The sequence below is a fragment of the Chlorocebus sabaeus genome, chromosome 25 (assembly GCF_047675955.1).
Source record: "Chlorocebus sabaeus isolate Y175 chromosome 25, mChlSab1.0.hap1, whole genome shotgun sequence".
NCBI classification, from domain to species: Eukaryota; Metazoa; Chordata; class Mammalia; order Primates; family Cercopithecidae; genus Chlorocebus; species Chlorocebus sabaeus.
The window spans coordinates 7708261-7780349 of record NC_132928.1 but is presented as its reverse complement, the minus strand read 5'-3'; the positions used below and the strand labels follow the sequence as shown (position 1 = coordinate 7780349).

The 72089-nt window shown below is 40.6% G+C and overlaps 1 protein-coding gene across 1 annotated transcript; it reads right to left on the bottom strand.

Moving 5' to 3' along the window:
* Positions 1 to 24204: 24204 nt before the first annotated feature.
* Positions 24205 to 64347, bottom strand: DUSP10 (dual specificity phosphatase 10). The gene is made up of 4 exons (XM_007988383.3): positions 63770 to 64347; positions 60746 to 61599; positions 27810 to 28181; positions 24205 to 24734 (listed from the first exon to the last, which is right to left on the bottom strand). The coding sequence occupies exons 2-4, from the start codon at positions 61554 to 61556 to the stop codon at positions 24469 to 24471; spliced, it is 1449 nt and encodes a 482-aa protein (XP_007986574.3). The 5' UTR covers positions 61557 to 61599; positions 63770 to 64347; the 3' UTR covers positions 24205 to 24468.
* Between the last annotated feature and the right edge of the window lie 7742 nt (positions 64348 to 72089).

The following is a 72089-nucleotide window of genomic DNA, read 5'->3' as shown; positions in this document are numbered from 1 at the left end:
AACATCTACGTAACAAATTGGGAAGTAAACATAAAGCAATGCTGCTATACACCAAAGTATTCTGATTGCTTCAAGGAAGAGCACTTGGAGATCATTTTAGTTGCAAGCTGAACTAGCCACTCATTTCATGGATCATTTTATTTATTTTAATGATTGTCAGACAAACTATGGTTAGTCAAGCTTTGGTATTTGTCAGACATTTTCTCAGAAATAAATTGATTCTGTCAGTTCAATAACGCAACTGACAGTATTTGTTGTCAGTGGTGAAATTTGAGATTTCAAGTGAAAATTAGAATTTTGAAAAAAACTTATTTTGGCATATAGCTTTTTATAGTGACATTTAGTTTGACAATTTCCCAATATTTAAAGCTATTTCTGATGAGATTAGCACTAATGTTGGTGAATGTAATTTGCAATATTGTACAATTGTATAATGAAATACGTCAATATTTGCAAGGGCTGCATAAGACAATGTAACATCTAGAATTTTGACCCCATGACCTTTGACTTTTGGCTCCTGGTGCTATGGTTTTGATATTTTCCATGACAAAAGAGTTGGCAGATATAATTAAGGTTACTAATCAGTTGATTTTAAGATAGAGAGATTACCCTGGATTATCTAGGTGAATTCAAACTGCAAAAATACTTAACAGGAGAGAGAGGCAATGGAAGAGAAAGCCAGAGAAATATGAAGCATGATGAGGACTCAGTTTGCTTTAGCTGGCATGAAGACACAGGATGCCACGTGAAAAGCACAGGAAGGAAATGAATTCTGCCAACATCCTTAACTTGAGAGTAGATTCTTCCCCAGAGCCTCCAATAAGCAATACAGCACTCCTGACACATTGATTTTTGCCTTTTGAGGCCTAAGCAGAGAACCTAATTCATTTATGGTATGTCCAGACATTTGACACATGGAATTTGGGGAAAATGGGTGTTGTTTTAAACCTCTAAGTTGTTGGAAATTTGTTGCAGCAGCAATAGAAAACTAATACATTCAGTGAACCAATAGTTTCCAAATGGCCAACTCATGATCTAACAAAATCATGCATGATTAAATGGACAAACTAGACTAATGGATTTTAATGTCACTAATTATGAAAGTTTCACAATACAGTTTCAGAATCCAGTTTGCAGCTTACCTTTAAGAAATTGTCACTTATGTAAGTTGAGTATAGTATCAAAGAAGAATGTTTACACTTTCCTTAAAAGGCCATTAAAATGTTTCTTCCTTTTGCAGCTACAGCCATCTTTCATTTGTCATTATTAATGCATTTAGCCTTCAAATCTATTTGTCTATGTTAATATGGCTGCACCAGCTTTCCTTTGGTTAGTGTTTGTATCTTCACTCATCCTTTTACTTTCAAGCTTCCTAAATTCTTTCATTTTAGGTGTAACTTATAAGTAATACACATTTGGATTTTCTTTTCTCTATCTACAGTGTCAACTTTTGTTTGGAATATTTAGTCTATTTACATTTTGTATACAGTATACTATATTTGACTTTAAATCTAGTATGTTGCCATTTGTTTTCTATACATCCAATCTGTTCTATTTTCCTTTTCCCTTTCTTTCCTTTTTTTTCAATCAATCAAATGTATTAAAAAATTGACTCTTTTTCCTTCTATTTACATATTAGATGTATTTTTTACTTAAAATTATAACATGCACACATTAAAATTTAGTTTAAATTAATACTTTCACTTCATTCCACATAATGCTGAAACTGAGAACATTTTAATTATGCTTCTCTGAACATATATACTAATGTTGTTGTATGATACACGTGTGTAAGCTCATATGCTATTATTGTTATTCATATAGATAATATTTGTTTAGATTTACCCACATATTTATATTTATATATTTTTTTCTTTTGTACTTTATTTTTTTCCCACTTTTTCAAGATTTCATCTGAGATAATTTTTCATCTGCCTGAAAAACAACTTTTAAGTTTCCTTTAGGAAGAGTCTGATGATTAATTGTAACAGTTTTGATTACATTTAAAATGTCTTTATTTCACCTTCATTATTGAAAGGTATTTTCACTTTGTATAGAATTTTATATTGGTAGTGATTTTCTGTCAGCTTTTTTAAGCTGTTGGACTTCTGGTTTTTATTATTTCTGTTAAAAAATTAGTTGTTAGTGTTATTGGTCCTTTGGTTTTCATTATTTCTGTTAAAAAATCAACTGTCCATCTTATTCCTGCTCTTTTGAATGTAATTGTCTTTTTTGCCTCTGACAACTGTTAAAATTTTCTCTTCATCTTTACTTAAATATGATAAGTTTAGATGTGATTTCCTTTTTAAGTATTCTTCTTTGGATTCATAATGCTTTGTAAATCTATAGGTTGAGACTTTATATCATTTTTAGAAAAATATCTAGGCAGATATTGCTTCTATCCTGTTCTGTTTCTCTCCTCTTTGAACTCTAATTACACATAAATAAGAGCATGTTCCGAATCATATGGATTTCCTCATATGTAGTTCATGTTATCCATAAGTATTTTTCATCTTTTTGGTTTTTAATTATTTATTCTAGAAATGTTCTTACAATTCATCTTCAAGCTCCCTAATTCTCTCTACAGCTATGTCTGTCTAATCTGTTAAATCCATCTGTTGAGTCCTTAATTTCAATTACTATATTTTATCAGTGTTAGAATTTCCCTCTTGGTTCCTTTTTAAAGTTTCTTGTTCTCTTCTAAAATTCTCAGATTATCATGTCTTATGCATTAATTGAAGATATAAAGTCCAAGTCTGAAAGTCTATTCTCTAGACCACATGTGAATCTCTTCCTATTTTCTGTCATTTTCTTGTTTTCTAGTCATGTTGTTTTCTTGTGTCCTAATTTATACATGGTTATACATGATCACATACACACATGTACACACATAGGCATGCACATTGTATCTCTTTCTCTCATAAACACACACACACACACACACACACTCGTAGAGATAATTTGAAGCTCTGGAAGATATATCTCTCATCTAGGCTGGTGCTGGGAGCATGCTGAATCCCAGACTCATCTTAATCTAATAAGTAATTGAGATTCTTAAACACTGAGTTTTAATCTCCATGTTGGTTTGTATATTCATTATACAACTTGAGTCCAAGGCTACCATCTCTTGGGACAGCAACCAAAAGCCTGGATGATTTACCAGTATCCTTCTCTCCTTGAGGGCTTCCGAAGGCCAGTGTTTTCCCTAGTCCTTTCAGACTTCCAGAAGCTTTGCTCAAGTTTACTGCTTCTCAATGGACTCTTCCACAGTTGGACAATGCATTAGACGGAAAGCATCCCAAAATGCCAAGCTTATCTCTCTGAGTTTCCTTTTCCTGAATTTTGTCTTCATAATTAATTCTGTATTATGGCAGTAATCTGGTGTTTTCAAACATTTGTTGTTTACATTTTGTCCATATGTGCTAATTATTTTCAGTATGAAAATTAGTTCAATTTACTAGTCTTCCAAGTAGCTTTTAAGGTTTTTTAATTTTCCCGATATTTTGTGGTTTCTCTGTGATGTGTATAAGAATCAATTTGTTTTTATTTATCCTGCTTGATACTCATTGTTCTTTTTCAATCTGCATCCAATATCTCCTTTCAATTCTTGAACTCTCTGCCATCGTCTTTTTGAACATTGGCTGTCCCCATTGTCTCTAATCTCCTTCTCTGGAATTTTTACTAGACATTTATTGGAGACTCTCCTGTCTTCTATATCTTTCAACTTCTCCTTCAAATTATTCATTTACTTATTATCATCTAGAAAATTCTAAGTGGTTTCCTTAAAATTATCTACCAATGTTTTAATCTGTCTTCTGGTAAACTACCAATTTTATTTATATTTTAATGCCTATTTTTTATTTTCAAGAATTTCTACTTTTTTCTTTTCAAATGTATCTGTTCTACTTCATATTTTTTATTATTATGCTCTGGATTATTTTCCCTTATGATTTGAACATCTTTGATATGTTAATTTTTAAGTCTATTTTAAGGTTGAGAAGAAATAAACATTTATCAGACCTGTTTTCTGAATAGTTCTCACCCTTTCCTATAGTTTGGAATGTATCCCTAAAGCCATGGTTGTTTCTGTTGAGACCCTTTTGATATCACTGGTTCTACAAGCTGTGTGTTAGAGTCTTGCCTCTGAATTTTCTTATTATATAGATAATATACTCATCCTTTGGTATTCATGAGAGATTTGTTTAAAGACTTCCAGCAGATACCAAAATGCACAGATGCTCAAGTCTGTGATATAAAATGGTACAGTATTTGCATATAGCCTATGTATATCTTTCTCTATACTTTAAATCACCTGTAGATTACTTATGATAACTAATACAATGTAAATGCTATGTAAATAGTTGCTACACTGTATTGTTTAGGGAATAATAACAAGGGAAAAAGTCTGTAAATGTTTAATAGAGATGCAATTTTTAAAAAATATTTTTGATTTCTAGTTGGTTGAATCCTTGGATGCAAAATTCCATGGATGTGGGTGGCAACTGTCCAAGAGTTTTACCTTTGCACCAAAGCATAATGTAGGCTAGAGGTTCTGATTGGTAATGGTGAGTACGCTTTCATCATATTAGTAAGACGACCCTAATTCTGCTTTGTATCCTTGAACAGGGGCTAGAGTTTTATTAGGAAGCAGGCTTTCTTGCAAAGTATCCATTTTCATCTCCCTCCAGATACAAAGCTTGCTGCTGGGCTCCTGTTCTGTCTTTGGTATTCAAAATGTGCAGCTTTCATCTGGTTGTGTAACCTGGGCCATATGGCTTCCAATCCTACTCAATTATTTCTTGATCCTCTTTATCATCGATACCTGAAGAATTCACTTCTTGCTTTCAAAATTGGCAATATATTTTTTTTAAATAATTTAATCCATTATCTTGTACTTTTACATGTTTGGAAAATAGTGAGTTAATGAGGCCACTTCCAGAATTTACCTAGTCTACTGACTTGAAAGGGAGCCAGAATATTCTTTAAACTTCTAAGTGCAATCATTTTGTCAAGAAATGCTGGTGTAGCTGCTGGAAATTTATCATAAAAATTCTAACTTCTTCTCCTCTTCCTGACAAAATAAATTAGAGCAATTGCTTGAACCCAAGATCAAATTATATACATTATAAAAATGTATATACATATCAAAACATAATGTATGCTGTAAGTAGGTATGATTTTTACTTGTCAATTATACCTTATGAAATCTGAGAAAAAACAAATACAATAAATACATAAAAATAATGGTTATCTGTGTTAGGAGAAAAAAATGTATAGCCTTTAACCTTATCCCCAACTTTATTACCAATAGATGAGAGTGCATTAATTATTAGGATTTATTTCAAGTATTTTTCTCAGCTTTGCCTTGGTTTAACACACCAATAAACCAAAAGCATCATGAAAAAAATTTAAAATGTTACGTTCATAAGCTAAGAAATTTTGCATTAGATAGTACATTTACTGGTGTTGGTGGTAGGGAAATAGTCTGTCTTGGGCCTCATTTCCAAAGAGGTTTACTATGAAGTATTCAACAGACTTCATTATCAAACAGTGTTTTCTGTTTTCTCATTACTGTGGTGCTTCCAAGGACCATTGTCAGGAGGCAGAGGTCATTTGAGAGCATAATCCTACAAATATATATGTACACGTTTCATTGATGGACCTTGTAGCTGCCTATCTGAAGAAACTATACTATTTACTCAGCAGCAAAATGAGCACCACTGCTTTTTTTCCCCAAAGTCTCAAACAATACTCAGTCCATAGTAGGATCCTGACAAAAGTTAGTTGGATAGTTAGAGAAATAAATGACTGGGGAGAAATGAGAATGCTGAGACTATAGTATTGATCACTTGCTACAACTCTCAATGTAGAACTCCTAAAGTCAGGCAGGAGAATAGTTTTAGTCCTGCAGTCCATGGGGATCTGGAATACTAAGCAAATAACCCACAGCTCTTTCCTGGACTTCTAAGGGTTTTTGTCATATGAGTAATCTAAAGCTTTAAATATTTTTAGTTCCTTGTGTAAAAGACAATCAATGCAGCAAGTATTTATTATTGCTGAATGCAAGCTTGGGAATTAATAGGCTTAGTCTTGGCTATATACCTTGAATGAGTCACTTCTCCTTTGGGATTTCAGTTTCCTAATCTGTAATTTGAAGTTTGAAAGGCTTTGACTAGAAGGCATTTTAAGGCCCCTTCCAGTATGAACATTCTCTGATGTGTTAGTGACTTCCTAGCAGATGTAGTAACTATAAAGCAGATTTTTGATTGGGCTATTTTTTAAGCAATATGGCTATTTCCAAATAGCCAGTGGTTATTAAAAATATAAACACAATTCCTTCTTCATTCATGATATTTCTCCAAAAATCAGCAGGTTATTTACCACATATATTTTCAACAACTCAGAAGCCAGGGTTTATATTAATACCAGCCTCCCTTTACACAGTGCATTTTATTCTAAAGTGCATTATCTTTAGAATTACCCTGAGACATTCTTTCACTCAGTAATGAAATGCAATTATTTCAGTAAGGAAAAAAATCACCTCTAATCAAGCACGCACCTGTGTGGCCAGATGAGAACCTAAAAACAAACCTGCTGCATTTGAGGGAGGAATTCTCAGTAGAGGAAATGAGGCAATGGAAAGCCTTTTGGTGGGGATTAGAATCCTGAGTCCCACCGCTCATTCAGCACTTCAAGCTGTGTGGCCTTGAGCATATCACTTCACCTTCAGCTTCTTTTGAATGAAATGGAAGGTTCTCTAGTGACTGTCTAACCCTGGCTGTGCCACAGGATTATCTACAGACCCTTCTACATGCACAGTATTGGGCCCCATCCAATATAAAGAAATCAGTACTTCTAGAGGTGGGGCTTTGTAATATATGTCATTAAAGATGCAGCAAATTCTGGCTTCACACAGACTGGTATTTGGAGATAAGCAGGCTTGGAATCAAATCTCTCTCAGTCTTCATTTTTTAGGATTCTGTTAATGCATCTTTTGAATGAATCACTCCCAAATCTCCTAAGGATATGTAATACAATCTCTATTAGCAGTGATGGGTCCTTCTGAGGAGGATTAACAAACAAGCAATGACAGAAAGATAACTTTATCTTCAGAGTTATGGTAATTTAGCCTAATTATTGAATTCATTCAACAAATATTTATGGACAATCTATTATATGTATGGAAATATGCCAGGCACTAGGGAAAAATATGAACAAGCCTCACAGATCTTATATTTGTTGGAGGATACAGACAAGTAAAGAGGCTATTGGAAAGCAGAGTAATAAGGCAAATAAAATAAGAATAGGGTACACAGGGCATGTTACAGGGGCTATAATACAGATTTCAGAAGACCAGGGAAGGCTTTCTGGAGGAAGAGACATCTAAGTTGAAGACTGAAAGGCAAGAAGAGAATGAAGAAGAGGGTTCCAACTGGGGGAAGCAGCTTGGGTAAAAGCAAGGAACTCCATGCTAGTATAGGGTAAGCACTGAAGCATATGGTTGTTTCAGGGGTTTATTAAGGAGAATTGACCAGAGGATCACAAGGTGAAGTCCCACAGTAGGCCACCTGCAAGCTGAGGAGCAAGGAAGTCATTCTGAGTCCCAGAACCTCAAAAAACTAGGGAAACCAACAGTGCTGCCTTCAGTCTGTGGTCAAAGGCCCGAGAACCCCTGGTAAATCACTGCTGTAAGTCCAAGAATCCAAAAACTGAAGAACCTGGAGTCTGATGTTCAAGGGCAGGAAGCATCCAGAACAGGAGAAAGATGAAGGCCAGAAGACTCAGCAAGTCTGCTCCTTCCACCTTCTTCTGCCTGCTTTTTTTCTAGCCACCTGCCTGCTTTCCTTCTGGCTGCGCTGGCAACTGATTAGACTGTGCCCTCCCAGATTGAGGGTGGGTCTGACTCTCCCAGTCCACTGACTCAAATGTTAATCTCCTTTAGCAACACCCTCATAGACACACCCAGGAACAATACATTGCATCCTTCAATCCAATCAAGTTGACACTCAATATTAACCATCACAGGATGAGAACAAGAGATGAAGCTGGAGAGCAGGAAGGGGAATCAGGGACCAGACCATGAATGTTGGTATCAGGGTTCCAACAATGACCACCACTTTGGGAACTTGTCAAGTCCTGACCTGGACTCTGGTATGTGCCCCTGTGTTCCCAGCTGAGTTTGAAGGTGTTTTCCCAGCCTTTCCCAGGAATGCTCACCTATCGTAGAGGCAATAGGCACTAGACAAGTGTGATGAGGTAACACTATTTTTCTAAGTGCTTTGTTTCCCTGAACATGCCATTTATTACATTTTGGGTTTTAGCTAAGGTTCAAGGGAATGGACTGGAAGGATGGGGCTTCCCAGCTCAGGTTCAGAGTGAAGCAGCATGCCAAGTGAGCCTGTTTCCAGAGCCCAACGGGAGAAGGATCAGGTGAAAGCTGTCAACTGGGGTGTGCCAAGAGAGTGGAGGTAAAGAATCACCATGGCAGGGCACCACCCTCTCCAACCCCGATACTACTTTGAATTATCAGAAAACATACAGATTTCTGCCTTACAGAAGACCCCTTTATTTTTTGTTTTTATAACTTTATTGTGATATCGTATCAAATGTACAGAAGAATCACATGTACTTCCATATATTCTTTATTCAGTCTCCTTATATATTAAAATTTTGCCCATATTTATTGTGTTATTGCCTTGAATTATATACATACTATTTTCTGAATCATTGGAGAGTAGTTTCATATGTATATAATATAAATATATATTTTACTTTTAATTTGCCAGATATAACTTTATTTTTTTTTATTTTTAATTTTTGTGGGTACATAGTAGGTGTCTGTATTTATGGGTTACCTGAGATATTTTGATACAAGGATGCAATCCATAATAATCCTGTCAGGGTACATAGGATATCCATCACCTCGGCCAGGCGCGGTGGCTCAAGCCTGTAATCCCAGCACTTTGGGAGGCCGAGATGGGTGGATCACGAGGTCAGGAGATCGAGACCATCCTGGCTAACATGGTGAAACCCCGTCTCTACTAAAAAATACAAAAAACTAGCCGGGCGAGGTGGCGGGCGCCTGTAGTCCCAGCTACTCGGGAGGCTGAGGCAGGAGAATGGCGTGAACACGGGAGGCGGAGCTTGCAGTGAGCTGAGATCCGGCCACTGCACTCCAGCCTGGGCGACAGCGTGAGACTCCCTCTCAAAAAAAAAAAAAAAAAAAAAAAAAAAGGATATCCATCACCTCAAGCATTTATCCTTTGTGTTTTAGTCAATTTAATTATAATATTTTAGTTATTTTAAAATGAAGGATTGAATTATTTTTTATTGTAGTCACCTTGTTGTGCTAGCAAATACTAGGTCTTAATTATTCTTTCTATTTATTGTACCCATTAACCATCTCTCACTCCCGCCCATGATTACCCTTCCTAGCCTCTGGTAACCATCCTTCTGGGAATAGTTGTATATATCATGCCTCATTATTCCTGAATATTTCCATGTGTATTTCCTCAGAACATTCACACATAGTCACAGTGCAATTATCAATGTTTTTAAAAAATTAACTTTGTTATGAAAGTGTTAACTTATCCAGGGTCCATAATCAAATTTTGCCAACTATCTCCCAAAATGTTTTTTATTGCTATTTCTTCCTAATAAAGCATCAAATCCAGTATCACATGTTGTATTTAGTTGCCATATATCTTAGTTTGCTTTAATCACTAGCAGTTCACTATGTACATCATTTCATTTAATCCTCATAACTGAGACTCAGAAATGTTTAAGAAACTTGCCCAAAGTCGCAGAGATTGAAATCCCAGTCTATTTGATTCCAACGAGTCTTTTCTTTCCATGGTATCATCCTGACCATAATTAAAATATTGTGTTCTTCTAACATGGAACCAACTATCTCTCAGAACTATCAGAGAAAAGATTTGGTTTGTTGTCCAAGATGTATCATTTGTTAAGTGCATGATCTTGAGGTTCTCATTAAAAAAAAAAAAAAAAAAAAAAAATGAGCGTATAAATGACTTTTGTAAATTGTAGAGCTAGAAACATAAAAACCTACCAGTGGCACATTCACACTAAGGTGTAAATGGCTGAAATCAGACCCTACACTGAGTAATGACAGAAAAAATGGAGCAAGAATTAAACAGAGTAATAAAATATTCACGTAGAAAGGTAAAAAGGCACAAGAATGGGTTGAAGATTTTGGAAGGACATGTTTCAGCTACTTCCTAACTTTTCTGAACCAATTCCTTCCCAGACCCAAGGTGGTATCCTAAACTTTTGCATATCTCTTTCCTGTGTTTATCTAAGATTCCAGAATCCATAGACTGCCCCCCTTGCCCTCCACCCATGCACACACTCACACTCACTCCCCCATCCCTGGGGAGAAGTTTCTTCCTTCTCCAAATATATACAAAACCACCAGTCCCTAAGCCCAAGTGGGCTGGCTGAGATCAGGGCTATTCTGGGGCAGCCAGTTTGAACGCTGATAGGGGAGGATTAATGAGACAGTCTGCTCATCCATTGCAATTAGAAACAACACTGGAACTGTTCTGAGGCTATTTCTATGCAGGGAACTTGAACTGCTCATCAGCCCTCCTCACTCAGAGACCTGTGGGTAATTACGGCCGTGTTAAATATAGGAGAATCAACCCAGAACAGCCCCATCTGTGCTGGCGCCTTGGGTTCTGAGGATACACTGTGCCCTCAGCTAGCACTCCAACAGCAGGAAAGGGGGATTTAGCTTCAACCTGGAGGATTTTGGTGTTGCTTAACTCAAGCTAAAAATGCTCCGGCCTTTTAGCCCCACATGGGCTGTCAGATAAAATTCAGGAGTGAAAACCACATCAGCCCCAGGAAAGCACCTAACATTTATGGGCCCTATTTGCCAAGCCACAGGGTTGCCACCAACTCTTAAAAAGGACAGTTTAGCTTAGGATGAAGGTATGGAGGGAGTCCAGTGTGTCTGTAAACCTTATATCTGAGGAAGAACAACTGAAAAAACAAAAACAATGGGTAAGGAAGGATGCCATAGCATGTAATTACAACACTTTCTGACTCCAAACAGTTGTGTGGACACTGGGTCATTATGCAGCACTTTTCTGTCCTTCTGAAAAGACACTCCTAAGTAATAAGCTCATAGCACACAAGATTGGAAAATACTGCACAGTCTTTATTTTCTCATGATGTTGCTCAGGGGTGAGGTGGTGCTGAATATATTAGCTCCACTTTACAGACTTTATTTTCTAGAAATTGTTGGGGGAGAGAATAAACTCAGACCCATAGGTAGAGCCCACAGTAAGTCCCAGAGAGAGCCATCCTGAGTTCCTGTGGCCACTAGTCTTCATGGTAATTACCTCATTGCAAAATGCATCCTCTGGGACCTGCTACTCAAAGTGTGGTCCTTGAATTGGCAGCTTTGGCCTCCACTGAAAGTGTGGTAGAAATGCAGAATCTCAGGTCTCATGTACTCAGTCAGAATCTGCCTTTTAACAAGGTCCCTTGGTGATCCATATGAACTAAGAGAAATATTAAAGTTTAAGAAATATTCTCCAGGAGGCCCATTGCTTTGTATCTGGGAGAGGGTGTGAGGCCATTTGTTGCAATGCCCCAGGTATTTGTTGTTTGCTTGTTTATGGTTGGTTGGTCTGTGTTTCCTGATGTCTGATGATTAGAAAGTCTTACAACATCTCAGGTTTCCAGGATGGGTGCATTTGAGGGTCCTAAGGTAAAATTTTAGGCCAAGTCTTCATTCTTAAGCCTTTCCATTTCATCCATCTCATAAGGGATGAGTCAAAGGTTTTAGACTAGGAGGGCCTGTCTCCTAATTGATTTAGGACATTCAGTTGTGTTTATGGTTACCAAATGTCATAGGGGCTTGTCCTGCACTGATCTATAGTTCAGTGACTAACATCCTCAAGATGGGAAAGTGGCTTGGTGTGTTCCTGTAGCTGTATACCTTGTTTCCACGGAGCCCATTTTTTATTCACCCTAAGTTTGCCTGGCCTTACAAAACTTCTTGGGTGGTAGCAGGGGCCATTGTATCCTAAGAAGATCCACTGGAATCAATTTTTGGTGGAAGCTGGCTCCAGTAGAGGTCAACTTCCCCAGATAAAAAAGGAAATTGCTGTTTTTCCAGGTATTTGGGGGGCTTGCTGGCCAGGCAGGTTGCTGTCAGGGTTTGAAGGCACTAAGACCCAGGAAGCAGACACTCAGCCCAGTTGTTGAGACAGATCCAGACTCTCCATCTCTGACAAGCCATTTGGACTGTCTTTTTTGAGTTCTTTATGTTTTCCTGATTCATGGGCTTCAGGCAATCACAGCCACCCATATGACATCCTGTTTCAGCTGCAAAGTACCATGGGGTGATGGTCAGAGCACTACCCTGGAGACACTATTTCACAGGCAATTTTGCATCCACTTATTTCACAGACAATTCATGCCCCATCTGAAGTTGACTCAAGTGGACTAGTATGGGCAGCAAAGATGCACACGGATGGTGGCATCTCTAGGAATACTAAGCTACCCAGATGACTGAGAAGGACAGTTATGATAAGGTGACAGGCTGCATTTCTCCAATCCTGAGTAGGAAACATATTTTCATCCCACATGGTAACTCAAGTTCTATGGTTGTCAGGAGCTTCTAATGTCCCCATATTAAGAACCACATAATATATTACACCACCAGCTATCTCAAAACACATGGGAGAGAGTTTCAGAAGAATGTCGCATTGGTTCTACTTCCTTATCCCTAAGTAATTCTCCTCTTGCCCATGGAAGCAACGGAAGTGCCATTTGCAGATTACTTTCCTTTTTGATTTGTTTCTTTGACAAACTTAAATGCCCAGGCCAGACTATGTAAGTATTACAAGTATAGCAGTGAACAGGCAGATATACTTCTGCCTAATGAAACTTACTCCTTGGTGAGATACACAGACATTAAGTAAGGAATCAGAGAATTAATGAGTAATTAAAATTATAACAAATGTGACAAAGAAAACATACAGGATGCTGTATACAGTGGTTGTTGGTAAAAGAGCTTTCAAAAAGAGTCCTGATTTGTAGCATCTGCCAATTTCTGCAGTGTAAATATATCCACAGTTAATTTCAAGCTATGGGCAGTTGCAGTTGCCAGCTCACACTGTTCTAGAATATTCAACAATCAGCTCTGGTTAGCCAGCATGAGCCAACTTCAGCAGACCACTGCATCACATCAGATATTATAGAGAAGGACTAAGCTGAGCTATGGGGGGATCAGAGCTTTTCTGATGAAGTGAAATTTAAAGTAAGCCTTGAGGGATCATCAGTAATTTGCTAGGAAGAAGTGAGAGCAAAAGACTTTTCATGCATAAGGAATAACTTGTACAATGCATAAGGAATAACATGCATAAGGAATAACTTGTACAATAGCTTGTGCAAATGAGGTAAGGAGGAACATGGTGTTTTATGTAATGGGAGAAGATCAATGTGGGGAAGCTTAGTGTGCCTCCAAACCAGATGAAATAGATACTATTATAATTATCCTCATTTTTAAGGAAACTGGGCTGCAGACAGGCTGAATAACCAAATAACTAGCTCAAGGTCACACAACTGTAAAGTGGTAGGGTGTGGATCTGAATCTTGGCAATCTTTCTCCAGAGGCTGCCATGCTATCACTTTGTGCTGCCTTTCAGCTGAGAATGAAAATGGTAAGCAAGGGCTCAAACCATGTAAAAGCTAGTAAAATGACTATCTTCTACAAGCAATATCAAATTCATTTCTTAAGGCAGCTCTCCAGACCAGCAGATCTTACTTAACCCATTTGGTTAGGAGACCATAGGAAAATCTGATGAAATATGTAGACACCCTCATCGTAATGAATGTGTTCAAACACATACACAAATTTACATATTTTTTTGATGGTTCACGGATACCCTAGTCCATTTATAATCTCCTTAGTAGTCCAAACATTGCAGAAAAGCAATCTCTGTGGGCTGCATTTTCCCCTCCTGCTTGCCTCCTGCCTCCTATCTTAGATACTTTTCTAGATTCAGTTCTTGCTGTCTGCCATCTTACAAGGAATTTGCAAGCTTCTCTTGCTATTCCAGGAACAGAAGATTTCATCTTTTACTGAAGCCCTGGGTCCATGTCATTTAAAATACCTCTAGCAAGAGTGTTGGGCTGTGGTCAGGAAATGTTGATTTTCATCTTAACCTGCTCTCTGATAACTTTCTCCTGTTTTCCTATCCTTAACATGGAAATTTGTTAGCACCTGTATTTAGTGCTTTCCTTGAAGACCTGTATCCTGGCACTTCCTATGTTAAAATACGCCATGAAAATCCAAATGTATGTCTATAATTAAGTTATGATAAGTCTACTTTTCACTGAATTATATTTGAGAGTAAAATTGTATTACAGTATTGAATTATATTTCAGAATAAAATTCTAGTATAATTATGCTTTACTCTGACTTCTTCATAATTGCTTTTGAATTTATAGCCGATATTCAGAAAAGTGTTCTGAGACCTTTGGGAAAAAATCCCATGTAAATGTGGAGCATTGCAACTATAATAATAATTATTTTACTGCTGTTTCCACCATTGACCCTGACATATTTTTCCCTCTAATTCCAATCAGCTTTTTTTCTCCCTCCCATCCAAAATAAGGAGAGACAGCTTTAAATTAGCTAAAAAACAAAACAAAACAAAAAACAGATCCTTGAGGTACCATCTGCTGTGACAGCCTTACGAGGTAGAGGAGAGCTTTTTGATACCATCCAACACACCAGCTTATGAGAGCTGATTGTTAAATATCTTGGAGTTTTATAAGCTGACAACTGTTTTAGATATCAAAAACCAATGGAATAAAAATGCTCTGATGAGTCAGTAATAAAATACTGAGCAATGGCTGGGCACGGTGGCTCACGCCTGTAATCCCAGCTCTTTGGGAGGTCTAGGCAAGCGGATCATGAGGTCAGGAAATCGAGACCATCCTGGCTAACACAGTGAAACCCTGTCTGTACTACAAATACAAAAAGAAAAAAAAAATTAGCCTGGCATGGTGGCGGGCATCTGTAGTCCCAGCTGCTCGGGAGGCTGAGGCAGGAGAATGGCATGAATCCGGGAGGCGGAGCTTGCACTGAGCCGAGATCGTGCCACTGCGCTCCAGCCTAGGCGACAGAGCAAGACTCCATCTCAAAAAAAAAAAAAAAAAAAAAAAACTGAGCAATACTACAAGCAAGACACTGACCTAAGTGTTATAGGGAAGACCAAGTACGTCTTTAACCTATAGTCTAAATAGATACACGGGAGGCTGTGGGCCCCTCAAGGGTAGAGTCTTCTTAATAAACACTTGCCATAGTTTGGGCCACTGAAAGATATAAATGAAACACATGTTCATTGAATGAACAAATAAATGGATAAATGCTAAGGTGCAGTGCTGCCTAGCATTGGGAAGATGACTTTCAAGAGAATCCCAGAGACTCATGCCCAGATTAGGACAAAGGAAATGTCTTTCTGATGACTTTCCTGAAATTGACATATATAAGGAATAAGAACTAATGAGTAAATACTTGTGTACTGTTCTTTTCTTTGGGCCTTTTTCTCTACCTCTCTAACTTCTCTTCCTGACTTGGTAGACCATAATCCATTTGAAATACTGCTCAGTGGAGCCCCCAGTGGTTTAGTAGATCTGCGAAATTCGATATTATTTTCTTACAAAACCTCTCCTCTGGGGATAGTAACCTTAGTCAGTCTCCTAGTTTTGGCTTTGTTGCCAAAGTGATCCAGAACTTCAGAATTTAAGTGATTCAGAAGACTTACAACTCTCATCCATGCCTTTTGGAATACGTGTTCTTGGAAACTAGCTGCCATGTTTTCAGGAAGCCCAAGCATCCCTATGGAGAGGTCCATGTGGAGAGGATCCAAGGTATCCAGTAGATAACCCTGGATGAGTTCCAAGTCAACTATAAGAAGCACTTGCCAGTCATTTGAGCAAGCTATCTTGGAAGTAGGTTCTCCAGCCCCAGTCAAGCCTTCCCAGATGACATTTTTTATCTGCATGAGTTTATCAGAGATGAACTGTCCCTATTGAACCTGCCTAAAACAGATTAGTGAACAAAACAATTGTTATTGTTTTAAGTCCCTAAGTTGTGTAGTAGTGTATTATGCAGCAATAAGCAACATGCCAAAATAGTAAACAAAAGGAATACTGAATTCTTAAAGGAGTATGAAGATTAATTAGAGCCACCAACAGGAACTGAAACAAAATGTGAGGATGGTGATTCCTACTAAATTCCCCATTTATTTTGCTGATCTGTCCCATGCAGAACACAGATGAATTTTGAAGAATGACAGTGAATTTTTAATATCTCAATCAGATGTTGGCTCCAATTGCAGCTGTTGTTCCAAATGTAGTTTCATTGATGGAACAAATCAATAGGGCTCCTGGCACCTGGTCAGGAGCCATTGAGCTGGCAAATGCTTATTTCTCTATACCTGTTAATAAAGTCCAGAAATTAGCAAATTCTAGCTCATGCCCAAATTCTGACTACTGGATTTTTATAAATAAAGTTTTATTAGAACACAGTTACATTCATCTATTTACATGTTAGGTATGGCTGCTCTTGTGCTACAACAGCAGATTTCAGTAATTATGGCAGAGTCCATCTGTCCTCCAAATTCTAAAATATTTATTTTCTAGCTTTTTACTGAAAATGTTTGCTAACCTCTGGTAAATACCATCTGAAGCAATTTGCTTCCAGCCAACAGGGTTAGTGATATTTCTCCACTGTCCTACTTCAGGGCTCTTTCAACTTTACAGCCCTGTGTTATAATCTAGTCCACAGGGACGTTAATTGTCTATCCATTCCATCAGATAACATGCAGGCACATTATATTAATGAAATTATATCATGATTACTGTACCTGGTAAATAGGGTGAAGTAACTAGTTCTAGATATGATGTTAAGATACTTGCATACCAGAGAGTGATAAACTCCACAAAATTCAGTTTATATCCAACTGAATGTTATTGAAATTTGTAGTGATCTACTTGTTTCGAGCATGCCAAGATATTCCTTTCATGAACATGATGACAAGTGGCTATATCTGACCTCTCCTACTACTAAGAAAGAGGGATAATGTCTAATGGGCCTTTGTGGATTTTGAAGAGAATATATATTTCATTGGGCATGCTACTATAATCCATTTACCAAGTAAGATGTACGGTCATTAGTTCTGTGTGGGGTCCAGAACAAGAAAAGCCTCTCCAATAGTTCAAGGCTGCCATGCAAACTGCTCTTACATCTAGATACAGTAGATTCCATGGTGCTCAAAATGTCTCTGTGAGGCAGGAATCCTGAATGAAGTCATTAACCTGATAGATGAATCATAGAGCAGACATTTAGAATTCTGGAGTAAAACTATAACAACTTCTTCAGAAAAATTCTTCTTTTAATTCAGAAATTCCTCTTTTCAAAATTCTTCTTTAGAATACCAGTTTGAAACTGGAAGTTTGATCACGGGCCATCAAATTATAATGCAACCTGAACTGCCCATGATGAACTAAGAGTTGTTGATCCATCAAGTCCCTAAGTTGTGCATGAATGATAGCATTCAATGTTCAAATGGAAGTAGGATATATGAGATCAAGCACAAGTACATTGAATAAGCAAGTGACCCAGTTACTCATGGTGTCTATTTGTGCAACAACAGCTTCAGAATCTTACACCCATGGCCTCATGGGAAGCACTCAGTGACCAGTGGACTGAAAAATATTTGGCCTTGTTTACAGAAATTTTTGCATAATATTCTGGTATCATCCAAAACCAAATGATTACATCGTTGTGGCCCTATACTAGTGGTGTGGGGAAGAAAAATTTTCCCAGTAAGAACTTCCAGCAGTGTACCTAATTGTTCATTTTGCCTCAATGGAAAGACAGCCAGAGGTATACATCTACATTGCTTCATGGGCAGTAGCTAACAGTTTAGATGGATAATAAGGGACTTAGAAGAAACATGACTAGAAAATTAGTGACAGGAAAATCTGGGGAAGAGATAAATGGATAGACCTTCCTAAATGGGCCCATAGGAATGCTCATCAAAGCTCAACCTCAGCTGATAAGAATTTTAATAATGGACAAGAGGACACATTCTGCAGACCTCTATCAGATTTTTCTTTCCAGTTCCTTCTGTTCTTGACCAATGAGTTCATGAATAAAATAGCCATGATGGTAGACATGGAGGGTATGCATGAATTCAGCAACATGAACTTCTACTCACAAGGCATGAAAGGACAGTATTTTGTTCTTGCTCCATAGAAACTTACTCTTCATAGGGATTTGTCTTCCCTGCCTGTAATACCTTTGCCAAAATCAGTATCTGTGGACTTAAAGAATTCTTATGTCTTATTTCCCTTCATGTTATTCCACGATGCTTTGCTTTTGACCAAGCAACTTACTTTGCAGCAAATGAAGAATAACAGATTCATGCTTATGGAATTCATTAGTCTTAACTTGTTATCCATCACTCTAAAGCAATAGATAGGTGGAATTCTTCTTTTAACTATTTACTGTGCTAGATGGTTGGAAACACTTTGCAGGGCTAGAATAATGTCCTGAAAGATGCAGTAAATTCTCTAAATGATCAATCAAGGCATGTCGCTGTTTCTCTCTTATCCAGATTTCATAGATCCAGGAATCAAGGGAGAAAAATGGAAAGGGCTCCTCTTACTGTTACCCATAGTGATCCATAGCAAAATTTATTCTTTCTATTCTCAATTTAGGACTCTGCTGGTCTAGAAGTTCTGGTCCCCAAGGGACAGATGCTTCTACTAGGGTATACAGCAATGATTCCATTAAGATAGAAGTTGATACTCCCTGCTGCCGACTTTGGGCTCCTCATGCTAAAGAATCAACAAACAAAATAGGTTATTGGTGTATTGGCTGGGATGACTGGGGAAATTGGATTACTACCAGACTATAGAAGTAAGAAAAAGTGTGCCTGGAATTCAAGATCATATCTTATACTCTCAGGTCTTGTAATTACTTTTGTTGCTGTAACGAACAAAGTAAGTGGAAAATAACCCAATGCAGGCTCAATTGCAAAAGCTTGGATCCCTCAAAAATGAAAATTGACATCACCCCAGGCAAGAAACCATGACTAGGTGATGTGCTTGCTGAGAACACAAGTATATGGAATGGGTAGTGAAAGAAGGACGTTATAAATACCAGCTATGACCACAAGATCAGTTATAGAAATTAGGATGGTAAGAATTACGAATACTTATTTTTTGATACAAATATATTTGGTTTTATATTAACCAATTCTTTTTTCTCCCCATCTACCATCTAATATAAAATGGGGTAATAATAGTCTTTGTATTAGTTCCCTAGGGCTGCTATAACAAAGTACCACAAATTGGGTGGCTTAAACAACAGAAATTTATTTTACTGCAGTCTATATGCGAAAAGTCCTAAATCAAGGTGACAGTGGGGTCACTTCCTTTCTAGAGGCTCTGAGGGATAACCTGTCCAATGAGTCTCTTGTAGGCTCTGATGGTTGCTGGTAATCTTTGGTGTTCCTTTGTCCACTCTCTGCCTCCATTGTTACATGACATTCTTTGTGTCTGTGTTCAAACTCCCCTCCTCTTATAAGTACACCAGTCACTGAATTAGAACCCACCTTAATCCAATATGACCACTTCTTGATTATATCCGCAAAGACCCTATTTCCAAATAAGATCATCTTTACAAGGTCCAGGGGTTAGTACTTCAACATGGCTTTTTGACAGACACAATTCAACCCGTAATATCCTTGTATCTCAGTGTATTTATATGACATGACATCAAAAGGAAAGTGGATCTCGGCTAAAAAAGGACTGAATATCATTCCAAAATGGACACAGCAACCTATGAGGCTATTTTTTTTTGGGGGGGGGCATCATCTCACTCTATAGCCCAGGCTGGTGCCATGGTGCCATTTCGGTTCACTGCAACCTCTACCTCCTGGGTTCAAGAGTAGCTGGGATTACAGGCATGTAACACTATGCCAGGCTAATTTTTGTACTTTTGGTAGAGACAGGTTTCACCATGTTGGCCAGGCTGGTCTTGAACTCCTGACCTCAAGTCATCCACCCACCTCAGCCTCCTAAAGTGTTGGGATTACTGGTGTGAGCCACCGTGCCTGGTCGTCTTTTAAGTGTGTTTTCATCTGTAGAACTGAGAGTTGCATCATACTAGATAGAAGCATCATTCTGCTAATGTCTTCATTTGGAAGTTATATTTAGTTAAGAGAAGTGGACATGGATGCCAAGTTGGCAAGGGATGGATTTTGGTAGCATTCTACAGTATCAACTTAGCTAAATCAGGAGCTATATTTTCCAGAATTTCCTCTCCTGATTCACACTGAGTTAAGGTTAGTCTTAAGGGAAATTTGCATGAAGTTGGAAAAGCAGAACTGAAGCAGCAAGGATTTGAAGGGGGCACCAAACTCTATGATGGCAAAGCACACATTTTCCCTGATGTGGTGACTCACCTGGACTTAGCACAGCAGCCATAGTTGAAGCTCCCAAAGCTCTGTCTTCAGCTTTGCCAAGTCCTATGCTAGGAACAGGTTCAGCTCCATGGCAGAGGGCACTAGATCCCTCCGGAAGTCACCCCCATTGAGGTTGGTAAAAGGCTGATGTGGGTTCCAGTTTTTCCTCCTAGTTCCAATTCTTCTTTGTTCTCCTCTACTTCATGCCCAGCTTTTGTTACTGATGGCTGTGCTGACCTGGAGAGTTCAGCCCATTATCAGACAGATGCAACAGACTCCCATTGACTTATTCAACAGATCTCACACTTGCCTGAGGTCTAATCCGTGGAATAAACCCCTCATTCTATGTCACTGTTTCTGCTTCTTATTAAACCCCAATACATGTACCTTCTATCAACACTGACAAAGGTTGTCACGAAGGAAGAAATCAGGAACCACGGAAAGCACTGGTGTTCATATTCCACCACCTCAAAAAGGTGGGAAGTCTTCTACAGATAGGTGCGATTTGGGGCACTTCTGAATTATGACCCATCCTTCTGGGTGCCAGTGCTAAATAGTCATTTTCTACCACCCTTCATCTGACCTCCATCCATATGCCACAACTGTCTCCAATCGGAGCTTGAAACCAAACAGCAACCTATATTTCGTGAGATTGCATGTTTCATGTTTGGGGAAAAAAGCATAAAATAAAATGTGTTGTGGCCTATTTACAAGAGCCTGTCCCCAAATAAGGTGAAGGCCATCATTGATTGGTCTCTATTTAACTTGGCTCATTGGACTTCTTACCACCAGAATATCTAGCTGAGCAATTTATTAGCATTCTATCTTAGTCAGCTTCTGGAGTGTCATTCAGATCCTAGTTCTTTACTCTGACACAGGTTTTTTTCTTTTCATTTTAGCCTCCCAGTTTCTCCTGTTTCTCATATTACAAAAGGCCATCTTTCCCTTTTACTGTCAGCACGTGATTGTGGGGTTGTGCACGTTTCTTCTTGCATATTTCCCCTTGCACATGTTTTTTGTCAGCTTCCTTGCCCTACCTCCCATGATGCCTTTTCTTATCCAGAAGAAACTGGCACAAACTCTTTCAAGAAATGAAAACTCCCTATCCTGGTTCACATGCATTGATTAGAAAAGTATTAACTATTGAAATAAATGTAATATATAAAGCTGAAGCTGCTGTTTGATTCAATCTAAGATAACAATGTTTGCTATATTTTAAAAAATTAATTGCAGATTCATTCTACTAAGTAATTAGATTCATTTAGTATAAAACGACCTTTGCTGGATTCTGAGAATGGTTCATGCATTGGTCAGGGACTCGGCTTTCTTGGGGTGACACAATTATTTCCTAGGGCAGCCCGATAGCTCCCAGACAGCTTGTGAGGCCCAGCAACCTGTGGAGTCTGGTTTCTAGAGCTATGGCTTGGTTAATCTGTATTATATTCATGAAGTGGTTAACATTCCTTATGAAGAAATGGAGGCTAAGTGACTCACAGCAGATTAGTAGAAAAGTCCTGAGTCCCTCTCAGAATCCTTGGTATTCTGGTTGGCAGGATTACTGTTTGCCTCAGGATAGGCTTTTCTCTCAAAATCATAAATTTCCAAAAACATAAATCAATTCCATGTGGATAAAGATGAGAAATTGTATTGATTTTTCTGTTTTGTTAGAAAGAAAAAAGAGAGAGGGAAAGAGGGAAAGTGGGAAAGGGAAGGGAAGGGAAAGGAGAGGGAAGGGAAGGTGGAGGGAAGAAAAGGAGGGAGGGGAACAAAGAAAAAGCAGAAGGAAAGGAAGGGAGAGAGGGAGGCAATATACCTTACATGCTATCAGAAATTTAATATTTAGACTTAAAATAACAAAAGAAAAAGTCTGATAAATTACCATGTATTTTAAATCACTAATTATATATCAACCTGATTCCTTAAACCAAGGAAATTGTTAGCCTGAAGAATAGAAAGCACAGAGATTTACCTTTTACCTGATTAACACTTTGTATTAAAATAATCCAAAATAGCTGTTAATTCCTGTTAAATTCAGTCTCCACTTTTCTATAAAAGAAAAATTTAAATTATTTTTGGTAGAAAAGCTATTTTTTAATGTCAAAAATATTTCCTTATAACATTTTCAAGCCAACATACACAAAATTATTTATGTCAAATATTGTCACATAGAATCCAACATGCCAGATTCTTCAACTCTTTTATTCACCCCAGGCAAATTTCAGTTTGCCATAAATCTTCCTTATGGCCAAGTCCCACTAGACTTTTAATTTAATTAAACATTGAAAATATTTGCATTGTGTTTTTCCCATACTCCCAACCCTCCATCAACAGTGAATTGGGAACCCAGCTATGCATTAACCCAGAGTTATAAGGAAGCTGTACATATGTATAGAGCTCAGTTTCAGTTTGCTGGGAAGAGTAGGCAATAGCAATTTGCTGCAATGCATTCCATGGTTAATGTCACCAAAGATGTCAAGTCAGCAAGTGACAATGGGGCGGCTGGGGCGGAAGAGGGGGAGAGGAACAGCAAGATCCCTAAGTGGAAGATTGTCCTAAGTTTTTATCAAATACCCACTAGGGACATCACTGAATTCTCACCAATCAATCTGGCAGTGATTTGGTCACCAAGGCGCAAAGGCAGATGGGATCCCCTTAAGTTCACTTTATGCAAGGCTTCCCCAATGCAAAAGGAATTATATTTGCAGGAGAGGATGACAGCATTGTGAGAATAGAAGGGATAGTGACTGGGCAGATCAGTACTGGAGCTGTTTCACTTCCTTGCTAATTCTGTTTCACAGTGAGAAAACTGGATATGTTTCCTTCCTTATCTCTCTTTCCCTATATAAAAATATGTGTTTTATTTCAACTTTTATATGCAAATTACCAGAGCTAAGAAAGGCTTGAACCTGAGTTAAGGTAAAAGAGGGGGGAAAAAAGACACATCCCAAACCAGTTTCATTTATGTAATGAAAATAAATTTTTACACAATCAACAGAAACACACCAAGATTTTTTTTGCGAAAAATATTTTTAAATAAATTTTTCTTTTTTTCTTACATTCTGATATACATATGTAACAAGGTTTATGGCACTGTAACCAGAATCAAATCAGAAAAAAAAAAAAAAAAAAAAAGGAAAAAGGTGGGAAGGAAAGTAATTGATATATTGTTGAATTCCTTTCTATCTCCAAGCTGGCAAATTTGCACTATTTGTCTACCATTCAGCTGCCAGCTCTAACTTGTTTGCACACTTAAAACATCATATTATTGCACAAGAAGCCAGTGAAGGCATATGGTATAATGGTCAGTTCCTCACTATTTCAAAAAAAATCTCTTAAACCCAGAGAAGGAAAAAAAAAAAAAAATCCAGAGCATGAAACACACAAAATCAAAGGTATCCTTTGTCTCTTTAAAGAATGCCTGAAGGATTCTTAGACCACTTAAGCTGCCCTGATCTTCTCTTTGCACCAGTGAGCACAACAGGGCTTGGTTTGGTTGGGTTTTTGTTTTCTATGTGGACAGCCCAGGTGGGTCCCAGGCCTTGGTGATTCAATGTCTTTTCTATTTACTTTTGGTTCTTTTTAATTGGTTTAAAGTGTGTAGTATTTTCGGTCTATGAACCTGCACAGACTATTTAGTCATAAACTCTACAAATAGCTTAAAAGGAAAAGGGGGAGAAACAAGTTGTATTATATTTTTATTGTTGGCTTAAAAAAATTACTTCTTTAACCTCCTGAGTTTGTCAGTTTGTGGGAGGTGAATCTCAATGGCATCAAAAGTTATAGTCTTCTCACACTTGTTAAAAATAAAGTGTTTAAACAAGTTTGTTTCCATTCACAAACTTTACTCCCAACTAAAAAAAAAAAGAAGAAAAAAAAAACCAGAATCCATCCTCCTTCCTCATTGTCTCCTAATGGAGAGCAGCAATCCTTTCCATCCAGACCATTGTCACACAACCGTCTCCACGCCCATCAGCTTTGGTGTAAGGATTCTTGGTGTCACACCGTTGTTTAGGTCTTCCTCAAATTCTAGCAACTGCCCCATGAAGTTAAGGTTTGGGGAGATAATTGGTCGTTTGCCTTTGACAAATTTATAAGCATCAGTCATGGTCATCCGAGTGTGCTTCATCAAGTAAGCGATGACGATGGTGGCAGAGCGGGACACCCCAGCCTGGCAGTGGATGAGAAGCCCCTTCCCACACTGGTGAGCTTCCTCTGAAAAAAGGGAGAAAGACAAGAGATGAAGGGCAGACAGAAGGGAGAGGCACGGAGAGAGAAACTTTTATCTAAATTTTGCAATGCCTTATTTTGTAGAGAAATAATGAATTAAAACTTTTTAAAGCCAAGTATAATCTACTAGTTCATTATATATATTTATATCACAACTTCCAGAACTGGCTAAAGTTGATAGCAGCATGAACAAGAAGCTATACATCTACATTTAAAGAGAGGGAACAGTTTGCTTCACAGGTGACAGTGGCCTGAAGCCAGACCTATAACACAGTTAACTTTCACGCTGAACAAGCTACTGATTAAGTCAACTCTAACAGTCATTGAACCTCTCTCTTAAATGTCTTGTTCTCTTATTTTCTGGAATTATACTACTGAAAAAAAAAAGAATGAAGGAAAAGGAGAGAGGGAGGGGAAAAATTATACCAACACATGAAAATATACACTCACACACATATATATATGTATGTGTGTGTGTGTGTGTGTGTGTATATATATGTTATATATATATAACAGTTCCTCTTTGGATTAAGGATGTTAATTCCAATTTTTGGTTGTGTGACTTAACAAACCTAAAGCTAGTAACAACTCTCTCACTTGTAATAGAGAAAAAACACTTTCTTTATTCTATAGAATTGCTCTGTACAGGAACGGGAATTAAATGGATAAGAGTTTTAGACTTACTAAACCCTGATTAAGGTTAAAGGAATAAAGCTAAACTAGAAACATGCTATGTTCAGCTTCTCCCCAGAAAATCCAGTTGTTGCAAAGTTAACTAAAGGCCAGTAGCATACAGGCCCAGGGTGTCACCTCTCAAGCGTTCAACCCCATTTGCATCCACGTATGACATTCCAATGTGGCAATAATGCAGAAAATGGAGGAATCCCAGCAATGGTTCAAAATCCAGAGCAATTGAAAGAGGAAGACTTGCTAAGTTTTCGGATATATTAAAAGCTCAGGACAATAGCGTGTGGGCACTGCCTGAACAGATTCTTAATGACATTTCTAGACTCTAACGCATCTCTAAGCAAGCTTCCTTGAAGAAACACCAATTAGATAAACAGGTAGGGAAGGAGAAGGAGTAGAGAGAATAGCGATTTCACCTAAACTACATCTACTGGCTAGCCACCAGTGGACCAAGGGAAAAAAAACCTGACGTAAATTTTCATCTTAAAAGTTTACAGATGAGGTTTACTTCTCATAGTCAACAGTATTTCAAGAAAAGTAAGCATCTCTCTTTGTCAACCTTTTCCCTTCAGTGCACAGTATTTAGCTCTAAGTCAAGACCAGAAAGCATGGTGATGAGAGAATGAGCTTCCATGTGCCTGGCTGGACCACTGGTTCCACTACACACACTTGATTGAGGAATAAACAAACTGGCATAAACACTAAACTTAGATGCTGCTTAATTTATATTAGACTCTCAGTGAAAGCTATTATGTTTATAAAACCTGCTGTGTTTTTCCTAACGCAAGACTGTAAGATTTCAGTTTATCCAATAATATAATGATGAAAATAAAATTGTGCCTATGCAGGTTGTGATTTGGAGTTGTTCTTCAGGCTGAATGCTATTTGTTATTGGTCTCGTTTTCCTTTAAAAAAAAAAAAAAAAAGGCAGGTAAGCTTGAGTAATCTATAAGGAATGTGAGAGCTTTGGTTGAAATCCTCTTAGAACAAGTATATCTTACCCTAGTCATTAAATAGAAAACAATTTCCTAACTTCCTCCAACTGGAATTAAGTCAGATGGAATCTCAGTCATAACACCATGTATCAACCAGAAGTTCCTCATCTGCTTGTTGAGAAATTTTTCTTCCTCAGAGTTCCAGGTTTGGCTCAGATTTTATTAATAAAGAATCTGCAGTATCTCTGCATCCTCAGTGTTGCCAGTTGGGAATTACTTAATAGGGCATCAGAAACATCACCTTAGTATGTTGTGAAAAGGCCTCAGGCTTGGGTCAGAAACCCTGGATTCTGGCCCCTTCTTGGACACTAGAATTCTTATGACCTCGGAGAAGTCACTTTCCTTCTCTAAGTTCAGTGATCACCCTGAATTTCCTTTCAGACTCAATATTCCATGGTCCTGTGCTGACGGCATAATTAGCAAGGAAAACAGCTTGGCAAATGGCCACAGATGTCAACACTACAGCAAATCCACCAGACCCCAGTGGCTGTTAAACCTAAGGCTGTTTTTTTCCTCTGGCGAAGGAACACCCCACTCCACTTAACTGTATTCTTCCTGGAATGACAACCTGCTGTAATATTTAGGAAAAGTACTAGACCACCCCTTTATGGTGATAAAAGTTGAAGTTACTTAAAAAAAAAAAAAAGAAAAAAAAAAAGTTGAGTTTTGCTATATTGCAGGTGTTCCTAAAATGATATTTTGAGTCTTATAGCAGTTTGGGGCTATAGAAGTTGCAGAAATTAGGATTAGGATTAGGCTGATAGTTGCTTCCTTCTGGGGATTAAAGCCTGCTGTTGCTAAAACTTCCTCCTTGGGAACTACTCTGCCTACACAACCTGATCTTTCCTAGTTCAATGAGTCTGGGGCAGACTGTCAAAGGAAAACTAGTACCATCTCCTCTTATGCTGGATGAATAAGGATTAGTAGGGTGACCGGAAGGCATGGGTGTGTTTGGAAGGGGTGTCATATTCACTAGATGTTGCTTCCAAGGTGCTGAAGGGCGCTAGTAGATCCAGCAGCAGTAGCACCAGCTCTGACCTCCAATTCCTTACTTTCCATCCATTTTTCTGGTTATAGAGCACATAAATGCTAACTCCTACCACTATTTCACTGAGAACTTGAGGGATGAGGATTTCTAGTTGAACGGATCCCAACAAATTCAATTACTGCCCTTTTATATCCATCCTGATGGCTTGGATACACTTGACAGGCTATGACTTAGGAGAATGCTTAGGCTGTTTCAGTTAGCAGAGCCCTTCGAAACTCCAGGGCAGCTTTTTTTTTGCAACATAGGAATAAACCTTGAACTCGATATCAAAGCAAGAGCCGGAGGGAAAAGGAAGGCAGAGGATGAAAATTCCCTGTGGGAGACAGTTACCAATGAACTCAAAAGCCTCTTCAAAGTACTGCCGCAGGTTCTGCTTGTTGCTGTCAGTGGCCGGCAGCCGCTTGTAGTTGAACAGGCCTTTCTCATAGTGGTAGAGGGGAAGATGAGTGGTGACATTGATGACGTAGCCGATGTTCAGCCGCTGCATGGTGTCCAGGTCCTGAGCATCCTGCTCATTGCCAAGGAACAGGAAGGGCAAGATGGGGGTGAGCTCAGCGTTCTCGATGTCAGGGGTGGTGGGGATAGGCTGAGGTAGCAAGCTCGAGGCCGCGGATGCGCCGCCCCCCACCTCCCGGCACTCTTGGAGCTGGAGGGAGTTGTCACAGAGGTTTTCATGGTTCTGCTTAAAACTACTAAGTCCACCTGGAACACAAACACAGAAAGTGAGAGTGACTGAGATTTCAGAGCTGGCAGAAAATGCCACCTCCCCATTAGAATGAGTTTGCATTGTAGCTCAAGCATATTTTAAATACATAATAAATATGTATTTAAACAAAATAAAAATAAAAGTAAAACAAAAAATAAAAGTCCATTTAGAGACCCAAGACAAGCTTCGGGGAGTATCACTGCATGGAGCACTTTGGAAATGTGCTCTTTCTACAAATGAGGGCATGTTCCCCTAGAAAGAGTTCCACGCAGCGTCAGGCAATTTCCTCAGCTGCAAATGTGACCTGCCTCAAAGAGCCATATGCTCAGTGGCCTACATAGAACCCTGCGCTTTGGGAGCCAAGAAAGGCACAGATGACCTCCTCGGGTGGAATCTCAGCACCACAGGAGCACGTCTTGCACCCTTCATAGCTCACCTCACCCAGAGGGCCAAGTTTGCTCCCAATACAGCAGAGTGGTTACAAGCAGGAACGTTGGAAGAGACAGGTTACCTTGATTATACTCTGGGTACCATCATTTCCTGACACTATGACTTAAGTGCATTTACCTCTGGGCTTCAGTTCCACCATCTGTAAGCTGAGGGTGATGGCGTCTCCCTTTGAGTGCAACTGTGAGCCTCAGATAAATGAGTATGTGTAAAATACTTAACACATCTCCTGGCACACAGTAGAGCTCAGCAAGTAGTCACTATTTTAATTTATATTATTTATATGATTGCCCACAGGTGAAATCAGCAGAGAAGTTCTTGGAAAAGACAAGCCAGGGTGGGGTGGGATGGATTGCTCTTATAATCTTTTTTCATATTCTCCATGTAGGTCCCTGACATTTGTCAACCCTGACTTTCAGTAGAACAGAATGTGAGAGCAGCGCAGTTGCTTACTCCTCAACTTTCCAAGGCTTATGGGCACATAAACCCATCAAGAAACCTCTTGTGGATGTGTGAATGCATACTTTTGAGCTTACGGCTCTGCTCTGCCTCCTAAGAGTTATGCATCTAGCATAAAAAGCTTATAAACTGTGCTTGTTTCTCCATTTTTAAAATGCAAATCTTCCCCTGAACAAGTGCAATCTCATTTTGGGAATGGATCTTAGGGAAATCATCTAACCAAAGACAGTTAGCTAGATACATGGAGATGGTCACTACGATATTATCTGTTTTATATATATTTTAAGAAGGCCAAGTAAAACACAAAAACAAATTAAAAGAAAAAAAAAGTTATTACATTCATTCCATGGAGTATTATGTGGCCTTTAAAAGAGTAGTTGCAAAAAGGATGTGACAATAAATAAAATATTTTGGTTTAATATTAAATTTTTAAAAAGCTAAGTAAAAAACTTTCAACAAAAGCTGAAGGACTGTACAAAAAATGAACAATTGTTTAAGTTAGGGAATTTATGGATCACAGTTTATTGTTTAAATTTTCTGCTAATATTTTTACACACAATGACATGCACAGATAAACCCAAAGGATTATTACAAAGCTCAAATTATATAATGTACATGTAAGTGCTATGAAATCTGGATTGACATTATTAGTGCCAACTGAACTCTAATTCGTATCAAACAGAACTAGATACACTCTGGCTTTCCCTTTGAAAAGAGGGGGAAGTAGAAAACTCCTATTAGCTGAAAGCCACCAGAACACAACATCTACCCTCAAAGACAGATGGCTTGTGGCTGTCTTGATAGTTCCAGGAGATAAGGCAGAAAACCCAAAGCATGAACAAGAGACGGTTATGTTGCAATAAGGGCAGGAAGTCTATCTGTCCACTAGCCTCTGAGCCTAGCATATGTTCTTCTCCATTTCAAGTCTCATCTTTGACAAACCACAGCGGGAAACTCCAGACCATAACCTAGACCGAGTCTCATGACTTTTCATAACCAATGGAGCCGGAGCTGGCTGCGTAAAAGAGAGAAATCATATTCTCCTTAAGGTATGGTTATGATCCAAAGAAAACTCAAAGGGCAATACTATGTTCACTTTACTCATCGAAAGTAAAAAGTCAAAACCTACCTCAGCTTTTTGAAAAGAAAAACAAGAGCTGTATACAAATTTCAGCTGATTTCTAGAATTAACCTCTGCCCTTACATATGATAGTTCATTCTGCTAGGCAGTTATGATAATAAACTTTGAACCTGAAGAGATAATTCTGAAGTAGAAAGAAAGAAAATATTGAAAATAACTTCACCAGTGAAGACTTAAAAAATAAATAACATAAAAACTACCCATTGTCATCATCACAGCCTCCACAAAAGGGATTCTGAAGAGTTAAAATCTGCTCAGCTTTGCCTCCACAGAAACCCAAATTCCACACAGATTCTGTGATGGGAACCTAATTCACTTTTTTCTTCAAAGAAGGCAGTTGTTACATTTTTCCATATAAGATGAGAGGAAAGAACAACAAAACAAATTCAAAAGAAGTCTCTAAAAGCAGGGGAAAAACCTCTCTGTTCTTATTTAGGGTACTCAAGCTGTAATTTGTCTTAAAAGCAGCTAGTTTAAAAAAAAAAAAAAAAACATGCTAGAAAACCCCACACACAGAAAAAAGCAGCGTCCAGCTTTTTAAAATTCTGCCTCTACACCTCCTTTCTCAATGACATCAGCTGGAGGCTCCCCACCTGCCCAGTTGCCATAGCAGTTACACAAAGACATACAATGACATCAGTTGGCATGATATCAGCTCTTTGAGTGCAAACAATACAAGAAGAACTACTTTGTTTAAGGCCTTTGGTGCAACTGTGTTCTGGGGAGCCAATGATGTAATGCTAACAGGTGGCATGGGCCTTCCATTTGCCTAATGGGGGGAAAAAACCATGGGGGAGTGGGGGAAGGAGGGAATTTGAGACAGACATGCAGAATGCTCCAAATCACAGAGCATGCTTATGTGCAAAAGTATGTGTGTATCGTATGTTTAAGCCATGTAGGAACTCTGTTCATATAATATTTGGAGGTGGGAGGGGTGGAGAGAAAAAGGAGATATTACAATTTAAACATATAAGGTAAACAAGGAAATTCTCCTTGAGGGGTCTGAAGAAATAGTCTCCTGTTCAACTGCCAGTATGCTAATCAACTTGGGCATCAGTTCTCCATAAGGCTTATGCACAGCTACGTATTGCAGTTAAAAACTCTCTCTGTGGACGGTGCTTAACGTAAAACAAAACAGTGGAAGCTCACAGTGGTGGCTTTTTCCAGAGAAGTCTGCAGGAAGGATTGTTTTCTTCTCTTGGGGAAGGGTTGAAATTGAAAGCTGGAGGAGAGGGGGAAGAGTAAAGCTAATCTGGTTTTTCTTTTCCAGTTACTTTCCCCCAACCCTACCCCATTAAATATCACCAGAGGCCAAAGTGACTGATCACTTAATGAGGAACCTTGATGATGTTATATTTATTACTATTTAAGCATATTAGAATATGATAATTAACAAACAAAGCAGGAGCAGTGTAGTATGGAGGTTAAGAGCAAAGGTCAGAGAAAAACACACCTAGCTTCAGTTATGATTCTGCCTCCTAGCAGCTGTGAGACCCTGTGCAGGTCAGGTTCCCTCATTAAGCCTCAGTTTACCAATCTATTAAGTGGATGTAATATCATCTACCTAACAGGGTCATAGTTCAGGAAGGCTATGTAAAGGTTTTGATACACAACCAGGTATTCGATAAATAATGTCTTATTACCCCCAATATTATCACCTTTGTCGTAAATTCCAACTGATCTATGCAAACGTCTAGTCCATGAGAGCCCTATGTGCAGTGCAGTCATTCAGTGCAGGGGTACTGAGTCTGGACTTTCTGGGTTTGAATCCCCAGCACAGCCAAACAGTAGCTATGAGACCCTGGGCAGGTTTCTCACCTGTCTATTCCTTTGTTTCCCTGTATACAAAATAGGGATAATAACAGTACCTACCTCACTGTACTGTAGTAATGATTAAAGTGGTTAATACAATACTTTAAAACAATGTCCAGCACATTGTAAATGCTTTTTCTTTCCATCACTTTGGGAAACTACCATTTTAAATTTCTAAAATAAAAAATCTGCTTGCTATAAAGACTCTATATAAGTAAGCTAATGTTCCTGAGTTTTTACTTTTAAAATTTGATTTAACAAAAAAGAATTAGGAACCAAGGTATCTCAGCAGTTTGAAAGTCTGCATAATATCCTTTTAACATAAAGAAAGCAGCAGCTCCCTATTTTTGCTAAACAAATATATCTGATTTTACTTTGTTGGTGCTAGCTTTCCTAATAAACACTATGTCTTTGCATTTCTGGTTTTTCCACAGGATTGGATTTTGAAAATAAAACTGTTCTTCCCTCTTTCTTCCCTTCCTCTAATTTCTACCAAGGTGACTAACTTCTCTATGTGCACAAGAGCCTGCAGTTATTAGTGCAAACATATTGTAGCCATGAGTAACAATGCTGGGGTGGGGTGAGGCAGGGCAGGGTGGGGGTGGGCAGCAAACATTTTCAAAGTTTATCTCAAAAGCAGGTTCTCTGCCAAAATGAGTATGGTCAGTACATTGATTCTAAATGGCAGCAACAAAGAATACCTAGCATCCCTAAAGAACTGTATGTGGAAATACTGCCTGCCAGTTTCTGCTAACACAGGCTCAGTTCAGTGACAGTCCTACTGAAGCAATGGATTCTAGTTTTAGTGGGAAACTTCTCTTTATAGATGCATTTCAGCTCCTGTTGCTGTTTTGGCTACTGCAGTCCTGGAAACAGAAGAGTCCTCTGTAATGTGATTCAGAAGCAATGCACGAGGTGGTGAGTTAAAGAAACCACATCCAAATGCAGAATCTATAAGCAAGAGATTTTTATATTCTAAAGGTGGACAGCACTTTCTGGTCTTACGCTAAGCTAGAAAGTGAGTTGTTTCCAGAAATTTAAGGAACACTCTCACTGAAGGTCAGCAAACAGAAGTAATGTCCAAAGACCAGGGCGAGGGGTGTAGGCTAAAAATTGGACTCTTCCACAGTTTGCTATAAGCATATTGATCACCTCTCTCTGTTGCCTAGTTTTTCTTACTGAGTAACTAGTCTTTTAAAGTAAAACAGTACCTTGATGATAGCGGTTAAGATCATAGACTGGAGCCAGACTGCTTGAGTTAAAAATCCTGACTCCTATCACTTACCTTGTAACAAGTTATTGATGTCTCTGCATTTCAGTTTACATATCTGTGACTTGTATATAATAATATCTATCTCACAGAGTTCTCAATATGGATACAATGCTACATGAGAGTTAGGTGTTTTATTGTAAGTGGGAGAGACGTTGGTATAAGTTGGATGCTATTTTGTTTATACCAAGAACAGATGGATGCTATGATATACTCCACAGAAACAGTAGAACATCAGAGCCACTAAAGATTCTATAAGCACAAGAATCTTGTGGAAGAACAAAGCCTGGATGAACTGGAGCTGATGTCAGGCTGCCAAGGCTGAAATCTTCTTCAAAGACAGGGTCAGAGTCACTTCATAAGTTTCAGGGCAGAATATCACCTAACAGGAGGAACATGTGGTGGCAGGCGGTGGGGGGGCAGTACCAGCTCCATCCACAAAGATTATTTCTACTTCTTGTTTTCTATGAAATGTTCTTTATACTCCATAGATGTGATTCGGTATTTTACAGTAGGAATTGGGTATTTTACAGTAGGGTATTTTCAAGTTCACTTGAAATCATTGCTACTGTAAAATACCCAAGGAAGTGTTACTTAAATTGTCTTATGATCTTACCCCCAGGGAACTTGTATTTCTTTCCCAAGAAGAGTGAAGGGAGGCCCTACCAAACAGAGGCAGAGAGAGTGGAATGGGAGTGTTGTCTCACTAGGTATAAGGTATGAAACAAGAGATCAAGAAGTGTTTCTCTTACTCACGGGAAGAGAGAGATTTAGGAGGCTATGAGTCAGAGAGAAGTCTTCTTATGATCACGTCATTTGACTGCTTCCCTCAAACCAGTGTGGTCTGGCTTACATGTGAAATGCCTTATGTGTGAAAAGACATAAACAAGGAGGTATCACAAGCTTAAAATACACACACATATCCATAAAACTTCAGATATATACATACAACATACTGGGATCTTGAATTCCATTGAGTATCCATCCACATTATTTGGCTTGCTGTATTATTAAGTCTTTTAGGAAGATACATCTAAAAATATTCTAGTCCCTCCATTCATGGGTTTTTTCCTGTGTGAAGGAAGCACAGTTATCTACAGATATATCTTAAAAGCCAGCTCTAGAAAAGACAGTGGATGATATATAAAGCAGCAAAAAAAAAAAAAAAAAAAGGGCTTTGCCTTAGATTTAGAATAGTGAGTCTGCCACATGCCAAGTGTGTGACTTTTTGAAAGCTATTGAAGTCTTCTGGTCTATCTTTCCCTAACTATAAAATAGGATACTACTACTTAGGTCTGTCGTAATGATTCAATGATTTTGTGTGTACAATAGCCATCCTGGTATTTTAAGAAGGCATTCAAACCCTGCAGCTATTTGAGTGATTATCAAATGGAGCAGCAAAGCTAACTAGCACTGGAGATAGTCAGATGCAGGAAGATGACCAGAGACTACAGTGGTCAATGTCAGTGTTGCTAGAGATGAACTTTTGATGCTGGTACAGTTGCTTCAGAGCAGTGGGGAAAAGGAGACCATCCTGCAGAGGCAACCCCATACAAGGGCATCACCAGATAGAACAAAGCAGGAGCCATGGGGGAAACCCACTGTGGCTCTGCTCTGCTAACAGTGTACTTAGTGTTGTTAGCCTAGTCTATACTCCATCACTGCCGGAGGAAGTGGCATGCAGAATGGGGGTTGGCGCTGGTGGTTAGTGTGGTCGCCCTTGAAAACCTCATTATATTTAGTTCTTTATGTCTATGATTTTTAGAAGCCTTGAAAAAAAAAAAAGACTTTTTTTAGGTGTATCAAATAGCCAAAAATATATTTCTGGTATATTTTCTAAAAATATATGTATATTTCTAGAAATTTTAGAAATGGACATATAGAAAAGTTATCACACACACTTTTTCATATCTCAATTTTCTCAATAAGTTGAGGTGTTTACAGTTTTTCTTAGTCATTCCATAAAAACTTAGTTTCAACAACTTATTATACATATACATGCAGCCTCACTCTACAACTATAACGGCATTATTAATACATATTCTTTTAAAATATACTTTTCTCTCTGTGTATTTCCAAATTAAGAGCTTTAATAGAATTTAGGTTCTTGGAGAGCAGGACTAGTCTTATTTAAATCCCTTTGTACACAGGAATTAGCCCCAAGTCACATGAAGACAGGTGACTGCTGATGTGTTAGATACCAACAGGAGCTATAGGGAAAGAGGTGTTGAGATAGTTGGTCAATTTCTTTCTGGAAATAATTTACAAAAACTTAACAATAAAGAGATCTTCCTGGTGTTTTCCTAGTGATAAACGATAGGCTGAAATCACTTCTAGAATAGCCCTCCCAAAACAACCTTCAAATAATAAAAGTTGTTCATTTTTACTTAGTTCATCTAACCAAGTAGTATTTAGTAATGTTTTAAGAGAAAAAAAAAATTCTGAAAAGTTGATACCAGAATTTGCCTGAATTTTGAGTTAATAATAGTCTTTTCTTTGGATTGTCTGGACAAAACAGCATAATATAGAATACTGATGCTTCCATGAAATAGACATTGCTTCTGTTGTTGTCATATAATAACTTTGGTATCATAGTGATACAGGAGTTAAGAAGAAATTACTTAGGCAGATAGTGAGGGTAAAGAAGTCCTAAGGTTTTCCTTTTAATGAAGAGCAGCCCCAAATCATTTTCTAACAAAGAGTAGCCTGTAAAGTCGAGCTGCAGACACAGACAAGCAAACTGGTAGCTTGCACGGGTGGATGCCAGCAGGAAAGAATTACCTGGGACTAGGCATGTTCAAAATGGAGGCTCCATCTTCCCTTCTCTGCCAGCCACATGTAAGGTAAGGAGCAGACAAGATGGCGCCAGGCAAGGGGAGAGTTCATTTGCATAATAAGTTTAGGGTGGGGTGACCACCCTCCCCAGAGTGCTGTGTAAAGCTCACACCTGGTCAAACCAATCTGTGAGCCCTACATAAATCAGATACCGCCTCCACAAGCCAGACTATAAAATCTGGTGCATCCACCACCAGCCGGCCTTTTTCCTCTGGGAAGTCCCCTCTCTCTCACTAAAGAGCGAGCTGTTTTCCTTTCTCTTTCTTTTGCCTATTAAGCCTCTGCTCCTAAACTCCGGTGTGTCCATGTCCTAAATTTTCTTGGTGTGAGACAACAAACCCCAGTTATTTAACCCAGACAAGGTAACCACTTCAACAATTACTGTTGTTTCTCTCAGATCATGTCCCCTCCCTCCCACCCCAACATTAAAAAATCCAGCATTCCAGAAATAAGCTAATACTTGATGATGACACTTACCAAGAACTAAAACAGTCACTTTTGCTCCTTCCTAATCTTTGTATAATTAGCAATGTGCTTTCTTCTCGATTTTTTGTTCCATATACTTCTACTTTTTCCAGTCATTAACTTGTTTATTGGAGGGGTCCTGTGGTTTTTTTTTTTTATATTTTCGAATATACTGTTCCCTTCCTTGTTTGATAAAAACCTTTGCCATGCCCTCAATAGGAATAATTTTTAAAAAATTCTTGCCCACATATTTACCTCAAAAAAGTGAACTGAGTCAGAAACATCCAATGATTTAGGAATTGTGATTTATGAAAATTGAAAATAAAGTTTAATTGGAGGCCTTCCAAGAAATGCTGACCCTGGAAAGTTTTTATCAGAGCTTTAAAGATTCCCCTCTGCTACCACCACCCTCCCCTCCTGGCTCAGAAGTTGCCTCAGGACAGAATTGGTATAGAAAAGAGCTGGGGATTATATTTCCACAGGCTGGAGTAGCTCAGTCCACACAGAAAAGTCAGCCTCTGGTTCCTACCCCCTGAAGGAAGGTACACTTCTCTTGCCCCCCTCCTACCATTTCGATTTTAAGGCCTTAATGAATAACCAATGTTTGAGCTAACACAAGTTTAATTTGTGTGTATTTGAATAACACAGGCAGATTGTTTTGAGAGGATACCTCCAAGTATGTAAAGATTGTTTTGAGAGGATACCTCCAAGTATGTAAATACAGCCTGTTTCTTTAAATCTGTTACCTCATTTATTTACATTAGAACAGAAAGCACTGCCAGAAGCAACAGCTGATGACAGTCATGTAATTTTCCACAAAGACAACAATTAAACAGCTTTGTGTTATTTTAATGAGCAGATGACTTTTATGTGAGCCAGATTTGAACTGTTAAGATCTCAAGAGTTCCCAGAGCCAGGAACCCCCTCAGGTTTTGCAGAGGTCAGTGAGACTCTAAGACTCTGGTTTCTTCCCCACCCGGGCCTTGGGTTTGGTCTCTAACTCTATCCCTCTTGCCCACTTCTCCTCTCTTCTCTCCCTCACCTCTTCTCCCAAGCTCTTGCTCCTCTACCCTGATCCCTCCTCCCTCCCCTCCCCTCTGCCTCTTCTCCCTCCCTGTCCCTGACATCTCCCCTCTTCTACCCTTCTCTCCCTCTCCCTCCACCTTCTCTGTCTCTCATAAATCCATCAGCAGTAGATGGGAAGAAAACATGAAAGAGAGGCATTCTACCTGGAATACATTTTGATGCTTGAATTTCAAACGAATCCACAGAATATGTGTTAGACCTATTTTTAAAAAGTCAAAGGCGGGCTGGGAAGAGTGATTGAGCACTCATTCCTGCCAGCCAAACACACAGTAAGGCTCTGCTAGTGCAGAGAATACCATCTTTAACTCACCCTCCCCATTCTGTCTCACAAAGGTTTCTGTAAGAACCATCTGAAGACACGGTGTGGGCATGGTTGACTTCAAGTCAGTCCCTCTGCCAGAGGGGCAGGGAAGTGCCTTCTGCTTTCCCTTAAGCCTAGTCTGGAATGGAAGGGTCAGAACAGATGTTTCTGGTGGATCCAGTTGTCCCCTCCATCCACACACCCTCCTCCCAGCCTGTGTAGTCCCCTTTTCTTTTTTCACCAGGATTTTATCTACTTCCATTGAGCTCCATTCTCACGGACAAAAATGCCAACCAAAGAAAATAAGAGTAAGTATTTTTGCTTTCCAGGAAAGGGTTTTGGGCTTCGGGTCAAGTGAATGGCTAAGAAGGGTACCTACCAAGATCCAGTCTGGGGGTGAGGGGTCAGGGGCTGACAGAAAGACAGCCAAGTTCCAGCCCCCATGTTCCTGAAAACTTGCAAGTTCAGTTTTCTTTCTGGTTTCTCTAACTGTGCATGTCTAAACTTTACCTATGTTAGCACAGACCAACCAGTTCCCAGGGAGAAAAGCACACCATAAACACTCATATCAAGTCTGGGATTTGTTAACAGACATGCCAGTTACATTAACACATTTTTCACTGTTATAATCTCTTGTATTTAAGATCAAACCCTCCCCAAACATTCTAGGAGTTGAGGAGGTAAGTGACATGCTGCAGAGGCCCCTTCCCCGCCCCTCCCCACTCCCTCAGGAGGAGACAGATGAAAATCATAAACACAGATTCCAGAAGGCAGTCACAAATTAGGGTAAGTCATAATGGAAGCTGCTCTCCAGTTCCTGGGTGCTATGAGAGGGGACTAATTAGATTGGGGTTCATGGACAGCCTCTCTGAGGTATGAGAGGAAATGGAATCCAGGAGAACAGAGGGAGAGGGACCACCACACTGGGAAAGGCAGAGAACTCAGGGGGTCTCTGAGTGACTCAAGGGAGCCAAATGTGGGGAGGCACAATGACTGGGCAAGAGGTGGGCGGGGAGAAGGTCTAGGAGACGGGGAGGTAGGGAGGCAGGGACCCTCCTCACAGGGCATCTTAGGCAGGTTTTATTCTGAGTTCAGTGGGAAGCTCGTGAGTGTTCCAAAGTCCACAACAGGTGATCAATATGTGTTTGAAAAGAAAAGGGGGTGGGGAGGGGAAAAGAAACAGAGAGAGAGAGAACACACTGATTTACCAAATGGTGCAACTTACCTACACTCCAAATCTTGGGCAAAATTCATACCCTTTCCTTTTCTGAATGCATTTTTTGTGGCCGCTATGGACTGATTGTATCTCTCTTCCCCACATTCAAACACACACACAAATTCGTATGCTGAAGCCCTAATCCCCAGTGTGAGGTCATGAGGGTAGGGCTCCTGTGATGGGAGTAGTGCCTTTATAAGAGACAACACAGAGCTTGCTGTCTCTCTCTCTGCCTTGTGAGGGCACAGCAAGAAGACAGCTGTCTGCACGCCAAGAAGGAAGCCTTCACCAGAACCCAACCATGCTGGCACCCCAATCTTCAACTTGCAGCCTCTAGAACTGTAAGAAAATAACTTTCTGTTGTTTAAGCTATCCAGTCTATGGCATTTGGTTAAAGCAGCCCAAATGAATATAGTTCCACTTGTAATTCCCAGTGTAGCTTACTTTTAGAAATATAACGTATAATACTTACTTTTGAAGAGCCATACCAAAACTTGTGGGCTGCCTGAGAACAAAGCCCCTGAGAGCCAGCCCAACTTGGTATCATACCTTAAAGCCAAGCCAGAAATGGTCCAAGGTCAGAATGGGGCTGGCAGGGTGGTGGGGGTGGCAGGGTGGTGAGGGCGGGGGGTGCAGGGGGTGGGGGTGTGCTGAAAGGACCAGCATGCCTATAAAAGGCAAGCCCAGTAAGCCTTGCAGAACCTTAGTTCCATGAACCAGCTGCATGCATGCACAGAAGCCCACTCCTCTCCCAAAGACACTTCCCTCCTCATTAGATATACCCCCTTTCACATCAGCACTGGCACATGACCTCCATGTGGCATCATTCCGGGCAGAAGAATATTTTAGCTGGAGACATTCTGTGTACTGCGGAGGCTACTCTATACCATGTTAGGGCTCCACCTTTTTTGCTCACTGGTCTCAAACTTAATACTGGTTAATCCATCAAGACGGATTAAAGGAGGGGGAAAAATCCATGAGATCATCCTGGGAGGCTGCAGAGAGAGGAATGTTAACAGGAGGAGAGTGCTATAAAACACAAAGCCATATTTCTCCCAAGAGCTCAACCAGATATTCTGCATTATTGTTTAATTCTCTAAAGAGAGGGAAAACATTCTTGCCTTTCAGTGCAGAAGTTTAAATAATGGAGCACTGCTAAACAAACAAACAGAGGAAAGCCTAGTAAAGCTATTCATTAAACAAGCCCGCTGTACAAAAGGAAAACTGTTGGTCAACCATCCACCCCGAGGACCAACATTTATCCTAGACCCCAAATTAAACACATCACAGCTTCACAGCAAAAGTATGTTTCCCAATGGGATTTAAGTAAAGTCCAATTAAATAAATCTTCAGAAATGTCACGCACGAGCCTCACAGGAGAGCATATTTCTACTGTGAAACATTCCTATTGGAAGTTGCATTCACAAAAGGTCCTCTAGATACATCCGTGACAGGAGGGGTGGGGGAAAGCAGGAAGCTAGCAAAGTTACACAAGTGAAGCCTGGATAGGGTTCCATTGCTAAAATCATGTATGGAAGTGCCCAGTCAAAAATGCTGCATCTGAGTTTGCTTTGAATGAAACCCCCATGTCCAACAAACGGCATTTATAACTGTGTATTTCAGTAGGATCTGGAGGTCAAGGAGTTGTGGCTTAGGGAATTCAGGAAGTGGTAGGGGAAAGGATCAAATGTCAGTATCGAAATTTGAATTGTTTTCCTGAACCCATGTTTTCACTTCACAAAAGACATAGCACCAACTTCCTCAAGTCACTGAGCTGGATTCTATATTTGGCGAATATAATGAGCAAGGTTGAGTACTAAAGGATCAACTTCCAGAAAGAAAAGGCATGGGCTGTCCTTAAACATGGATTTAGCCATGTCCAATGATCACACCATACCATGAGGGCTGAGCTTCGACCGGTCCACCCGAAGGAAGGTGAGGTCTCCATGCACTGAGAGACATACAAAGTTACATTGAGTTAAAAAAAAAAAAAAAAAAAAAAAGGCTAGCACGTCCTTGCCTGGGTGACCACCTTCTGAGATTAGGGGCAAAACAAAACAATTAAAAACACTGCTTGTCTCTGAGGAGGTGGGCTGGAATTACATATTGTCAATGTGGACTTGAGGCTAAGTGGAGGACCAGCCAAGTAATGGTCAGTTCAACCTGGGGCATGTGGAATGAAGCGCTGACCTGGGATGCACCCCATATCTGGCACCATCAGACTTTCGACCATTTCTCCTGAAGCCATGTCTAACTTTGCGCAGGGTAACAGAAGCCCTGACCGCAAGGACTCAGAGGGCAGCCCTTCCTTCCACACTAAAAAGACACTGGGCTCTAGCTCTATGATCTCTTTTGCCACCCCTATACAATCAGGACTTAGGGTAATCTTTAAGTTTTTCCCAACTCTGGTGTTCTATAACTTCAGTATAGCCTTGATAAAGCGTATGATATATGATATATATGATATGATATGGTATGATATGACATGAATGAACAATGGCAAGAACAAAATCAGCTGTCAGAGGGTGTGTAAAGTCTGGTTGCTCTGCTTCCCACTTCCAGGCCTTTGCATTTGCTGTTCCCTCTTCCGGGAACTCCCTTCCTATAGATCCTCACTGTGACAGTGTGATATGAAAAAATATATATTTGATCTCTGCCCCTGGTTCCTGTAGCATAGCTTCTAAAACTCTTGGAATCTCTGAAGTTATGAGTGTTTTTTGAATGCCAATGAGATGACTAGTGGCTGGGGGTCCCTAAATAGCTCCAGGAAGGGAGCTGGTCACCAGAAAGAAAACAGCGTAATTAAAGGGTTGGGACATTCAGCCCCATCCCCCAAACCTCCAGGGAGGAGACAGGGACTGAAGGTTGAGTTGATCACCAATGACCAATGACATAATTAATCTTGCCTATGTAATGAAGCCTCCATAAACGCCATCCATCTTCTTCATCTGACTATCCATCTATATTCTTTGTAACGTCTTTTATAATAAATGTGTAAACACATTTCCCTGAGTTCTGTGAACTGTCCTAGAAAATTAATGGGACCCAGGGAGGTGGCTGCAGAAATACTGACTTATAACCAGTGTTGGAAAGGTGGGGTAATCTTGTAGGACTGAGCCCTCAACCTGTGGGGTCTGAGGCTAACACCAGGTAGAGTCAAAATTAAGTTGTAAGACATTCTGCTGGTGTCTGCTGGAGAACTGCTCTGTGTGTAGGGGGGAAAAATCCACAGAGGTGTTCTGAAAGTATGGTAGGAGAAAAATTTTTTTTTCTTTAGACTCACATAGGTGATTCAGACCTCAGACCAGATGTGTTCTCAGAAAAGTCTTCCCTGACATTCAATTTACAGCCACCCTTCCAAATCTCTTTTTTCATATCATGAAGTTTTTAAGAGTTTCATTGTCTTCAGAACACATCACTATCTGAAGTTACCTATTTATTTCTTCCCTGTTTATTGTTCTTATTAAAATGTGGACCCCAAGAAAATCAAGATGTTCTTTGTCTTAGAGGAAATAGAGTATAATGGTTTGGTGCACTAGGGCCAGACTGTCTCCACAACTTTCCAGTATGATCTTGACAAAGCTGTTTAACCTCTTTGTACCCTGAAATGGAGCTAATAATAGTACTAACAGACAACAATAGTTATTGCAAGAATTAAATCAGCTACTACATTGTAGTTATTAATAGAAATTCTAAGTATTCACTGTTTAGCATCTGAATTGTATATAGTAAGTGCTCATTAAATATTTTTAGATTCAGTGAACATTGGAATGAAATGAGAGAGGACCAGTTTATTGTAAAGCATCTGTTATATGCTGTTCAGCATTATGCTATGTATTTGCAAGATTTGATTGAAAAAATTATCCCCAAAGATAAATCTAATGAGGGAAAAGAGGAAAGAACATTAGGGAAATTCAGTGACAGGACTGGCAGAAGAAACATTTTCAGAACACACTGAAGATTGATCTGAACAATGCCATCCAGCTGTAACTCACACAGGCAGGTGCAGGACTGGCCGGGTGAATTCAGCACAAGGATTTATAAATCCTGGCATTCCAAGGCTGGGAAGGAGGGCTGACTAGGCTTATGAGGAAGAGGCAATTTACAGGGGTGCTGGGCCTCCCTTAAATGTGACAAATGGGCACCTTCCAGGGAGGGCTCAGATCCAAGGCAAATCACACTTGGTGGCCTCTTACCCCTTCTCGTCTCTCCTCGCCCCTACTCCTTGGACATTCTATATGAGTGATGAATGGTAGAGATGGATGGAAGGTAGTCACGAAAGACAGAAAACGACTCAGGAGGGAAACTCACCCTGAGGGATGTCACTGGGCAGTAGGAAGGGCCCTCAACTCAATTTAATATGCATTTATTAAGCACTAAATATGAAATGGGGGCACAGTACTCAGTATAGGGTATACACAAGCTAAGATCTAGGTGGGCCCTCCCAAGAGCTTGCTGGCCCTCTCACTTAGATGTGGTAAGCAGTAACAGATGATTCCGACAGTATCTTCACCACCCCTGGGTGGCCCTGTTTCTTCTATCTCCTTTTGAAGGGATACAACACTGGATCTGAAATTAGTAATTTGGGGTTCCTCTTATGCTTCTTACTAACTGTGCACCTTTGGGCAAGTTACTTGACCTTAAGACCGTGTGAAACCACACGATCATATCATAAGAGCTATTTCTTCAAACACAGGAGTTAGTTCTCTCTTTTCTAAAAATAAGGGCTGTTACAGCCCTAGATCTCTCCAAGAGCAATAGCACACTATAATGCTCTTGAAAGGTAGAAAAAGGGCCTTGAAGCCTCTGGTCTTCTGGAAGGTGAGATGCTCAGGGACTGGGTGAGAAGTGAATGCCTCATGTTCTGTCCCTCTTCAGTTGGTCCTGATGAATTTGCTCTCCCCCTGTCAGAAACTGGGACTGAGACTTCCACAGTCATTGAGTGGCAGAGAACACTGCCTTATAGTTATCTGGTGTGAACTGTTCACAGTCTCAAAGCTGAACACCTCTGAAGAGCAGGTCTGGGGTGGTGGCAGATGAAAAGTGCTCACGACTGGCCCGTGTTAGAAAAAACAAGTCATATGGATTTCTTTTCGAAAGAGGCCTCTTTTATACATTCCAAAATCTTGTTTTATTCCTGGTTTTCACTGGTGAAGGAAACTTTCCTCCCAATAACTGCAGAGTTCATGTTGGACTTTTCTTAGAAATCTGCATTCTAAGGTGGCCCCAAGAGGTACTCATAGGAGTCAACTTTCTAGGAGCTGGTGACCTAAGAGGGCCTTGCAGAACATGGGCCAGGCCTGAGCAGGAAACAGAAGAGTAGTGGTTACCAGGACCACAGACAAGAGGCAGTGTCTATTTTAAGCAGGAATGAAGAAACTAAACCAAAATAAATAAAACACATGGATCTTGGCTTAAAAATTCAAACAAAAGCCCCAAAAGAAAAAGCAACAATTGAACTAAATACCTTGTTTATGAAATGTAATAGGACATACCACAAAACTGTAATTCCAGACAAGGCAAATGATTAAAAAACACAACAAAAAATCAAAATATTCCTTACCCATAGTATCACCCTGTGTCAGCTTCCCATGAAGATCTCAATCCCAAAACCAACATTTAAGAATCCCTGGTATCAAAGAGGGGCCAACACATATGTCTGTTACCACCACTAACATGATGCTAACTGGGAGATGAAATAGAGAGGCCCAAGAGACTATAGCCTGAAGGGTTTTGAGTATGAAGGTCTCAGAGGCCTGCCTGCCTCCCAACTGATCCTAGTAGTCAAAAGCAGTTGCTCAAAGACTGAGTCATTTTCTAAGTCTAGAATGCAAATGGCCATTGTCACCAAGGAAATGGTGTTACAGAGATAAGCAAGTTAAGCTGCAGCACTTAGCTCTCTCAGCTGCTGTTTTCCTAATACATACATCCAAATAAAAGGCAGTCTATTCTTGCAATACTGCAATATAATTCTGAAACTGACTAAGCAGAGTCAATGCAGACTTCACAAGTTAAGGCCACAGTCTCAATAAGAATGCTCTCATTTCCAGACGCTAGCCACAGGTTCAGGGGTTCCCAGGCCACCTACATTTCTAACCAACTGGTTATAAATTCTGTGGCTTCTACAATGCTTCAGGTTTGATAATTCACTAGAATGACTCACAGAACGCAAGCCCTATCCTTATGATAGCTTTATTATAAAAGCTACAAATCAGGAAGACCAGATGAAGACACATACAGGGCAGTATCTGCGAGGGTCCTGTGTATGGGACTTCTAGGCCCTCTCCCTGTGGGATCAGGACACATTACCCTGCTGACACAGCAATGTGTTCACTAACTAGGAAGTTTAATTGAGCTTTGCTGTCCAGAGTTTTTACTGGGATTCCATTACTTAGGCATAATTAAATTATTGGCCTTGTGATTGAACTCAATCTTCAGTCCCACTCTCCTCTGCTGAGGAAGATGAACTAATACAAAGCCCTGACCTTCTAATCATCTGGATGTCTTTCTGATGACAAACTCTTGTCCTGAGTCATCTCATTAACATAAACACAGGTGTGATCCAAGGGGCTCATCATGCATAACAAAGACACTCCTAACATTCAGGGAGTTCCAAAGGTTTAGAAATTATTTCCCAGGAACTGAGGACAACAGCCAGACAAATTCTCTATTATACAACAGTTTCTTAATGATGAAGAGTGTGGGCTCTGGAATCAGGCAGGTTTGAATTTGGCATTCTGCTGTGAGACCTTGGGCAACTTACCTAACCTCTCTCAGCCTCAACTGCCTCATCTAAAAAGTGGGGATAATAACAGTTATTACCACATTGAGATTGGCAACGTTTGATAGACAAGTGATACAGGCTACTATAATAACAAGAATTTTTTTCCAGTAGCTGCATTCAAGAAAGTAAAAACAGGTAAAATATTGCTAACATATTTTTCTTAACATGTCCAAATATTATTTCAAGAGTCAATATCAAAAAATTACTAATGAAATATTTTACATTATTTTCTATATAAAGTCTTGAAATCTACTATATATTTTACACCTACAGCACATCTCCATTTGGACTGGTCCCATTTCAAGTGCTCAATGGCCACGTTTGGCTTGCAGCAAGACTACTATATTGGACACTACAGGTAGATTTAATAATACTATTGCTATCCCCATTAAATGAGTTAATGCTCAGTGTCATAATTGTTCCCATTCTACAAATGTTAACTAAAATATGCATTTGTATGCATGTGAATGTGTGTGCATGCACGTGGACAGGTAGTGACCAATGACTAAAACCTAAGGTGCTATAAGCCACACTACACCAAAAGTCATGCGGTTCCCATGGAACATCATCAAATAGCCACTCTTTTCAGGAAAAGAAACACTTCAACTTGGGGAAGAGACGCTCTCTGATGGATTAACCATAGCATGCTCTTTTATTTCAGCACTCCCACATCTCCCAGCACATGTTTTAATATGAGCCAAATCAAGTAGCCATGACAATAGCTTTGAATGAGAAAAGACACCCCAAAAGCAGTGCGTAGATACATGGGGGATGCCTGAAGAAACTCAGAATGGCTTAAGGAGTGGAGGAAAGAAAAACTGCAGAGAGGAGCTTTGACTCATTGAGTCATTGAGCAACTGTTCCATGCCCTCTCAGGCTACCTCCCACAGCCACTGCCCAGCCAACAGCTAGCTGCACCCAGCCAATCACTCACTCCACTCCCTGGAAAAAGCTCCACATTGGGAAGCCAGAAGAATGTCACTAGCAAGAGATTGATTTCAAGGTAATTATTTAGGCAACTTTGTAGCATCTCATTCTCAGACCTAAAAGTGTTCTCAAAGTTTGTTTTAATAAATGCATATATTAATATGAAATCTCTGTGTCTTTTAATAGTGATATCCCACATTCAGCTCCTCCCAATCTTTGTAAGAGAGGGCTTCATGGATGCCATCACCACAGCATTCATCCAGTTCTTTCTATTATCACTGGAGCAGAAATGGGGCTTTCTAGCCACCCTCAAAGTAGGAATGAAGAGATTCACCTAATAAGTGTACATGAATAGATTTTTACATAATATGCAAAATTAATTATAATAAACTCAACTAATTCATGTATTTTATCAAGGAAGACAAGCTAATTATCTGTCAAAGAATTATCTCCTATTTAAAGGGCACTTTACCTCAATTTGGCAAAAAGAACTAATGGGGATTATCTTTCCATTCTGATGTGTTTTTGCTGCCTGTGTTTGCTTAAGCCCCCAGAAGACTTCAGCACTGCACAAAAACCTCAGGATTTAGAAAAGTTGGGAAGGAGGGAGACACAAACACATCTACTCAACATCTCACTAAGTCTACCTCTTGCGGTTTTTATTGTCCCTTTAAGGGTATTTTATCTACAGTGTAAAACTAGGAGTGACTCATATTTATGAAACAAGGAGCCGTTGTTAGTCTTGCCAGATCATTCACTTCCACAATAGCTTCTGATTTTTAATAGCGCTGAGTAGTGCCTCCACATGCCCTCACTCTGCCCACCAAAGAGGTCCAAGATCTGCAATATGTGCCTTACAGGACATGTGGTAAACACACACATTCAGGATCAGTATCAAGACCTGTAGTCAAGGGTAAAGATGTCCCTACAAACTCACAACTTTGATAGGTAGTTGAATCTTACATTCAAGAAAGTAAAGCAGAAGTTAAAAAGTGAAAGAGAATTGGGAGGAAAAATAAACTCAAACCGGCAACTAGCATCCAAAATGGCAGCTAGTACCCATTTCTCTAAATGGGGAGTGCAGTTGGGTGGGAAGGTGGAGAAAATTCCAAACAAGGGTTTCCTGCAAGAGGTTTCTCTTGTATCAAAACGTTGGAAACAATCTTAATTTATATTAATAGGCAAGTAAGTAAAATGTGGTAATAAGACAGGTTACAGCATTAAAGAAGAAAATCTATGATGACAACACAGGAAGCAGAAGTACATGCAATGTAAAGTGAAATAAATTTCAGTTTCTATATGAGAAAGCCTGCAAAACATGCACATATATGGGTAAAGAACAAAAAGAAACATAAAAATGAAACTAGGCCAGTGAGGGCGGGATTAGTAATATTATGTTTTTCTTTCTAAAATGTTCTTAATATCTTAACAATAAGTATACATAAAGTATTTCTGCTAAGACTTTTATAAGATTTCCTTACATAGAAATAGTATATAATTTTTCAGCACAACACTATTTTAGGGAAAAAACAAAAAACAAAAAACAAAAAACCTACATAGTTATCTATCCAACCCACAAGAAACATTGGGTTCTTCCAAACTTTTAAACAAAAAGATCTACCATGCATCAGAAAAGTATTTCCTACTTGTACTGCATTAGTGGTGACATCAAAGCATTTTACTGAACTATACCACTCATATGTCAGTTGAATATAAGCAGATTATGAATTATTATTGTAGATATTCAATATTATGGCTAATTTTTAATAAATGTTAGCTAGTATGCATTAGTTATTGTCTAAAGCACTTATACATATCTTATCTAATTCTCAATTGAGCACATGAGAAAAGAGCCATTACCCTCCCCATTTTATAGAAAAGCAAACGGAGGCACAGAAAAGTGAATTTGTCCAAGTTCAAAATTATAATAATTGGCAAAATCAGAATTCAAACTCAGCAGCCTGGTTCCAGAATCTGTGCTCTTAACCTCCAAACTATACTCCCTTCACTAGAAAATACATAAACTCCTTATAGGAAGGCTGAATACAAATATAAGGGAGCCTCAGCCGGCTCATTCAATCAGTCACTAAATACGCTCATAAGAAAGGTAATGAGAAAAATTATGGAATGACCTGGCTAAATACTTGAACCCACAAGATTTGCTTATTTAACAACAACTCAGATACTAATCCGAAGAATTATATACTGGGTGGGCTTTTAAACGTTCTAAACTGAGAGTTAGGAAACATGAATCCTATGCCAGTACTGCTACTAGCTACTTAAATTCTCTTGGATAAGTAATCAGTTTCCATGTCTGTAAAATGGAATGGTTAGATCAAATGCTTGATAACATCTCTCACAATTCTGCAACACCATGTTCCTTGAAAAATGTCCTTCCTTTCTTTTTTAATTCAACATCGAGTAAGTGAATGCTTGCTGTGCAATGGACTATAATTCTGTGGTTTTTTCAACATTTCTAAAGTCATCCTGGGGTTGTTGTGGTTCAGAAAACTCACCTTGCCATGTAAATGTGAGAACTTATGATCAATGAACTTAATCTCCTTGAATTTAAGCTTTCTTAAAATTGATTACTTTTACATTTCAGAATAAAAAATGCTCAGAATTTTGTTCTCCATTTACTCATTCTATCACCTTGATCACCCATGTCCCCCACCCTTCCCCTCTCACTGGAGGACCTGAATGTTTGGGGTGGCCTGACTGCTATGGTTTGAATATGTCCCCCAAAGGTCATGTATTGGAAACTTAATTGTCACTGTAGCAGTATTAAAAGATGGGGCCTTTAAGAAGTGATTAGGTCATGAGGGCTTCACTCTCAAGAGTGGATTAAGGCCATAATCACATGGCCATTCCATGGAGTGGGTTATCACAGGGGTGGGTCCTAAGAAAAAGGATGAACTCTTAGCCTCCATTTTCTCACTGTCTTGCACACTTGCTCATCATGTGATGCCTTCCACCATGGGCTGACCCTTGCCAGATGTTGGCACCCTGCTCTTGTACTTCACAGCTTCCAGAACCATAAGCCAAATAAACTTTGGTTCTTTATAAATTACTCAATCTCAGGTGTTCTGTTTTAGCAGCATAAAATGAACTTAGTGATGAAACTTTATAGTTGATATCTGAGAGGACAGGCAGATACTTCCACTGTGTGAAGCTGGGTGCTCTGTCAGAAGACAGATTCTGCCTCCATGAATGCTGCCCCAACACAGGATTCCAAGGGGTCCATCCTGCTGTCCCTTAAATGTGTTCATTATTATTTTTCCCAGAGTCTGTCCTTGCCACACCTCCAGATTACCTGAGCTATATTTGTAGGCTTAGACTGTAGAAGGGAAGAACAGAGATAAGAAAGATTAGGAGAGGAGAGGAGAGAAACTAAACAGTAAATGGTTTGATAGGATCTGTTCACTTATCCCTGAGAATTAACCTTCCCAAAGGGCAATCATAACCTGCTAGAGATTCTTTCTTCACACACTTGAGGGAAAACAATCTATAGTTTTCATTATCATCCGCACTAATAGGACAGATAATGAATATAAAGCATGAACAATCAAACACCTTTGGCATTAGAATCTTTAGGATGTAGTCATCATACTCATCACAGATTCTTTCTTGCTCGTTATACTTAACTTTGTACCTGTACTTTACATTCACTCATCTACTTGCTACTCTAGAAAATGGGTTTATTAATGTGTGCAAAAGCAGGAAATATCATCCTTCTATCCACAGGCTACTAGGAGAATGAATTCTAAGGTTCCAGACATCAAAAGCACACTGAGCAGAAGTATACCAGAGCTACACCCAGGATCCACTAGGCATCAGCTGAGTGACTCTGAACAGGTGTCTGAACCTCTCTGAGTTTCAGTCCCTCATATGTAAATTGGAATGTGATCACGAGACATAACACTTGTAGCACTGAGTGTGGTATGTAAGAAATACTTCACATACGTTAGAGAGAATTATCACAGTTTTCAAAGGTTTGTTTTGCTCAAATTGTTGTTCCTTAAAAAACTGTCATCACCAAAATTTAAAGTATCCAAAAGCTGGGATATAATTTGAGGCAAGGTTACTGGGAAGCCAGTCTACTCTAAGGACACAGCATAGGCTACTCACCTTAGCACTGGAATTTTTATTTGAGGATATACAAGAAAAATGGGGAAAGAAAGATGGCATTATAACTAAGGCACTGCAGAGGTAAAGCACAACTAAAGCCACCACAAGGAATGAGACTTGCAAATAGATATGGCCAGCCCAAAAAGAACTTGGGCTTTGAAATCATAAGAACCGGATTTCAATTCTTACTCTCTCATTTGCTAGTAATAAGAAGGGAGAAAATATTTAATCTGTTCCTCAGATTCCTTACCTATAAAACTCAGGATATAAAATGACGTTCACAGACCTTCTCTGAACTAAATAAGACACATATATATGACAGCCCAATGCTCAGCATCTAGAAAGCATTCAAGAGCTTTTAACTTTTTTTTCTTCCAGACTATCTGGAAAATAATTTTCTAATTTCAGGGATGATAGGTTAGTCAGAGCCAGAGTAGTTCTATGTGATTAACTGATGTTCTGCTGGCAGATTAAAATACCACCTCATGAGAACCATAAGATCCGTTCCTTTAAAGTCTTATCATAAAAACACAGCATTTCAATAAGAATGTAAATTGAAAGAAAAAATTGAAAATGTCCCCTATCTCTTCAAGGAAGGCCCTCTTAGAAGTTTGTGTCTAGTCTTATTATTGTAAGCCAGGAAGAAACAGTGTAATGATTGAAGAAAATGACTCACAGTCTTCAATACTGGAGCCCAGAACTCAGGTCTGGGAGCTAGAAGACGTGCCGCTGTCACCCTAAGACCCTCTGCCCTCATGTTATTCTTTTCTATCCACTCCCCCACCCCTCCTCTTTCTCCTTTCATGTTTTGCTTCTCTCTTGCCAGTAGCAACAGCTGGTAATATTTAGCTCAATGGTAGTGAAGCTTAGGGCTGTGATACAAAGAATGTGAGATTATTTATTCCATAAAATAAATATAAGATATTAAGGAACCGGATAGTGATGTTCTGATGCAAAATGGTGACTGCCTTCTTACCTCAGCACACAAAATAAGATCAGTTGAGTTCACATTATAACACGAGAGGTTTAAACTCCTCAAAAGGAGGACAGGCCTGATGCTACCCCTTGGCTCAGGCAGTTTAATCTGTTTACTCGATATGTGCAATGGACAACAGATGCCTGACGGTGGTCCTATCTGAAGTGGTAAGCAAGAAAGTAAAATCCCTTTGTGGAAGCACTCAGGAAGAGTTGTGCTTTGTTTTGCGTTCCATGAAATTCGAGTCAGGGATCCAGGGCTGGGGACAGTGGCCTGGGTAGGCCTTTATCACACATAAAACATTAAGGGTAATGCAGGTAATTTGATGCATCCACAAATCCTTTTCTTTCTGTAAGTGATTCTCTACTTTGCCAGAGGCAGAGTGTAGGGTAATAGCCTTTATCTTATATGAAAGCACTAGGCCTGAACAGCTCATTTCCTTATCCAAAAACAGATGCTCAAGTTTTCTTTTAAGTTACATAAAATATGGGTCTTGCTTGGGTGGGGGACTGGAATGAATAAAAAATTACATATATCTGTATCTCTCTATATATCTACATGTAACTCCAACTTTTAAGTAATAATAGATGATGTACACATAACCTGGAAAAAACTGATGCCAAGATCTCGTTCTGGGGTTATGGATGAAAGCATCTAAAGAATCGAAGACTTCATAATTAAAAGATTTCATCAATTTTAACATAAAATGTACATTTTAAAATCTTTTATAATGAAATTCAGGCTACAGGTCATACTCATTTTCTCTTCCTATATTTTTCTGAATTAGTATGATTACACTCGTGAATACAGAGTCTACAGTATATATAATAGAAACATAATCAATGAAAATTTGTTGAAGAGGGATTCAAATCTTCCTCGAAGGGGATTTAGGGGAAACAGCACAGGTTTGAAATCTTGGAGACATGTTTTCATCCCACCCCTGTCCCTTATACTGGTTTTTAATTGTACTTGCAAACATTTTTTTTTAAAGCAGGCCAAAACCTTGCCTCTGAAATATTGTTTACAATGCTTGTTTGCTTAGCACATCCTCTTTCCATAGAGAGTATGTAGTGAAAATAAACAAAGCCCTTATTCCTATATCAGCAACATGTAAAAAATAAGGGGGGTCAAAATTACAAAGTTTCACTCTCCCACACAGATGAGACTTGTCAGCCCTGAGTTTTTGAGGCAGAGAGGGCACATATATTTATTTTTTCATTGAAAACCAGCAAATCATTTCTTTTCAGATCAAGACATTGGAAAGAAATCCTATTGGCCCATGACGTATTTAGAAAAGGCCAGGCTATTTCTTTTTCTTTTCTTTTTTTTTTTTTTTTTGATATGGAGTCTCGCTCCGTTGCCAGGTTGGAGTGTAGTGGCACAATCTCGGCTCACTACAACCTCCACCTCCCAGGTTCAAGCAATTCTCCTGCCTCAGCCTCCCAAGTAGCTGGGACTACAGGCACGCACTACCACACCCAGATAATTTTTGTATTTTTAGTACAGACAGGGTTTCACCATGTTGGCCAGGATGGTCTCGATCTCTTGACCTCGTGATCCATCTGCCTTGACCTCCCAAAGTGCTGGGATTACAGGCGTGAGCCACCATGCCCAGCTGGCTATTTCTTTAAAAAGAAAAAGGAAAAAAAAAGTACAAACATGTGCCTCACAGAACAAAATTTCCTGAAGATGAACACTCCCTAAATAAGATTGTGTGGTGGAAGAGGATGAAGAATACAAACATGAACATGATTTTCAAGACGGAAAGGATCTGGAAGCCTGGTCTCATCCATATATGTTGTCTTTCTTGTATTTGAATAAGCATTGTGATGCAGATTCCCCAGCCTGCAGATTAGTGCCTAGCACACCAAAGGCATTCAACAATATTTATTGAACAAACAAATGAATCTCCTCTACCCACAAGTTTGTACATCGGTGGAGACCACCTACCAAAAAGTCCCTAGAAGCCTAAGATGGTTGGGCTTCTTTGATACCTGTTTCGAAATCTGTTTTGATAGCTATTAACAGCTTAAACCACTAGATTAACAGCTTAAACCACTAGGTTCCCTAGATGAAGAGATTAAATCAACATTAATATTTGGTCCATATTATAATATCCAGGTAAATATATAGACCATGAACTGCTGGTTTTGAAAGTCCTCCGACTTTGGTCTTTTTAGTTCTGAATTGAAATCTCAAAATTCAAGAAAAAAGGCATCAGTACTAAAAAATGTTAATTATCTTATATTTTATGCTATATATTAGATTATGCTGTTATTAAATAATAATACATACAAATACATCAATCTGTTGACATCTGTTGAATCTATTGAACCTGGCAAGACCTACTTTAACATTAAGGACCAAATCTCCAAAATTAAGGTCATGCATATGACAGGTCATAAACTGCTCCAGGCCCCTTTCCTGTAGTGGCATAATGACAATACTGGACTAGATCAATGGTTCTCAAACTTTGCTGCCTGTTAGAATCACTTCGGGAGCTTTAAAAAAATCTTGATGTGCAGGCTGCACCCCAGACCAATTTAATCAGGTTTTCTGGATGCAGGAACTGGGCATCACAGGTTATAAATCACCTTCAGGTGATACCAACGAACAGCCTGCAGCGAAAACTACTGGATTAGGGGCCCTCTAAAGTTCCTTGCTCTTCTCAAAGCTGGGATTCTTTGGTTCCACAAAGGTGAGATGACCTCTCCCGGAACTAGAATTTCTCTGCTTAGTATGTAGTCTGTCTTTTTCAACCAACTTGGATTAAATTGCCTAAGCACTCCGATATATCACACATTCATGCCCAAACTGCTCTTCAGCAATGCTGGGGCTTGGAGGTTCTGGCTTCTGATAATGCTGGGTTTAAGGAGCTAGATTTTGCTACTGGTCAAAAGCTCCCACCTAGTCGCTGAGGGTGTATGCACCAGGAATATGTGACGGAAAGTTTTTCTGCTCTTGTAATTTTGTCAGACCTCCAGATGGGTTTGCCCAAAGGACCAAGTAGAAAAGTGTACATATTCACCATTCTCCCTTCTCCTTTCTCCCATACACACGTTTTGAAAACAGAATTAGGCAAAGTGCTTTACCTATTCAGTTTCCTTCCCCTGCTTTGCTTTTTCTAATCTGAAGTAATATCTACTATTGCCAGGAGAAGAGTTTCTTGAACTTGCCCATGACAAGCTGAATGTTCTGAATTGGTAAGGGCAAGAGTATTCATACTTAACATGCTCCCACAGTACTGTGCTTAGAACGACTTGCCCATCCTCCCCAACACCCCCGGCCCCTGAAATGTAAGAGGTTCTTACATTAGGGCATGAGAGTAGGAGAGCAGGGTCCAGAGGCTTGATTTATTGAGAGCCATCAAATGCCAGGTACTTTATGTCACCTCATTTCATCCTAGGATGCTGGAGCTGTCCCTGTTTTACAATGAAGAAAACTTGGCCCCTGAGAGATCCCCTGATTTGCCTAAAGGCATACAGTTGGTCAGTGGAAATGCCTAGATTTGAACCCAGGTGTGAGTGAGCAAAATTTCACTCTGCTGAGCACATCGTGAATGAGGAACAGATGAAGCAAGAACATGGCTGGGAGAGAGAGTTCATTTCTATTATCTGTTCACCTACACTTAAATTAGGAAGCAGGAGAGTGTACCCGAAAGCTCAGAGAGAGGACAGCCAACTAACAGTGTAGCAGTTCAGAAAGAGGTTTCAGGACTTCTTGAAAGACAGGAGCAGGCCATTCAACTCCTTCCCTCCTTTTTCCTTCACATTCCAACCCTTCACAACCCCAGGCTCAGGAACCAGCTCACCCCTCCTTCTATCTACCCTTTTATAGTCAGTCCACAATCCTTATTCCAAAAATAAATCTTCCTGATGAGATGATGAGAAGTAACAAAAAGCAAAGCTAGAAAGTTTTATACTTTTGTATGGGACTTTAGTTGGACAGATTATGTTTTTACAAATTTTCCTAAAACAAATAATTATGGGATATACCAAATTACTCCAGCCTCCTGGCCCAGTATGTTTTTGCAATTACTTTGGCACTCCAACTCTATGCTACTTAAATTAGTTAACAGTCATTAAGTTATTTTTAGGCCATAGCAACACACACTCTACTATACCTAGCTTGTTGTTTGTACTCCTTAGGAGCAAAATTTGCCTTTTTACTGGCACTATCATTTCCTTTCAATCAATATCAATAACATTTTACCATATTTATGGAGTGCTTACCATGTATGTGTGTAAAGTTCTGAACACTTTGCACACATTAATTCATTTATTTCAGAAACTAACACTTTGAGACAGCTATTGTTATAATCTCTTTTTGTTAATGAGGTAACTAAGGAACTGAGGGATTCGGCAACTTGCCCAAGGGCACATACCTAGTAAGAGGGGAGCCAAGACTAGCATTCAGACTGACTAGATCCAAAGTTCTGCCTTGATTTCCCCATCATTTGCTACAAAGCTAATGTTTGACATTTTAGCCTTGGATGTTAACCAGAGGCACAGAATAACAACAGCACGTTTGTGAATGCAGATATGTCTTTATTTCAGATACCTTTTTAAAAATCCTTATAACATCTCTGAGAGACAAAGGGAGACTTTTATTCCCTTCTCCATCCCCTAGAAAAGGCAGAAACAGAATATTTTTCACAGGGTCTCTGATTTCTGAGCCTGGCCATCCACTTTGTCATAGAACTCTACATTGCTAACAAGAGTATATTTCAGAATCCTTTTCAACTAGGGAAAAGTGTGCAATCTATGGTGCTCAATTCTAAGAAGTGATGAAATTTTACAGTATAAAGGCCTAACTCACTGCATGGTCAAATCCGCCCCATGGATCATCCTCTCAAACCATTTCCCTCTTCTTCTCTCATTCCCCAGTAAAGGCCTTTGGTACAGAGCAGTCCTATAAAGATTGTAGCAGTTGGTCATTATTTGTTTTACAATAGCATAGAGCAAGTACAGGCATGGGCTCTGACATACCAGGGGAGGAAGGGTGAGACACAGACCCCAAGGAGGCACCTGGAGCCCTCCCCCTCCCAGGGAGGGAAGCTCCTCTGTAGACCAGACTGCCGATCAGTCACAGAGGGATTCTAGGTTGAAAAGCACTTAAAAATGGGTACATGACACTCAAGTGTTTAGGAGTGAAAATGTTGTTCTTAGTATACTATAAAATATTTCTAGCTTTATTGAATTGGAAACATTAAGTTTAAACATTAAACATACTTAAATACATTAAAATGTTATCTATATTTTTAAATATTTCAACAGAAAAGAGAAAGCAAATAGGAAAAATAAAATTGTTTAATCTGGTTGACAGGTATATGGGTGTTCATTACACACTTTTCTGCTTTTCTATATGCTTGAAAATGTTTATAATAACATTTTTGGAGGCATGTATTGTCTTTAAGAAAAAGGGGCAGTAGACTATTTTTTCCTACCTAAGTAAATGACAAATTATTTCTCTGGATCCAGCTTTACTGAAAAGAAAGGGAGCCCAAAAATCTTGATAGCAAAATCGATAGCTCTCATTATGGATGGTCTAGCTTATTTTTAAGAATTGTTTAAAATTGTTAAAAGAATTTTAAGAATTGTTTAGCTTTCTTATTCAGTTTGACTAGAAAGCAAGTTTTAGTTGATTAAAAATCAGCTTTGAGTAAAACAGAATATAATTCTTTCAAAGACCTCACAAATCCCTAAATATTTATTCATTTGGATCATTTTCACCAAGTTGAAGGGAAGCACAGGTCTGATGCCATTTATTCTTCAGAAGATGAGACTAAAACATGGATTCTAACATAGGTCACAACAGGGAGGGCACTGTAAATTAGAACAGTAACTTAATCCCAGGGGCTGCCATGCCTCTGATCCGTTTCTTCCCAGCCTGACACAGCATTACTAAAATGGCAAGTTAGCAGCCGCTCTACTTGACAGACAGCACCAAAAATGGAGAGCATGGCATGGAGACAGGGGGACAAGGAGCTTGGACAGGGAGGGTAGCAACCAGTGTTTACAAACATAAACCAGAGCATCAGATGGGCCAGCCATAAATTACCCAAAATTGTACTGAAATCTCTGAAAATAAATTAACAGGCCCTTAGAAGTTTCCTCCTTATGTTCTAACTATGCCCCCCTCTAACCAACTTCCCTGCAAAAATTACTCTTTCCAAAATGGTACCACTACCCCTGTTGCTGAAAGGCAATCTTATCACCAAGGGAGGGGATTACTCAAATAAATCTGAGAGGAGAAGCCAGACCAGAATTGTTGCTTGACCCACTCAAGAATTTGGGAGAAGTCTGCTGGTCATGCCTTTGGGGAATGCCCACCCCGTCTTTCACCACAATGGTGCTATGGTATTAATCACTGGTTTACCAAGTTGAAAGGATTATGAAGGACATTCTAATACTGACCCATTCCTTTCCCTTCTTTTCCATCTTGGTCCCAATTTTAGGCCATTCTCCCAAAAGATACCAAAATGACAATGAAAATTATAAAGTAGAATATAGACCCCTTCACTCCTGAACTACATATTTTCAATGAAATTCCCAGATATTTGAAGAAAAGGCCCCCAAAACTACAAATAATCTAACCTCTACCACCAGAGCGTCTTCCAAGTCGACCAACGCGGTGTCTCACCAACTCAAAAATGACGAGGCCTCGCAGTGGCTGCCCAGGGCGCCCAGTGGTGAGGTCAGCAGTGTGTCCGGCCCCGCCCCATTGAGGCAACCTTACTCTCTGACTGAAGAACAAGCTCAGGCTGTCTGGAATCTCAGCTGCATCCACAGGAAAGGGAGAGAGGCACCCCACTTTCACCAGTAGCACCCAGGAGATTCACTTTTCAGTGACTGACGGGTCACCCCTATCCACAACTTCACCCGCTGCAAAATAGAGAGTAGAGTCCGCAACTCCTTCTAATCATCCTAATGATTAGGTCTAGGTCTAGAGTCATGATTAGGAGGTCTAGGGTCATCTTGATCCGTGTTTTTTCCTCTCCTCAAATCATGCAGACACAAAAGACTTGCTTTTAATTGTGAACACCTGCTCTGCATGAGCAAAGAGGATCATCAAGATCATTAGCTATCCAACTCTTTGCTCCCCAAGACAAACTATTACAAATGAGAAATTCCTAGGTAGGATTTCCTCATTTGTAAGAGGCCAGATACACCAAGATTATGGTAAGACAATAGCAGGGTAAATATCCTGGGAATCACTCAAAGTCAACCAAACAAGAATACAGAAACAATAAAATACAGAGCTACGCAGAGGAAATCTGAACATATTTGTGACCTCAAGAAAACCCACCACCACAACCACCACCACCACCAGGAAATTCCTAGAAGCTTCTGGAACTCTCTACATACAATTCCATCATGTTCTCCTTCCCAGCAAAGCCCACCAGCTCTAAGGACAGATGTGCCTTTGTGGTAGGGGAGCCCCATGAGGACAAGTTTGAGGAGAGTGGAGGTTGGGAAAAGGAGATTGTGTCAATGGAATTCAGAACTATAGTTCCCAGAACGCTGCTTAACAAAAGGCAGAATGCCTCACTGGGAAGACAAGAAGGAGAATGGCAAAGCTGTCCCGTAGAGACAAAATAACTAACTTGCTCACCCACATGGCCTATTGCAATTTAAATATGCAATGTGTTCAAACTCAGCAACACTTTTGGTCAACACACTTTAGGAGACTGGTTGGAGATGTGACCCAGAAACTGTGTACCTTGGCTCACAATACAAGAGGAGAGAAGAAGATGACTATCTCTCACTACCACCACCAGGTAAAAGATGCCGATTGAGAGTGATGTAGGGTGCCCCAAAAGTCAGTATCTGAGGGCAAAGAGGTGCAACTAGGCTGGACACAGGATGCAGGCTACTTGGGAAGGTTAGGCAACACGGTATGGACGGTGCTCCAAGAAGACTGGGTGAATACTTCCTTCTGCTGGAGCTTAGTTCCACTAATCTCAGTTATTCTGCATTCAGTATACTGGGGCAAGTGACCCACTACTCCATCTTGGGAGGAGCCATGATGCCAACTGTTGTCAGGTGAGGCCAGAAAAAACAATGGATTGGGGAGTGTTTCATAAAAACGTCTCTGTTCCCTTGGAGCCTTGGCAGAGGAATGGATGTAATTGGTGAACTTATACCTTATATGGAACCTTAGAATAAGAAGCTCTGCCCTTCTTCAAGGTCACTTTATAAACCACATAAAAGTCAAGCTGGTCAGAAAGGTGAAAAAGAGAAAGAATTTCCCACAAAAAGAACTGGTACCTGTAGGTTTACTTGTAGTTCACCATAGTTGCTCCTTCCTCTGTTCCATCAACATTGGTTAAGTCTGAGAGACAATAACTTTCCAACTAGTGATTGACTGGAATAGAGCTAGCAGACCAGGCATGACTTGAGATACCATCTGGTGTATATAAAGCCCCTTTTTAGAAAGATGAGAAAACAGTCCCAGAGAGGTGAAATGACTTGCACAATGCAAATTAGAAGCCGAATTAAGGGTAGAACCCAGATCTTCTGGATTCCAGTTCAGTACTGCTGGGTTTTTCTTACTAAACCAACATAATAAAGAGCATAGAAGGGAAGACAAGAATAAAGTCTATTTTGGTCTTTGGTAGCCAGGGTAAGGAGAATGCTGTCACTTCTACGAGAAAACCCAAAGTGAACCCGGCTAATCAGGACTGTGCTTGGGAAGGGAGCAGGGGCATTACCTTTCAACACCAGAGGTTCTTTGCCTTCTCTCTTCAGGGACTCGAGGACTATGTGAAGTGGCTGGGAGGGCATCACTCGGCTTGGCTCATTGGTATTCTCATCATAAACTATAATTTCTTTGGAAAAGATCCTCTTGAAAGAGTCCTTGCCTTCCCTACAGGAAATCAAGTCTAGGACAGTGATCTTGCCCTGCTGCAGTCTCCGCCGGCTGATCTTATCGGCACAGTTAATGTGGACAGCTCCTTGGATGTGACTCTTGTTGTACTCCATGAAGGGCCTGCAGTCAATGATGACAGGGCCCTGACTCGGCAGGTGACTCTTGTTGCATTTGGTCATCTTCTTTGCCAAGTCATTGGGGTAGATTATTTTGATGCTGGCTAGCTGCTTGGGGGTCCCTGACACAGGGCTGCCCACCCCACCTGATGGACTTAAAGAGCCTGTATTCTCATTATTGTTGACCATCTGGTTAGCAGGGCAGGTGGTAGAGGTTCCGATGGCAGTGGTGGTGGTGCCAGCAGCAATGGCTTGGGTTTGGGCCTGATTGTCCTTGTCGTAGGTTGCCACAGTGCAGCAGCTGGCACTGCTGCATCCACAATTCAGGGAGCGGGCAGAGCCGCTGGATGAGGGCATATACGTCAGATTCGCAGCCTTGAGGGACACAACGGTGGTGGCGATGACAGAAGGGTGGCTGTTACTGCCTGGGGTGGCAGAACCAAGGTAGCTAGAGTCTAAACAAAGGTTGAGATCCTGAGGTCGGACGGGCCTAGATAGTGCCACTACTACCCTGTCGTCTAAAGGAGATGGAGGCATGAGGAGGCTGAAAACTGGCAATTCAAGAAGAACTCAAGACAGTCTGTAAAGAACGGGAAGGGAGAAAGAAAGGATAAAGTCACGTGACACAAAAGGCAGTCTCATCCAATCCCTAGGAAAGGCCTTTGCATCCCTCTGAGCAAAGTCTTCCTAATTGCCCTCTATCATACCATAATCAAAACTTGAAACTCATTTTTATGTATTCAAAGAGGATGCAAACCTGAGGGCCCCAATCAATTTGGTTGCTAAATCTAAGGTTAAATTTGGATGTAATGTTGTAAATGTAAATGAATATTTCCTGGACCTACATAAAAGTTTAGCTGTAGAAAAGGTATAAGCACAAATAATTAGAAAAGCTGAAGACATAAGGGAGGCTCTTAAGAGACATCTATTCTGAACCTCAGCTCTTGCGCAGAAGTACACTGCAAACATCTGAGAAAGACCCATTTGTCCACCCTTGCATGCTTGCCAGTTAATTCCCTCACTCGCTGCAAAGGCAAAGGGGCAACCAAGAGCACTGGCATGGTTCACAGAAATGTACAGCAGCTAAATATACATCAGAGTGGATGTCAACTTTCTGCAAATCCCCTTAAGTGAATCTCTTTAACTTGGAGCTATTCTTGCCTTCCATCCTATTGGGGTCCTTTGAAACGCACAACATAGTCATATTAAAACCTCACATGTTGTCTTTTGGCCTCTTATAAATTAATCTGCATTTCCCCTTTTCACTACTAACTGGTGTCCTAAAACGAAATCTCAAGCCATGGAGCCAGATCTGGAAACCTGGAAACCCCAACCCTGGCAGATCCATCACCCTTTGCTCTCCCACCTACCCCTACCCTCATTCCTGCCTGGAAAGGACAACTTGAGCTCGCCTCCCCTCTTCATCTCCCTGGCTGGCACAGACTGTGCATCCTAGAGCTTCTCTCAATGGGAGGCAGCCACGTTGTATAAGGTTCCAATCCCATACAGATATCCCCCCTTCAAGAGTACCGACTCCATAAAGAGGACCTCCCAATTAGCCTGTACCCGCTGAAAGGGGCAGTGAATTGTTGCCCACTGGATCTATCTCTGATTTCAAATATTGTCTGCAAAAAGACGGCTCCTTCCTCTTGTAGGCACAGGGACACTCTACAACCCAGGCTTGCTAACTGTTCTTCTTCTATTAGACATGCACACAGCAAAGACAACAAACCCCACGCCAAGAGTCGCTCACCTAAACGAACTTTAAGAGCTGTCTGGAAAAATACCATCTATCATCTGTCTACACACGACCGTCACCATTCTCTGACACAGAACCAAAGTGTCACAGGCGGAATCCACACTCACGCGCGCACACGGGGGCATGCATCCATCACGTCGGCAGATCTCCAACGACTCGGGTTTCTCTCACCCACCTTTGGATGGGAGCGAAGAAGCCAACCCCCTTCCCTTGCGTAGTATTTTTTTCTGAAGAGCGAGTACTATTCCAGAAGCTATAAGTGTTTCCCGGTTGGACCAAGCGCTGAAAAAGTCTTCGCTATGGTGTTACCTGGTAGGACACGTCCAGGATCAACAGACCATTTATTTTGAGAGGGACGCATAAGCGTGTTCACAGAGACACACGCTGGGACCCACACCTCCACACAGAGTGCGCGGCTCACACACGCACGCACGGAGTGTATAGAGAGATCTGCATCCCTGCAGCAGAGGGTCGGGTGTATATACTGCCCGTGAAACCATTCAGTCTGGCCCAGAAAATCTCCCGGAGAAATACTGAGCTATCCCCTCTCCCTTCCACCACTAGGCAAGAGCTGGAGAGAAAATTAAGTGGTGAGAATGCTTCTTCCCCACTCCTGGAGCACTTAACATCCCCCCGTCCCTCCGCCACCCGCCTTCACTCCTCGGCACACAGCGCACTAATGAACCCCGGGCATTTAAAACTGCCGCAAAGCATCCCAACAAACCTCATTTTTTCTTCGCCCCAAATCCAAGTAGACTGCAGAGAGAGTAAATGCACAGGGCAGCAGGAGCCAACAGCCGGAACCTTATAACCCTACCTGCTGTAGCTCCTCCGTCAGCATCGCATCTCTCTTTTTCTGTCTCTGTTTCTCTCTCACACACATACACACATACACACAAACACACACACTCACACTCACGCAAGCACCGCCTTACAATCCTCCACCTCCAGTCCTGGGCTCTCAGGAGTAGTCGCGGTGACTTCCACTTACTTCATAAATAAGTGTAGTCCTCCACCATCTGGCGCTCCGCTTCAGCTATGGACTCTCACATTCAACCCCCATTCACTTGGCTTCATTGATCTCCAGCAGCAACATAGTTACTTTCTCTTTTGCTACACTGTAAATGTAAGGTTCTGAGGGGGCGGACTCGTCACCGACCGACGGCGCGTTGGACCAATAAGAATCTGGACAAAGCCGACCGCTACCTCACAAAGCCCCGCGACCAATGGGCAGCCTAGGGGGCGGGGAAGAAGGCGTGGCCTCATCTCTTTAAGGAGGGTTTATCCGACGCTGCTCTGGGTCCTCGGTGTTATAACACGGGCGGTGATGTCATTGGCAACCAATCAAAAACTTAAAAAGAGCCAGCCGGGGCCGCGCTGAGCAGCTGCTCTCTATTTACTTGTAAACCGAACCGGCAGGATGCAGTTAACCCTTTACCAGGCTGAAGCGTCAGCGGACTGGACGCGCAGCTCCGCTAAAACTGGCTCTTCCCACTGGACGGGATCCTCCAACACTCCCTCACCCGGGGGCAAACCACGCTATTTTTCCTCCTTAATATGGACGGATGATCAAAAGTGTCGGAGTAACTTTCTAAAGGAAAGAGACTGCGATCACCGTCCCTAGTGGGAAAGCCGGGTTCTCTCCAAGTCGCTCGAGGTGACTTGACAAACCCTAAGCCAAAACTCGCGGACCTCGCCGGGTCTTCTGCGCTAGGACCAACGTGAGCGCGCAGGCAGGGGCGACGCTTCCGCTCCGAGCCGAGGTCCGGGGCCACGCGCTTGGGGCTAAAGCTTGGCAGTTGACAGTACCGGACAGGGAGGCCCTTCAGCCTCGACGCGGCCCGCGTCCTCCGGACGGCCCTGCTCCGCCCGGGAAGCGTCCGCCTCCCGCCGGCCCGCAGATGTCGCTGCCCCTCCGGCTGTCCCGGCCTGGCCGCCGCGCGCCGCCCTCCTGCTCACCTACTTCCGCGCCCTGGTCACGCCCCTGCCGTCCCCAGACTAACTCTCCCGGGGCTCGACCCGGAGCACTAAGGCGGCGCCACTGAGGGCTGCTAGGGAGGAAGAGGCCTGAGTCGACGCCAGAGGCAAGGGACGCGCCCTGAGCAGCGGTGCAGAGGCCAATCCCCTGGCCGGGCGTCCTGGGACCCGCTACGCGCCCAGCGCCCCTCCAGGGCTTGGTCCCCCCGCCACCTCCCCCTTTCCCGCCTGGCGCGCTGGGTCCCCGCGCCGTGCCAGCCGCGCGCAGCCCACCCGCCCCACAGGCCTCGGCCGACCCTCCCTCCCGCGTCCCTCACGGCCCCTGCCGAGGCCAGGACTGCCAGCCCGGCGCTTCTGGAACAGCCGCAGCTGGGCGGAAAAGAGCCAGAGCCGAATGCAAATAGCTAGATTGAATGGGGCCGGAGGAGCGTGGAGGAGGCGACGCCGCCTCTCCCGGCTCCCATAACTTTGGCCGGCACCAGGTAGCTGGCCGTAGCGCGCATCCCGGGAGACGACTGGGAGGCGGGGCAAGCCGCCCCGTGCCTAGTCCGGAGAATATTCGTGTTAGGGAAACTGCAGGAAAGTTGCCTTGGGATACAAAAAGAAGTGGAGATGAACAACCCCAGATGAACTGTGGAGAGTCTACGTCCAAGACCCTAAAGAAGTTGAGCTTTTTCTTCTCTTATCTGTGAGAGGAGGGATAAAAAGTGAAATAATTATAATGGAATAATACATTATGAGCACTAGGGAATGTTGGGCTATCATTTTTCTCCCTTACCTGATTGAATGGGGTTTGGAGGTCTACTTCAGACTCCAGGCCTAATAGTATACTAAGTAGCAGGGGCATATTCATGTAATTGTTTTCAGGGCAGATCTGAAATCACCAGGTGTCAGACCCTAGCTGGCAGGTCAGCTATGCTCAATGAGCTATGAAGAGAAATATCTTTGGGCGCTTCCACTTACATGCAGGCACATACCCCCCAGTCCAGCTTTTCACACCAGTGTTACAACTGGCATCACGTACATCTGATAGTCTTACATAGGAGAGGATTTTCTGTAACATCGATGAAAAAGGGTCAAACTCTGTAAAATATTTGAAGAGACTTATTCTGAGCCAAATATGAGTGACTACGGCCTGTGACACAGCCCTCAGGAGGTCCTCAGAACGTGCTCAAGGTGGTTGGCGTCCAGCTTGGTTTTATACATTTTAGGGAGGCATGAGACATCAATCAAATACATTTAAGAAATACATTGGTTTGGTCCAGAAAGGCTGGATAACTCTAAGGAGGGGGTGGGCTTTCTGGCTATAGGTAAATTTAAACATTTTCTGGTTGACAGTTGGTTGAGTTTGTCTAAAGACTTGATCTTAAAGAAAGGAATGACTGGGTTAAGATAAGAGCTTGTGGGGACCAAAGTTTTATTATGCGGATGAAGTCTCCAGGCAGCAGGTTCAGAGAGAATAGGTTGTAAAATGTTTCTTTCAGACTTAAAGTCCATGTTGATATATAATGGGGCGCATCCCACCCTCACTTCCCCTCATGGCCTGGACCAGTCTTTCAGAATAAATTTTACAAGAGTCCTGGTTCAGAAATTAGTCCATTCAGATGGTTGCCTGGGAAGAGGGGTGAGGAGCTTAGAATTTTATTTTTGGTTTACACCTCTCTTCATACACACACCAACACACACATCCATTCACCCTCCTGATAACAGCAGAATGCTTAAGGCACACCATTTGGTTCTTAAATGTTTGAAGATCAACAGGTTATGGTCAGGAAACTTGGGTGCTGGGTAATTTCTATACAATTCAGAAAAGAACTTCCCAGAGGTTCTACCCTTGATATATCTGGAGCTGAAAGGCTGCAAGCTTACCTTTCCCTAATCGTAGACAATTATTGGAAAATGTTTCATTAACTCAGAGTTTGAGAGTTCTAAGTTCTGATTCTGACTCTATCTGTTATATCTGTTCATCCAGTCTCTGTCTTCATTTATCCATAAAATGGTAATACCCCAACTCAGAAGAAAAAGGGAACTCATTTAAGTGCTTAGGGGGAAAAAAGATCCCCTGCTGATAAAAGGCATTCAGTGGAAAAAAAATTAATTTACTTGCTTTAGGAAATAAGGTGCCTATCTTTAAAGGTATGTGTAATCTATAAATGATGAAGTAATTGCTACTGCCTCAATATCTAAGCCCAAAGTATAGATTTATACAATTGCAGAAGAACTCTTAACAGCTTTTCCCACAAGACCCAAAAAAGAAAAGTAATTTCAAAAAGAAAGGTAACTCTTGTAATGAGATGATTGTTTTATTACAGTTTCAAACTAGTAGGTTATTATAATTTAGTTGACTAAGAATCTAAGCCATCCAGGCTGAAACATTGGGAAAGATGGCAAAATTCCTTATCATGTATCAAACCTGAAACATGAATAATTACTGAAACATGGAATAATTACCAGATTGTGAATATAAGCAAAGCTGTAGTTATTTTTTAAGTTAGGCTTCCCTAAGCTTATATTCAAGTCATAAGACTAGTGAACAAAATCAGATTATAGATGGAATTTTTTTCCATTCACTACTCTTCAAAACATCTTTTGGACAAGAAGAGGTGATTTTGTTCCTGTTTTTGAGTCATAAATGTGAAAATACTACACCGAAATATACTGCCCTGAGACTTAAATTCGTAATGCTAGTCAGCCAATGGCTACAAACCTGATCTGTATGTCGATAACCAGCAGCAGAGCCTTAATGTTAGTTTCAGTCCCAAAGAAACAGTGAAGCATCTTCGTTCAATTTGGATGTTGTAACGTGATTGTATTGAGTCATATCTTTGTTCCCACAAACATCATAAGAAAAATATTGACTGTTTCAGTGCAAAGTGCTATGTATTAAAGACAAAAGCTGAAGATAACTTAGGCCAACATATAAGATATAATATGGATAGTATAAAGCAAATGTATTAATTAAATTATTTCTTTTTTGTGCACTCAAATGATTAAGTGTGTGGGGTAATGACAGAAGGTGTGGCCTTCAAAATAATCCTCAAGGTCAAGGTAGATTTCTGGAGGTACTAGAATTAAGGCAAAGAATGGCTTGGAGAAAACTTAAAAAATAATCCAGGCTAAAGATGATATCATACCAGAAGGAGTAGGGAATAAGCTGAAGAATAGGAAAGTGGCGTGGTAAGTGTTTGAGGTCATTGAGGCCAGTCTGGCAAAACATCCAACAGTACTCTCCAGTCCTAGGGAAGGGCTGATTAAAAGGATTCCCTGAAGGAAGGAGCTTCTATGGTTTCAATGTGTTTCCCGAAAATTATATGTTGAAACCTAATTGCCAGTGTGACAGTATTAAGAGGTGAGGCCTTTAGGAGGTGGTTAAGTCATGAGGGCAGAGGCCTCCTGGAAGGGATTAGGGCCATTACACAAGGGCTTCAGGGAGTGAGTGAGTTTTCTTCCATTCCCCTGTGGGGACACAACTTTCATCCTCTCTGGAGGACACAGCAACAAGGTGCTATCTTGGAAGCAGAGACTGGACCCTCACCAGGCAGTGAACCTGCAGGTGGCACCTTGATCTTGGACTTTCCAGCCTCCAGAACTCATGTGAGCAATAAATTTCTGTTCCTTACAACTTCCCCAGTCTCAGCTATTTTGCTATAGCAGCACAACTGGACTAAGACAGTGGCTACTGCAATGATGGAAACAGAGGCAGGGCCATGTGCTTGTCCCACTATCCACATGTTTGGACACAAGAGGCCTGCAGTTCTTTCCTACAAAATTCATGGGCAGATGTGTTTGTGACTCAGGAAAAGACTCTGAGGCATTTAAGGCTCTATATCTGTGTTTTCCAGTGTGGTGGTAATTTGACATGTGTCGGCCACTCGAAGTGTGCCTAGTCCGAATTGAGGTGTGCCATAAGCTTAAAATACAAGTGGGGGCAATAGAAATGGGGGCAGAGGTGAACTGGTAGAGCCTCTGTGACCACAATCTTGTCCTCCACACCTCCACACTTGACAGATGTAGATATAGCTATGGATAGATATATGTCTTATTTGTGGGGTTCCGAAGTAAAATTTCAGTTAAAGAAAGGATCCTGGTTGGGATTTTTTTTGTTGTGGTGGTTCTGGTTTTTTTGTTGGTTTAATTTTTGTTTTTTTTGTTTTTGAGACGGAGTCTTGCTCTGCCACCCAGGCTGGAGTGCAGTGGCACAGTCTTGGCTCACTGCAACCCACGCCTCCCGAGATCAAGCGATTCTCCTGCTTCAGCCTCCTGAGTAGCTGGGACTACAGGCGCACACTAGCACGCCTGGCTAATTTTTGTACTTTTAGTAGAGACGGGGTTTCACCATGTTGGTCAGGCTAGTCTCAAACTCCTGACCCCATGATCCACCCACCTCCACCTCAGCCTCCCAAAGTGCTGGGATTATAGGCGTGAACCACCACACCCATCCTCTGTTTTGTTTTTTAATCCTGTTCCTTTTTTTTTTTTTTTTTTTGGTCTGTAAAGTAATTTCACTGGATGGCATGGCCAAAGCATGGGTGACCTCAGACCCCTTTTCAAGGTTCACCCTGGCCTCTACTGATCACATGGAGGTGACTGGCTGGTTAGGAGAATTAATATGCTCCCTATCTTCATTTAGACAAGTGGATCCCTTTCAGTTTTCTCTTCCGCTTCACTGGTCCCCTATTTGTAACCCCACAAACATCTGCTGCTCTTTCTCAGAAGAGGATTCTGCCTCAGCCCAAGTGTGTGGACCATGGATATAAACTTATTTGCTTTATAACACACATAAAACGTTCACTGGCCTTGGGTCTCCAACAATGCCCTCCTCAGTGGCGGATGGCCTGTTATTATTATGTGTTGCTACATCAAAGTCTGTTAACATTTTCCTCCTCACTAAACTGAGCAATCATGTTTTATCATTACGATATGCTGTCAGCGCCAGTTTCTCAACTCCAGGAGGCTGGGTCTGACTGTGTTACTGAGGGATGAAAAGTTGTAAGGTAAACATGCACGCAAAGCATTCCTAAACCCCCTCAAGACTTGTTTCAGGTCTAACACTAAGGAATTAATCTAACGTTCTCAGCATCTCCTAGTAGGTTCGCACTGTACCACTTCTACGTGTAAGAAGTTCCTTTAGATAACAAAGTGCATCATAATGTACTTTATCTTTATAATTGAATGTTAACTGAATTGATTTTAAAGATCTAGAATTTGGGGGAAAATAATCATAGGTAACATTTACTAAGTGTTTTGCTGTGTGCTAAGCATTGCTGTAAGTGGTTTACATGCCTTAACTCACTTAAATCTTCACAGTCACATTGATCTGTAAGTAAGTACTTTTTTATTAGCTTAATTTAAAGATGAGAAAACAGAAATACAGATGGGGTAAGTAATCTGCCCAAGGTCACAAAACTAGAAAGCAGCAGAGTCAACATTTAAACCCAGACAATCTGGCACCAGAGCATCTGCTTTTAACCATTGTGTGTTGTTTCATTCACTCTTGTTGTGATTTTATAAACTTCTGTCATGTCCCCCTCAGTCTCCAGACTGCAGTATATTTTTAATTGCCTCTTCATAAGAATTTGCTGTTTTTTTCTTTTGTTTTCTTCTGAACTTTTCTAAGTCCATTATGATGTGTATCTCCATGTGATCTCAATCTTACAACTGCAGCCTCCACATTGGGAAATGGATCCAAACCTCCACTTTATTTCCAGAACAGTCTCAAATATTGCCCTAAATCGTGTCAAAGGCGTGGTTGCTACTGCAGATCGGACTGGTCAATTCAAGGAAGAGTCTATGACACCTCTATTAGCAAAACCATGTCTTATTTGCCATCCCATCCCTAGCAGGTGGCCCAGGAGCTAGCACATAGTTTGAACTCATTAAGCTTCGGTTCAGTGAGTGAGTGACTGAATGAATGAATGAACTGAGAATGTTTTTTAAACATACTGTCTTTGTCCATTCAGGCTGCTATAACAAAATATCACAAACTGAATGGCTTACGAACAACAGAAATTTATTTTTCACAGTTTGGAGGCTGAAAGTCCAAGATCAAGGTGCCAGCATGATCGGGTTCTGGTAAGGACTCTCTTGCAGGTTACAGACTATTAACTTCTGGCTGTGTCCTCGCCTGGTGGAAGGTGCGAGGGGTCTCTCTAGGGCCTCTTACAAATCCCATTTGTAAGGGTTCTGCCCCCATTATCACCTTGGGCCTTAGGATTTCAACATATGAATTCGGGGGGGACACAAATATTCAGGCTGTAGCACGAACGTATATTTGAATTATTCTTTTTTCTAGAGGCATACCCTGGTCCATCTGATGATAGCTTTCCAGCTACTGATTTGGCCTTCTGTAATAGCTGGAAACTTAGAAACCTCCAAAGTCCCTAAATTCAATCCTCTTTTGAATAATTGATGCAGATATTAGCCAAGTGTCTATCTCTGGGGAGCTACACTGATTACACATCACTCGTTTTGTTTTGTTGTGACCATATTTCCCTCTTTACAGTTTAACTCCATTTTTCCCCCATAGAATTTAGAAAATATCAACATCTTTCTCGTTATAATCCTTCTCATTATACTCCATACCATACCTGATTTTTGTTAGGTCAGTGCTTTTTGCAGTTATGATTGTCTTTAATGCTTAGAAAAAATTCCTCTTCTTGCTCACTGAGTTTCAGCAGGATGATGGTATCTTCCTTTTCTCGTTCAACACCTTCCTTCTTGTAATTCTCAAAAGCATGCATTTTCCATTTCCCAGTTTTATCTCCCTGACAGACGGATTGTCCAGTGTTTATTTTCTAGCATGTGACTGATACCAATAAATAGCTTTCTTCAGAAGGGCATTTAATCAAGGACCTGAGCCTGGACATCAATGAGTTCGTGTTCCTCATGGATGTGCTCTGAAAGGAAATGCCACTACTGATTCTGGGTTAGGTGGGGAGCAGCACCCCGAGAAGTCCTGTTTCTAATGCTCTGTGAACAGGCCCAGGTCCACCTGGATTTCCCACCCAGAGGAGGGTTCAGTGTTTTCCCTGGTTTATGTGGTAAATAAAGCAAACACTTTGTAATTATACTCATGACCAGCAAGGGCCACGAATGTATGAACATGGTGGATGAAGTCCTTTCTGGGTGAATGTAAGCATCTATGCTATGCTAAGTACTGAGCCCACAGTACCACTCAGGCATATAGTAAGTACTCAAATTAATCCAAATCAGGTCAGGTCTAGTCAATTCAAGTTATTCAACAGGTAAGAGAAAAATCCCTATTGGAATTGGCTAAAATTTTAGTTCAGGTGGAAATGTTAGAAAAGAAGAAAGTGTTATTTTTGCCATTAACT

What these genes read in the sequence shown, in the direction of transcription:
- DUSP10 (XM_007988383.3), bottom strand. Translation starts at nt 61,556, where the DNA reads ATGCCTCCATCTCCTTTAGACGACAGGGTAGTAGTGGCACTATCTAGG. An exon ending in AGAACCTCTGGTGTTGAAAG is followed by an intron (nt 28,182 to 60,745) that starts GTAATGCCCCTG and finishes TTTGTGTTCCAG; the next exon opens with GTGGACTTAGTAGTTTTAAG. An exon ending in AGAGGCTTTTGAGTTCATTG is followed by an intron (nt 24,735 to 27,809) that starts GTAACTGTCTCC and finishes CCCTTTTTTCAG; the next exon opens with AGGAAGCTCACCAGTGTGGG.